We start from the raw sequence: 72,089 nt of genomic DNA, 5'->3' as shown, positions 1-72,089 counted from the left end.
CGGAGTCACTCTTTCCAAGAAGATGTCCCCCAAGACTTCTGAGGAGATTGATGGCATGAAAGACATTTCCTATGCCTCTGCCGTAGGGAGCATCATGTATGCCATGCTGTGCACTCATCCTGACATTGATCAGGCAATGAGTGTAGTAAGTAGATTTCAGGCCAACCCAGGGTAGGAGCACTGGACTGCTGTGAAAAACATACTTAAGTACCTTCTAAGGACAAAAGAGTTTTGTCTAGTATTCGATGGTAGCTCACTACAGATCCAAGGGTATACAAATGCCGATTTCCAGTCGGATCCAGATGATAGAAAGTCTACATCTGGATATGTTTTGACGATAGGATCGTGTGCTGTTTGCTGGAAAAGCAGCAAACAGGGGTCCACTACAGACTCCACGACTGAGGCCGAGTACATTGTCGCAAGTGAGGCTGCCAAAGAAGCCGTGTGGATGAAGAAGTTCGTTCATGAGTTGGGAGTAGTTCCGTCCAGCACATCACCCATCCCATTGTTGTGTGACAACAATGGAGCTATTGCTCAAGCTAAGGAGCCACGAGCCCACTCGAAGTCGAAGCACATTGAGAGAAAGTACCATGTATTGAGGGAGATTGTTGGTAGAGGGGACGTCCTGATTCAGAAGGTAGCGTCAGCAAAAAATGTAGCAGACCCATTAACAACGCCACTATCACAGAAAGTGTTTGAGAAACACGTGGAAAGCATGAGACTCTGGCTAATACCTAGAAGGACCTAAGTGCAAGTGGGAGCTGCTAGACAGTTTTGTATGCCCTTAGCTTCAATCAAAATGATGTACTTTATGAGTTTATTGTAAATGAACAAAAGTGCACATTTGATTCATGTTCCCTTGGTATGTTTCTGTGTAATACCCTTAAACTGGACACTTAATGAGACTCGTGTTAGTTTAGAATGTTCACAGCCAGTGGGTCGGTCTGGGGAGACCTATCTTGACAAGGCTGACACTGTGGTGCCACCAAGTCGATTGAAGTGGCTTATCTCAGCTACCGGGGTGAAACCCTAGGCACATACAGTATTGCCCTGGACCTTGTAGACTGATGGGCAAAACTGGAAAGTTACACCCAACCCCTAGACTTGATTATGATACTGCACTAGGTGTCGGATTGGGCTGTCTTTAATGTACCAATCAGTGATATCCTTAGTGGGGGTCAAAACCTGGGTATGTTGGGACAGTCTGAGAATACATCTGTGTGGGACAGTCTGAGAATACTATCACTGATGGAAACCAAGACTGCCAGTAGCCGATTTCAATCGTTGAAATTTGTTTTGCAAAATATATTTTATATGAGATATAAAAGTATATAAATTATGATTTCAAAATGATTTTTAAAAAGGTTTTAATTCCCGGGATCCATATAAGCAGAGAGTGCAACACTGTTCCTTGCAGCCGAGGGAGAGGTCCTCTCTTGTCGGGCAGTGTATGATCATTATGGGCTGAGAGGTTAATTGTAAGACCATTAGGGATAATACCTGATGGGCTAATCTTGCATCTGCCCATCGTCCCTGGGTGTTACAAGGTGGTTTGGCCCAAGGACCACTTAGGGTAAGTGATGGGCCCATAGAGCCCATCTGATGGGTTTTAGGGGGTGCACTGTCCATAACAGTGTATTCGGCCTGGCCTTGTAACAGACGTTGGGCTAAACCCATGTAGCTGATGTGTAGATCAATGTTTGGGTCCCACGCCATACAAGGAAGCCCAACTAGGCGGCAGTTTGGAAGGCTGAATGAATACATAACCTTAAATGGGCCTTAAGCCCATTTTGAACTGGGTTAATTTGATTAGTCACTTAAGGGGCGAATTCTGAGATGGATCAGCTGATAGTATTGGGCCCACACCCTATCCACTTAGAGAGTCCAAGATCTAAATAAGATTTAGATCTGGAAATTTCTTAATTAGATTAGGAGATGGCTGGTCTAATTTGCAGATAAGATAAAGGTTATCCCTTATCTTAAAGGGACTTCTAATCCAGATATGATTTGGGTTAGCAACTCCTAATGGGATTAGGAGCTGATCCCTTTAAGTCTATAAAAGGAAGAGGGGGCGGCAGCCTTTATACATCACCAGCAAGCAATACACATTCTTGTCTTCAGAGCTGAAATCACAGAAGAGAGAATCTGCACCCTACAAATACTCTCTTGCCGCCTCCTTCCTACAGCAGTTCGATCTCCAGTTCTTGGGAGATATCAAGATTGGATCTTGATTCCAATCTTTTGGAGAAAAGATTGGTTGGAGTTGTATTCACAAGCCATCCAGGTGATTCTTGAGAAGGGTCAAGTTCTTTTGGAAGAACACTGCTGATTCTGCTCCACCTTGCACTGCGCCATCTTCAGTGGGAGCAGATTTTGGATCCTTCCTTGGGCGTGAACACCTCCATTGGGAGATACTATTTCTCTGTATCAGGTATTATCTCTTTCTACTCTTTTGGTTCAGATCTGGTTCAATTTATGGTTCAAGAATGATCCTTGAAAATATTATTTTCTAAATAGGGAATTCGATTCCCAGTTGAAGGGAGAGAAAAATTTTTGAAATTTGCCCCCTTATTCCGCAATCTTTGGGCATCCATGTGATGGATTTCCTATCCCTTCATGTATGAGTTAGGCTATGTCCTCCTGGTATGCCTCCACCTCGGCACACATTGTCTTTTCTTTCTTATTTTGCACTTACTTCAGTTCATGACTAACTTCCTTTTTCTCTTGTAGAAGTTATGACAAGCGTTGGTGCAGCAAACCTTTTGAGGAGTGTTCAGAGGGGGAAGAAGAGGAAGGTTTCGAAGAAGTTATGACAAGCGTTGGTGCAGCAAACCCGAGGTCGCTGCGCCAGAGCCCATCTTGGCTGAGCTCCCGGAGAAGGAGGTTTGTCCCCAACCTCCAATCGTTAACCTGGACAAGGACCCGGACGAGAGAGCCCTGCCTCGCGAGCCCGAGGGTACTTCGGTGCCCGAGCCTCAGCTTCCAAAGGAGAGCATAATGACCCCACGGATCGGGCTCCTCAAGAGCAAGGATGCCGTATTTCTTGCGGAGGTCGCAGAATGGGCTGACAAGCCAACGAGTTAGCTCAGGGGAAGAGCGGCTAGTTACTGCATGGTGGTGAGTAGATTGTCCTTTTGCTTTTTTTTCTTACTCTTCTGTTAATAGTACTAACGTTTGCTTTCTATTTGCCAGGTGAACTCCACCATTCATTCACTCATCTACTAGTCGGAGATCTGCTTGAAGCGAGCCCGGGAGGCCGAAGAGAATGCTCAGAAGTTTTACTACGAGCTGGATTTAGCTCGAAGTGAGGTTTTTCGAGCTAAGAAGGAAGCTCGGAGCCAAGAGGAGCTGATCATCGTACTGATGGAGGAAAAGGAGAAACTCAAGGGGGAGAAGGAGGCTTTCTTGCACGAGAATGAGAACCTCGAGGCGATGATCAAGGAGCGCATCGAGATCTTTGACACTGCCATCCATGAGGCACGAATTCAGGAGAGAGAGCGCACCATCGAGGATTTCAAGGAGTCTCTGGAGTTTCACGAACTTCAGGTCGAATATGAATCTAGCTCGTATCAGTCAGGCTTCAAGCTTTGCAAATGGCTGATGTGGCGAAAGTTTCCCGAGCTTGACTTCGGATCTGTTTCCATGTCAGGCGTCACTCCTGAGATGGCGAAGGATGCCGACGAGGAACCCGACTCTTCCGAAGGGGAAAGCGACGGTGAAGTTCTTGAGGCGGGGCCATCAGGGGAGGTAGGCCGAGAGGACATGGAGGAAGACCACATGGAAATCGACCTTCCTATTGGAGGGGATTCTGGCATATCGGATGTATAGTCGTGCCTCTTTTCTTGGACCTCCTTACATGCAATGTACATCCCGGGCCTCCGAGCTCGGTTATAGTAGTTATTTTTTTTTTTTTTTGTACTCAAAGTTCTACATCAATGAAATATAAGTGTTTTGGCAATCCTTGTGTGCAAAAATTTTTTTTAAGTGTAGATTAATCTCTAAATAGCGAACTAAACCAAATAGGAGTGAACTTTTCCTAAGTATAGGTTGCTACCAAGCTGGTGAGCTCGACGCTAGTAGGAATAATATAATTTCCATTGCATGCTAGGATGATTAAACACTGTAGGGTACATACTCGAACTGTCTATTCTTGGGTCACTTATTTGCCTAAGTGTTGGTTATCCCTAAGTGGCGAGCTAACGAGTCGGCTCCATGTGGGACTAACCTTACGTTGCTATACACCTTAGACACCATAGGGTTTGCACCCGAGCTATCTATAACTCATAGGCGACTAAGACTTGTCTGCCTATGCCGAAGAGGTGACTAGGACTTGTCTGCCTATGCTGAAGAGGTGACTAGGACTTGCCTACCTATGTTGAAGAGGCGACTAGGACTTGTCTGCCTATACCAAAGAGGCGACTAGGACTTGTCGTAGTACCGATGTCTTCTATCTTCTCGGTGCCATAGCCCTTAGGCTTCTGGTAGTGACTCGCAGTCCTCTCTCCAGTCTGTCATCTTTTTCGACTAGTGAGGTGGTCACATAGACGAGGAAATTTTGCCTTTTGTTTGCAAGTTCATGAATAGTACCTTCTCAGGTTATCAATATTCCATGCTCATGGTACCTGCTTCCCTTCTAAAGTTTTGAGCTCATACGTGCCATCCCCAAATACCCGTTTTACTCAGTATGGACCTTCCCAATTTGGTCCAAGCTTGCCAACACCGGGCTCAGGTACCATAACCTTCTGAATAACCAGGTCGCCAACGCAGAAGTGTCATTTTCTGACCCAGGTGTTATAGTACTAAGCTACTCTTTGTTGGTAAGCTACGGTCCAAATGTAAGCCAGGTCTCGTACCTCCTCTATCAGGTCTAGGTTGGTACGGAGCTCATCATCGTTCGTCTCCTTATTGTAAGCCTCCAATCATAACGTGGGTACCTCAATTTCCATCGGGATCACCGCTTATGTTTCATACGTGAGGTTGAAAGGGGTTTCACCTATGGCAGTCTTAATAGTAGTTCGGTAGGCTGAAAGGACATTGGGCAGTTCGTCCTCCCACAACCCCTTGGCTCAAGCTAAGCGAGCTTTCAATCCATGAAGTATCGCTCTGTTAGTTACTTCTGCTTGCCCGTTCGCCTAGGGGTGTGCCACCGAGGTAAAATTCTGTTGAATCCCCATTTCGACACACTAGTTTTGAAACTTAATATCTTTGAACTGTTTCCCATTGTCGGATATCAGCACCCGAGGTAGTCCGAAGTGACATACTATGCTTTTTCAGAAGAAGTTCTGTATGTTGCGGGCTGTGATTGTTACCAAGGGTTTGGCTTCCACCCACTTCATAAAGTAATCTACTGCCACAACCAATAACCTTCTCTGCCCTGTTGTTGGGGGGAAAGGGCCAAGGATGTCGATTCCCCACTACGCGAAGGGCCACGGGCTAGTGAAGTATTTCAAATCAGCAGCAGGTTGATGGTGAATGCCTCTGGCACCTGTCACATATTTTTTATGAGCTCGAGTGCATCTGCCTTCACCGTGGACCAATAATAGCCTTGCCTTAACACTTTCTGTGCGAGAGCTCTGCCCCCCAAGTGTCCGCCGCACAAGCCTTTATGGGTGTTGTGAAGTACATACTCAGCTTCTGAGGGTTGCAAGCAATGCAATTAAGGGAGCCTGAAATACCTTTTATATAACTGTCCATCTATAAGGACGTATTTATCTGGCTGGCGCTCTACCCTTCGGGTTGCATTACGTTCTGCATGTAGGGTCTCGTGGAGCAGATAACTCATGAGTGGGTCAATCCAGCTTGGTTCCGCTTGTGATACGCGAGCGACCTCTTCGTCCCCCCCCCCCACCCGAGAATGCTGGATTGAGGTAGGTCCTCTATGTACACAGTTCGCATGGTGTTGCTGCTTGTGCTAGCTAGTCGTGACAAGGCATTGACCTCAGCATTCTCGGACCTCGGAATCTGTCTGATGAAGTAGGAGATGAAGTTGCGTCGGATCTCTCTGACTTTGGCCAAGTAAGCTACCATATTGGGGTCACGGGCTTTGTACTCACCAGTGACTTGGTGAAGCACTAGTTGTGAGTCACTGCATACAATGAGGTGCTTTGCCTTCATTTCCCTTGCTAAGGTTAACCTGACGACTAATGCTTCATATTTTGCCTCGTTGTTTGATGCCTTAAATCCGAACCGGAGAGAATATTCCAGTTTCACCTTGCTTGGGCCGTATATTATTAGTCTTGTATCGCTTCCTTGTTGGTTGGATGAGCCGTCAACGTGGAGGATCTAGGGCTCCTTGTCCCAGGCTGGTTCCGCTCTGACCGGGATTGGTGTCGCACTAGTTGAAGCTCCCATCATGTGAGCGACCTTGGTTAGCTCGGGGGTCACTATGCTGAATGTGCATTCTGCTACAAAATCGGCCAAGACTTGAGCTTTGATTGCTGGCCGAGGCTCATACCGGATATCTTATTCGCTCAGTTTGATGGACCACTGTCAATCTCCTAGACACCTCGGGTTTGAGCAGAATCTGCCTCAGGGGTTGGTTGGTGAGAACGACGATAGTGTGGAACTAGAAGTACGGGTGAAGCATTTGGGCTGCTATGATTAGTGCGTATGCTAATTTCTCGATTTTCAGATACCTGGTTTTTGCGTCCTACAAAATTTTGCTAACATAGTAGATGGGTCGTTGGACCCAATCTACTTCTTTGATCAGTATTGAACTAACCATCTCGTCAAAGGCGAACTGATCTACTAACTTGGACATTCAATGTCCTTACTCTTTTTTATCGCTTTAAAAAAGGGTAGGCACCGATCTACTAACTTGGACATGAAGTGGGTAAGGGCGGCTATCCGACTAGTCAGCCTCTGAACCTCTTTTATTTTTCGGGATGGTCTCATATCTAGATTGGATTTTATTTTATCCGGGTTGGCCTCGATGCCATGTCGGTTGACTATATAGCCTAGAAATTTGCCTGAAGTGACCCCGAAGACACTTATTTGGATTTAACTTCATGTGTTATCTTCGTAAAATTTTAAAAACACTCTTTATATCATTCAACAAAAAATCCAAAAACTGGGTCTTCATGACCATGTCATCAACATGACACTGTATTTTATTGCCGATTAACGGCTCAAAAATCTTATTTACAAGGCGTTGAAAGGTTGCCCCGGCATTTTTTAATCCGAAGGGCATGACCATGTAACAGTATAACCCAAGCTCGGTTATGAAGGCAGTCTTCTCTTCATCAGCAGTATCCATCCTAATCTAGTTGTAACCAGAATAGGTGTCCAGGAAGCTCAGAAACTCATACCCTGAGGTCGCGTCCACTAGGCGGTCGATCTTGGGTAGCGGGAAGCAATCTTTCGGGTAGGCTCTGTTCAGGTCGATGTAATCGACACACCTGCACCACTTGCCATTGGCTTTTTTCACCAAAACTGGGTTAGCCACCTAGCTCGGGTAATGGACTTTCCTAATAAAGTCTGTGGCGAGGAGCTTCCCAACCTCTTCACGACTACCTTCCAACGTTCTGGGGTGAGGTTGCGCTTCTTCTACCTTACTAGCCTGACTAAAGGGTCAGTATTCAGTTTGTGAGTTATAATTTTTGAATCAATTCTAGGCATTTCTGCCATGGACCAAGCAAAAACATCTAAGTTTTCAAGTAAGAAACTTACTAGTTGGGAGTAGAGTGGTTCGTTGATCGAGGCACCGATCTAGAGAGTCTTGGTCGGTTCGTCAATAGAGACCGGTATGTGGACCGTCTCCTCTGTTGGGGTAGCTCGCTTGTCGGTATACTCTGCTGGTCGCTCAAGCTCGACATCCTCTGCTAGCTTCACTTTTTCTTTAAGAGCAGCTACGTAGCACTTGTGTGATTTGAGCTGGTCACCTTGCACGACTCCCACTCCGTAATCAATTGGGTACTTCATCGCCAAATAGTAGGTGGATACTATCGCACGTAGAACATGTTTGATGGGCCAACCTACTATGGCATTATAAAGGGAGGGAGTCGCGACTACTAGGAACGTGTGTTCAAATCGCATGATATTTGGCCACGTATCGACTTCCACGAGTATTGTGACTCGACCAAGAGGTCTGACCTTCTCGCCGCTGAGCCCTACCAAAGAAGTAGCTGCCGGTCTCAAGTCGCTACTATAACTTCAATTTTTCAAAAGTCTCCTTGAATAGTATATCTGCCGAGTTGCCTGAGTCTACCAAAATGCACTTTACCTCGAAGTCGTTAATTCACAGCTTCACCACTAGGGCATCATCGTAAGGGTACTGGATCCCGATGTTAGACAGTGTATGCCCTTAGCTCCAATCAGAATGATGTACATTATGACATTTAATGTGAATGAATAAAGTACATATTTGATTCATGTTATTATCCTGTCGAGGCTGACACTGATGTGCTACCAAGTTGGTTTGGGTGGCTTGTCTCAACTGCCAGGGTGAGACCTGAGGTACATGCAGTGTGGGTTTTCTTCAAACCCTGAATCGGACCAGAATTCCAGTATTGCCCTGGACCTAGGAGATAGATGGGCAAAACTACAATGTTACACCTAACCCCTAGACTCGATTATGATACTGCACTAGGTGTTAGATTGGGTTGTCTTTGATATGCCAATCAGTGAGATCCTTAGAGGGGGTCAAAACCTGGGTTTGTTGGGACAGTCTGAGAATTCATCTGAGTGGATGATCATAGTGACAGGATCAGCCCCATTGTCGGACAAAGTGAATGATCGGAGATGCGCTCTCTCTGATGGAAACCAAAGCTGGCGGCAGCTGATTTCAACAATTGAAATTTGTTTTGCAAAATATATTTATATAGAGATATACATATATATATATATATATTAAGGTTTCAAAATGTTTGCAAAATGTTTTAATTCCCAGGATCCATGTGAGTAGAGAGTGCAACACTGTATCTTGCAGCCGAGGGAGAGGTCCTCTCTTGTCGGGTAGTGTTTGATCATTATGGATTGAGAGGTTAAGTGTAAGACCATTGAGGGTAATACCTGATGGGCTAATCTTGCATCTGCCCACAGTCCTTGGGTTATTATAAGGTGGCTTGACCCAATGACCATTTAGTGTAAATGTTGGGCCCATTAAGAGCCCATGGTGAAGAAATTAGGGGTTCACTGTCTCCTACAGTGGATTCGGCCAGGCCTTGTAACAGAGGCTGGGCTGAACCTATTAGATAGTTTTGTATGCCCTTAGCTTCAATCAAGATGATGTACTTTATGAGTTTATTGTAGATGAATAAAAGTGCATATTTGATTCATGTTCCCTTGGTATGTTTTCTGTGTAATACCCTTAAACTGGACACTTAATGAGACTCGTGTTAGTTTAGAATGTTCACAGCCAGTGGGTCGGTCTGGGGAGACCTATCCTGACAAGGCTGACACTATGGTGCCGCCAAGTCGGTTGGGGTGGCCTGTCTCAGCTGCCAGGGTGAGACCCTAGGCACATACAGTATAGGATTAATTGAATATTTGACCTAGACCAGATTCCAGTATTGCCCTGGACCTTGGAGATTGATGGGCAAAACTGGAAAGTTACACCCGACCCCTAAACTCGATTATGATACTGCACTAGGTGCTGGATTGGGCTGTCTTTGAAATACCAATCAATGAGATCCTTAGCGGGGGTCAAAACCTGGGTATGTTGGGACAGTTTGAGAATTCATCTGAGTGGGTGATCATAGTGACATGATCAACCCCTTTCTCGGACAAAGGTAATGATCGGGGATGCACTCTTACTGATGGAAACCAAGATTGCCGGCAGCCGATTTCAATGGTTGAGATTTGTTTTGCAACATATAATTTATATGAGATATAAAAAAATGTATATATTATGGTTTCAAAATGATTTGCAAAATGTTTTAATTCCCGGGATTCATACAAGAAGAGAGAGTGCAACACTGTTCCTTGTAGCCGAGGGAGAGATCCTCTCTTGTCGGGCAGTGTATGATCATTATGGGCTGAGAGGTTAAGTGTAAGACCATTGAGGATAATACTTGATGGGCTAATCTTGCATCTGTCCACAGTTCGTAGGTGTTACAAGGTGGCTTGGCCCAGGGACCACTTAGGGTAAGTGTTGGGCCCATAGAGACCATAAGATGGTTTTCAGGGTGTGCACTGTCCATAACAGTGTATTCGGCAAGGCCTTGTAACAAAGGCTGGACTGAACCCATGTGTCTGATGTGTAGATCAATGTTAGGGTCCCACGCCATACAAGGAAGCCCAACTGGGCAGCAATTTAGAAGACTAAATGAATACATAACCTTAAATGGGCCTTAAGCCCATTTCGAGCTGGGCTAATTTGATTAGTCACTTAAAGGGGCGAATTCTGAGATGGATCAACTGATAGGATTGGGCCTAGACCCTATCTACTTAGAGAGTCCAAGATCTGGAAGCCTCCTAATTAGATTAGGAGATGGCTGATCTAATCTGTAGATAAGATAAGGGTTATCCCTTATCACTTAAAGGGACTTCTAATCCAAATATGATTTGGGTTAGCAACTCCTATTGGGATTAAGAGTTGATCCCTTGGGCATGAACACTGTTGATTTTGCTCCACCCTACACTGCGCCATCTTCAGTGGGAGCAGATTTTGGATCCTTCCTTGGGCGTGAACACCTCCATTGGGAGATACTACTTCTCCGTATCAGGTATTGTCCCTCCCTACTCTTTTTGATTCAGATTTGGTTCAGTTTATGGTTCAAGAATGATCATTGAAAATATGATTTTCTAAATAGGGAATTCGATTCCCAGTTGAAAGGAGAGAAAAATTTTTGAAATTGGCCCCTTAATCCACAATCTTCGGGCGTCCATTTGATGGATATCCTATCCCTTCAGTGGTATCAGAGCCATGGTTCAAATCTTGTACCATTTTGTTTCAGATCTGAACCTGTACAATTGGGCAGAAGGTGTTCTACCCAATTTGCGTAGATATGGGTTTTGGGAAATTTGTTCCCAAAATTGATGGGCAAATAATTTGAAATTAATTTTATATAAATTTGATTATTGTTTAGAATAGTTCTTTATGATTTTCTTAATTTATGGGCTATTCGTACAAGAGGAGATCGAATTCTTGGTTTGCGTAGAGAGAACTACAAGATTTGCAGTTTCTTGATTTATTTATTACATTTGGTCTGTAAATAATTTTTTTTTTAGACTTAATGTATATGCATTCGATCTGATGTAATTATTAACAGAAATAGGATTTCTAATTATTTTTATTTTGGATCGAAGATGGCGGCGTAGAGAAAGAGATTTCACATATGGGACATTCGCTATCTGCGATTTACAGTTTATGAAACTGCAAGTTGTGATCTAACTTCTGTTTTGCAGGATGGAGTGTGTGAACAGCCCTGTTTAATTGATTCTTGATTTTCTTTTATCAGTTATTTAATTTCAGATTATTTTCTTGAATTAAAGATTTAATTAAAGATCAAACCCTAGACTCATTTGAACCAAGATTGGTTCAAACTGTTTGGATTGATATTTTCCCACTAATGGGCCTAAGGATTGATATTTAATTAAATGGTTAATTCGGCCCAACCTGTAAATGCCTAGTTTTAATTCGGCCCACTTCAAAGTATAAAGCTATATGGGCCGATCTGGGCAACCCTACTTCAGCCCATATACCTAGATAATATTAATGGTTAATATTATGGATTTATAACGGGCTTCAATTGGGCCTTAACAGATAATTAATTGATTGGATCAATTTATCCTTGTATGAGATGTATGGATGTGTGATGTGTTGCGTACATGGGCCATAAATGCTTGGCCCATGCTCAATCGACAGTGGCTCTTGCGCACACCATGGCTGAATGCACATCATTGCCATGGTGTCCCTTTTGGTCATTGGATGATCTCCCTCAGTGGTGGGCCCCACACCTCATCAAGAAGTTACTTGCAGAACCCTAGCCGATTTAAGGCCCATCAAAATCTGACTTTATGAAAGTCAGTGGGAGCCAATTTGGTTTGACCTAAATCAAACTAGGGCGTAATTAACTGTTCCCTCAAGCTAATATGAGTGCAAGTGATAGGGAGACTCATACGATGAACTCTCTAAAGGCCTTCCATCATTAGCATGAGGATGGGTCCTTTAGTAATGAGGAAACGCATTAGAAAATGGGCTATCCATTTTCTGTTGGGCTTGTCTAAGTGTTTTATAAGATGATAGGGGTGTCATAGACCGATGTGGGAGGGGTTTCACCTGAAAATGGGAACTCTCTCACAGTACCTTGGCGTTCATGAATATGATCGGTATGCACTCACTGGACAGAAATGTTTACCTGAAAATGGCTCTGAACCTTGTCTGACAGAGGCCAAAGGAAAAACTCATATGATGAGTGGATATGATCATTCACAGAAAGGTGATGGGGTTATGCAGTTGAAACAGTTGGCTCCATGCACCCTATGTGATTTCCCACATTTCCAGAGACAACCCGTAGTCTCCGTCACTGAGAAAGGAGGAAAATCTCAAAGATGAATAAATGGAAATGAAACGTAGATTAAAATCCATATCTATGTAATGAATATGAATCAAATTAGGTTGTGGACTGATGTTTGCTCTTTTATCAGAAAATGGCAAAAAGATCTTTTGCAAAGCTTCTTGACGACAACAAGCTTAAGGGCCCAAACTATGCTGACTAGTATAGGAACCTTATGCTGGTCCTAGCTTCTGAAAAGCTGGACAAAGTGGCAAAGAATCCTACCCCAAAGCTTCCGGGCGATAGGGCTTCTGAGGCCCGAAGGAGAGACTATCAGGAATGGGAGGAGAAAAACTCCCTTGCCCGGTGTTACATCATTACCTCCTTGGACAATCCAATACAGAGGCAATTCGATCAGATCAAACTTGCCAATGACATATTGTGCAGTCTTAGGATGATGTATGAAGAGCAGAATCGTTCTACTCGACAAAACATCTTGAAACAGTTCATGACCACACAAATGACCAAGGGCCAACAAGTTCACGACCATTATCTTCGGATGATGGGATACATCAATGAACTAGAGGCTCTTGGATCCGGGCTGGACCTTGCGACCCAGATAGATGCTATCCTTAATTCTTTGCCTCCTTCCTTTAATCCTTTCATCATGAACTATAACATGAACAAACTGAATGTTAGTTTGCAAGAGCTCAGCAATATGTTGCAAAGAGATGAAGAACTGATTAGAAAGGATGAGCCTGTAGCTATGCTTGTTGAAGATAGCAAGATAGGCAAGAGAAAAAGGAAGTTAAAGAAGCCTCAGAAGAAACCCAATAAGGGTAAGAAGCAGAAGAAAGACAAAGCATCGGATGCCTGTCACTTCTGCAAGAAAACCGGCCACTGAAAAAGGAACTTTCCTGCCTACCTGGAATCCAAGAAAGGTAATTTCGAAACTTGTGTTATAGAAACTAATTTATTGGTAGCTTCTGCATCCTGGTGTATTGACTCCGGGGCTTCAACTCATGCGTGTAACTCACTGCAGGGGTTCAAGGTAAATAGAAAGCTGAGTGAAGGAAAAGTCACACTCTACTTGGGGACTACTGCAATTGTTGTAGCCGCGACCATAGGAACCATGGAATTAATTTTTAGAGAATGAATAATTGTACTGAAAGATTGTCTTTATGTACAAAACTGAAGGAGAAATTTGATTTCTGTTTCAAAACTGTGTAGATGGTTATTCTGTCTTCTTTAATAATACGATTACTATTAAAAGAAATAACATATTCATCGCATATGGAGAACTAGAGAACAATCTCTATGTTATACATCCTTATCTAGAAACTAACATAACCAAAACTACGTTGGCTGAAATCCCCAAGAAGAGAGCCTGTGATACAGTTAATCCCACGTGTCTGTGGCATTACCGACTTGGCCACATCGGTGTTGACCGAATCACAAGGTTGGTAAAGGATGGTCCTTTGGATTTTCTAACTGTAGAAGATCTTCCCACCTGTGAGCTTTGCCTATAAGGCAAGATGACAAAACGGCCATTTAACAGTAAGCTTCAAAGATGTACATGCACACTTGACCTAATGCATACTGATGTACGTGGTCCCCTGAGTGTTAGGACACAAAATCAACATGTGTATTTCATCACCTTCACAGATGATTTCTCACGATATGGTTACGTGTACCTAATGAGACACAAGTCTGAATCCTTTGAAAAGTTCAAAGAGTTTAGACAAGAGGTCAAGAAACAGTTAGGGAGAGAAATTAAGGCCCTTCGATCAGATCGATGTGGTGAGTATCTCTCTGACGAATGCAGATAAGATACTTAAAGGGACTTCTAATCCAAATATGATTTGGGTTAGCAATTCCTAATGGGATTTGGAGCTGATCCCTTTGAGATTATAAAAGGAGGAGGGGGCGGCAGCCTTTAGACATGCAAGCAATATACACTCTTGTCTTCAGAGCTGAGATTACAAGAAGAGAGAATTCTGCACCTTGCAAATACTCTCTTGCCACCTCCTTCCTACAGCCGCCGCCTCCAGCAATTCAATCTCCAATTCTTGGGAGAAATCAAGATTTGATCTTGATACCAAGAGTTGTATTCACAAGCCATCCAGTTGATTCTTGCGAAGGGTTAGGTTCTTTTGGAAGAACACTATTGATTTTGCTCCACCCTGCACTGTGCCATCTTCAGTGGGAGCAGATTTTGGATCCTTCCTTGGGCGTGAACACCTCCATTGGGAGATACTGCTTCTCCGTATCAGGTATTGTCCCTCCCTACTCTTTTTGATTCAGATCTGGTTCAGTTTATGGTTCAAGAATGATCATTGAAAATATGATTTTCTAAATAGGAAATTCGATTCCCAGTTGAAGGGAGAGAAAATTTTTTGAAATTCGCCCCCATAATCTGCAATTTTTGGGCGTCCATTTGATGGATATTCTATCCCTTCAGAATCCATGTGGCTGATGTGTAGATCAATGTTTGGGTCACACTCCATACAAGGATATCCAACTGGGCAGCAGTTTGGAGGATAAGTGTGCACATGGACTTAATGGGCCTAAAATCCAATTCGAACTAGCTTAATTAGATAATTAAAGAGGGGCGGTTTTGGGATTTAGATCAGTAGATAGGATAAGGGATTGTCCCTATCCACTTAGAGAGTCCAGATCCAAATAAAGATTTGGATCAGGAAACTCCTAGTTGGATTAGGAGGGTTGATCTTTATCTACAGATAAGATAAGGGATTATCCTTATCTCTTAAAGAGAGTCCAGATCCAAATACAAGATTTGGATTAGGAAACTCCTAATGAGATTAGGAGAAGGGCGAACCCCAGATCATCCTTCAGTCTTACTGTTAAAGAGAGAAGATAGCATACAGTTGGACTGATGCCATCTTCTGCTCTTTCCTTCTCCTGCTATTGCTGCCTTTTCCAGTTCGATCTCCACCTGTAGGAGCGATCAAGAAAGGGTTCTTGATATCACCTTTTGGCAGAAAAGGTGATCTGAAATCATGCTCACTCGCCCTCTATCAGATTCTTGGTGAAGAATCAGGTTCTTGCTGAAGAACCATCCTGTTGATGGTAATCTCCTTGGGCGTGAACACCTTCGTTGGGGGTTACTACTACTCCGTATCAAGTATATCCCTCTCCTACCTTTTGGTTTCAGATTTGGTCTGGTTTAGGTTCAAGATTGATCATTGAAAATGCGGTTTTCTAAAATAGGGAATGTGATTCCCACATGGGAGAGAGAGAGAAATTTTTGAAATTTTAACCAACCTACCTGCAGGGTTCGGCCATCCATATGATGGATCTCTCATCCCTTCACCCCTGTGTGTCATCCTCAATGAAGTATATTGGTTCTTCAAGCCGAGGTCGCTTTGGTGAGTTTTCCTCTTCATTCTCTAGCTTGTGGACCAAGGTCCTCCCGGCTGCTGATGTACACCCTGCGATGATGGACCCATTGGTAATCATGCTAATTACTCCATGGGTCGGTCTTTCCTCAAGCAACTGTCGCGGTGGTTGCTCATTCTGCCTATTAGCCTCGGGGGCATTCCTCCTCTGGTCCCCATGTCAATCTACCTGCCGATCTATTTGTCCCCTCTCTTATCATAAGATGAAATTTTTTAGGTATCCGCGTTGGATAAGTTCCTCGATTTTGTCGTGGAGATTCCTACAATTCTCTGTGTTGTGCCCGTGGCAGTAAACGTTTGGGTTTTTTGTTGTTGGATCTCCCCTTAGCTTGGGAGGCCATTTGACGAAGGAGGAGTCCTTAATGGTCATTAGGATCTCTCCTCTCTTAGTGTTCGAAGGCATGTAGCTCGTTCTCTCCACAGGTGGGGTCCTAGAGCAACGACCTGGTTTGCGAGTTCGCGAGGGGGACCAACTTCTGGAGTTGTTTCTTCCCTTACTCGGGGACTTTCTTTTCTTCCTCTTCTGTCCACCATTGCTCATTCCTTCATTCTCTCTCTTCCTCTTTTCCGGCGGTGGGTTGTCGATCTTCTTATTGATTTCATCCTCAATATCGATGAACTTTTCTACTAACTTAAGGAATTTGGTGATGTCCTTTGGGTTGTTAGCTACCACATGCCACTTAAACTCCTTGTGGGTGATTCATTTCTTGGCTATAGTGAGTTGTACTGTCGAGTCGAGGTCCAATATCTGTAGGCAAGTGTCGTTGAAGTGCTTGGTATAGCTTCTAATCGATTCTCCTTCCCTCTGAACCACGTTAAGAAGGCTTTCTTGCGACTTCGAACACTTCTTGCTAGTAATGAAGTGTACAGTGAACAAGTTAGTGAACTGAGACCAGCTTTTGATGGAGTCCAGCGTGAGACCATGTGGACTCTTTCTACGAAACTGGTTGTCTGCTCACGAGCCGTCATTTTCTTGCTGCAAGTATCGAGGTGGATTGGGTTGACTATCCCTAGGCCCATTTCTGAGATTTCCTTGCGAGGCTGGAGGAGTGTGCTGACGGTCTCTCCTCCCATGGGGCGAGACCTCATTCCTGAGAGGAAGCGGTAATTGTGAGGTCTCTACGCCCCGATGGGGAGATCGACTGATGTTCTGGTTAGTTCCGAGCCGATTTGGGTTCTGATTCTGATGGGGCCCTGAGCACCGAGGTGGAACCAACTGCTGGTTTGCCTGTAGTGGAGGGAACTAGTGTTGATACTGCTGGTAAAAGTAGTACTGCTTGTACTACTGGAACTGTTGGACCTACTGCATCTGGATCTGAATAGCCCGGATGCATTGAAGGAGGTCTTGAAACTGAGAATGCCCAATTCCGAGGGGAACCACGGATGGCTCAAAGAAAGTTGTGCCTACCACTGGTGGAAGTGGGACGCTCACTTGTGTAGTGCTCGGTGGTGCGAGCAGTGATGGGACTCCAGACGCTGTGAGTGGAAAGGTGAATTGGTCGGTGCACACCGTAGGAGTTTGGGGGAAGGTTGATTGTTGGGCTTGCCCCCCGGTGACGTTCATCTCGGCACTTTTTCCAGTGTGGATGGAGGATGCCATTGAGGTTGAGATTGAGCTTAAAACTACAAAGAGATAGGGATGACCTTTCGATTGTTTCCCATAGACGGTGCCAATTGATGGTGTGCGATCTAGCTACTCCTAGCTAGAGGGTGATCCGAACTCCAAATGGGTGGTGAGTTGGATCGATCTACAAAACATTGTATCAGAGAACCCGGGGTAGCTAACACGGTGAGGTCGTTCCGATGCTTAAGTCAGTACTTATGTTGTGAGTGCAACCTGAATGCTTGAGAGCTTGAGTGCTAGTGAGTAGAATAATCACGCGTACCTTTGCCTTGAGATTTTGATTCTTTATATACTGGAGTAGTCGCGGGCCTTACGAAAGAGCTCTGGGTTCTCCGAGCTGTGGAGATAAGGTTTGTTTTGTTTTTGAAGGAGAGCAGTACATTGATAAGGTTTATTGTCTACCTCCGATTCAGGCGGAACTGAGATGAGTTCTTATCGTGATCTTGGGAAATTCGGGATCCATTGGCTCATCGTGACTTTAAGAGATTCGGGATCTGTTAAGGTTATGCGGCACTTCAGCAAATTAGCTCCGAGCTGGAACTTTAGTTCTTTAGTCCCGAGCTAGATTGGGTGTCGAGGTGCCTTTACACCGAGGCAGATTTTGGGCCGAGGTGGCTGAATACCCAAACTGTAAATGTTCCGAACTGGGCTTGCCTTGCTGAGTTGTCATCCTTCAATCAGATTGCGCTTATGTGTACCCTTCTTGCTAGGTTGTGCCAAATCTCCCTTCACTACTAATAGCCTACCTCACCTAACATAATTAGAGACATGTTTCACTTGGGACTTCGAACTTCCAAAGCTCAGTTTGGAGCAAGTACAAATGCAGATCCGTAGAGTGCAAAACTTCCAACTTGTGTGATTTGAGAAAAAAGTTTTGATCTAGCACCAATACATACGGTGACAACAATGTTTCAACCAGCCATTGCAGCCGTATATTGGTCCGATGGGAGGCGCAATAGTATGTTGGGACAGTATCGGTGGCGTTAATTGGTAGCAAATCTCCTGCCCACAAGAATTTTGTTCGTGTCTACCCACAACACACTACCTCCATGAATTGGGAACATCTCCCCCTATATAATACTATGTAGGAGGATGAAATGTTTTCTCTGTGTGGTTGTAATGACATGTGAGTAGACGTGAACAGAATTTGTGTGGATAGAAAATTTGGACTCAATTTAAGGTTGTAAAAGGCTGTTCGAACGATGTGAACATGGGCTTGTACCAGTTGAAACTGAACTCCCTTGAAAGGACTTTCACTAGAGTTAGGCTGTTAATGGGTCGGGTCCGGGCCAGGTCCAAGTAGAGTCAAACCTTCCAAAACCAAACCAAACCAATCGGCTTTTGTAATAATCGATTTTGACCTGATTACAATAAATATACTGAAAATATTATATATAATATTAATTTATTTAATATATTATATATTTAACATATATGTATTAAATATGCATTTAACTATACATTTATATATATATATATATCAGTTCAGATCTGAATCGATTTGGGACTGGGTGAAACAGTTCCGAACCAATAAGAATCGGAACAATATATAAACAACTAAAGCCGAGCCATTGGTTCCGGTTCCTGGAACCAGAACCTACCATCGGTCCGACCCTACCCATTGACCGCGCTAAGTAGAGTATCTCTATATCTGGTGTGGTTGCGTTTTTCCATAATCACCACAAAATGTCATTTCTTGGAAAGTATTGTTTGTTAAAGATGTAAAAGAAAAAGTATATTTTTACTGTAGAAAAATGAATAATATATCAGATATTCGCAAACATTATAAGAGACTAGATCGAGAATTAGGCCTTTTGAAAAATCGCTAGCAGACTTCTTTCTTAGAAAGTATTGTTTGTTAAAGATGTAAAAAAAATTATATTTCTGCTCTAGAAAAATGATTAATATATCAGAACAAGATTTGAAATTTTGCAACTTATTGGCCTGTATCAGCCGATATGTTGCGTTTTGTCAAGCATCCGATATACGAAATTGTGTATGTTTCTTTTATTTTTGCTCGTATCGATCGGATATGGGCCTCTATTGGACCGTTTTGGGTCTATATCGGCCAATACAAGTCTGATATGGTCCGAGAATTTAATAATATTCTCTCTCTTATTTTTGGAATCTTTTAAATGTCAAATTTAATTTCCTAATTTCTCCAAATTTAAATTATATGACTCTTAATAGCTATCACATTTAACTAAATAATACATTTAAGGCAATTTCAAATTTGAATTTGAATTGACATATCACTAAATTTGCATATAAAAATCACAAATAAGCAACAAAGAAATTCAAACCCTAGTCTTTTGTTTTCAACAACTACAAGCCCACCACCCCGCCATACCCTCAATGCGTGGCATATTAATATGTATTATTATTCTTAATTAAACACTCTTTTTAGATTATAATATATTCAAAATATATAGTTATCTTCTTTTATAACATATATATATATATATATATATTTTTTTTTTTTTATTTTAGCTTCAATTTTTTATAAGACACTCATCTTAAAAAATTCAAAACGCCGAGTGGTTTTCTAAAACCAGGACTGGTTCATCAACTTTCTAGTTTGATTAGCTGGGTTGGCAGTTTCATTTTTTTACCCAATCTGATTTTGGGGGGTATGACTGAACAGGCCAAAAGCTCTGAGTCATGGTTCAATCGGTCCAACCGGTCAATCCATTCCTATTTTCTAAACAATGATAAATATTAATACAAATTATATTGATTCTTTAAAAAACTATGGTATGTGTGTATGTATGCATATATTTTAATTCTTCCATCATTTCTCAACAGTTTCCAATTATGTTCCAATATTTCACACTTCATATAAATCATTGAAATATGTTTTTTATATTTAAATAACTTGTTTATAGACTTCTTTGGATTAGCTTTTGCTTTTCTGTCACACTAATTTAGTTTGAAATCCATTACGTGATAAATTTGGGTTTGATTTTTACAAGGATAACTTAAAAGAGAAAAAAAAAAAACATAACTAATGATCCATTTTATCTAAACTAACGAGACTCATGTCAATTAATTGGCTTAAAATATTTTTAAAAGGATTGGTACATTTTTAACTTAGCCTTAGAGTGGAGGTAAGTCATCTTACCGAATTACAGTGTATTTGATCTTTCTGATTTCAAAAATAAATAAAACCATTTGATTTGAAAATTATTTGTTTCTTAAAATAATAACATAGCATAAAAAACATATTCTTGATTTATATTGTCTTTTTTGTTTCCAAACCTGAAATCAAAACCATGATCTTGAATTTTCGGTTCAAAGAACATGTTTTCCACCTTTTTATTCTTTGTTAAGAACATGATTTTAGTTGGTTATATTAATAGGAAAAGTCTATTTTGCAAAAATCAGAGTAAAAAGATGAAGTAATGATAAATTGGAATGTCATAGGTATACGTGTCCATAAAAAATCTAAAAATCAAATAATCAAGTCGAATTGAGAAAACTGAATTAGATAATGCAGTTAATTGAACCGATCAGTTCAGTTTCAGTATTTTTGAAAAATCGAAGGACTAGTTTGGTTAACCTAAAAAACCGGCAATTAAGTATATTATATATACTTTTAATATATATCACATATTTTCTATATATTGTATATAAATATATGCATTATATATATATATATATATATATATATAAATATACATATATTTTATATTATTTATTATTTATAAAATAATATTGTACATATATTTATAGAATACATTATAAATATAAAAAGAAAAGAACCAAACCAGTCAAAAACCGTAATTAATCAACCGGTTAACCAGTGGTACCGGTTTGGAGAAATCGAAAAACCAATAGGACTAGTTTGATTTGAAAAAAGAAATGCTTGTGGTTTGGTTAACCGAACCGTGGACACCCGTAGTCACATGCATTATAATTGGTAAATACATCCTGTAAGAGGTAAAACCAATATGATTAGTTACTTTTTTATTTATTATATAGCTTCTGCATTATAATTGAATTCTTATTAATAATATGCCTTATAAACCATATAATATTTGTATTGTAGGATACTTTTTTGTGATCAAATATATTAATTATTTTCTGAAACAAAACCAATTTGTTTCCATTTGTCAAAATAAAATACACACACAATTCTAGAAAGTGTTTTGTTTTCTTTGTTGATGTGACAAATTCAAAGACAAATGAAAACTAAAACATTCATGTTATAAAATACACTCTTAGGCTGAGTTTGGAAGAAGTAGAAATGTAAATATGTAGAGTGCAAAATCTTATATTTTGTATTATTGTGTATGTATTTACGTTGTACATATTTGTGTTTGTACTGCTTCCAAACTGAGCATTAATAATCTAATAATTTGTTTGTTTAATTATACAAAAGGCTTTGTTTTGAAAAGTTTTACCTGGCCTTGCTTTTCTCTTGCGCTTGGTAATAAACTATCACTTTTGAGTTTTGACTAGCTTTTATTAGAATAAACCATAATGCATATTTTCTATTTTAATTTTAGGGTAAAAACCTAAACATATACCCTAACGCTCAGTTTGGAAGGAGTATGAATGCAAATATGTACAACGCAAAACTTTATATTTTGTATTATTTTTTATGTATTTGTACTGTACATATTTGTATTTGTACTTTTTCCAATTGAGCTTAAGTTTTCATAAATTAACTTAAATATACCCTAAGTTTTTCAAATAGACTTAGATATACCTTATGCACTGACCCCATTAGACTTAAACATACCCTTCATCAATGAAACAACTCATTTAAAATTTTTAAAATCCTATTTTGCCCTTCTGGATAAGAAAGAAAAGTGAAGTAGAAGAATGAGGTTATGCCATTTCAAGAGCAAAATGGAGGGAAGGTGGAAAAGAAACAGAAAATTTTGCAAAAATGGTAAAAGGTGCTTAATAGAGTTGAAAAATGGACCGGAACCAAAAAACTATCAGGACAACATTTGTTTTACCTCAACCAAGCACATGAAAAAAAAAAAAAAAACTATGTATAACAAAAAATAGAGATTCATTGCATAGTTGGAGAGATTATGAAATTATGCAATGCTTTGGAAGTTCTTATAATGGAGAAAGCTTGACAGAAAATTGAACTTTAACTAGTTGGACACGTAAAGAAAGGGTAATGCCATTGACCTCAAGATGCAGGATAGATTTTGAAAATGTAAAAGAAAATGAAGGATGAAAGAGACATAAGTTATTTTAATTCTTTTTGAAAAACTCAAGATGCATTTGAAGTGTAATGTAGGTTGTTTGGTTGGTCTTTTTTATTTCTAGACGCCTTTAATTTGTTGGTATTTTGGAATTTAAGATGCCTTTTTTCCAGTAGTGTAGGTTATTTGGTTGGTCTTTTTTATTTTATTTTTTTTCTCTGTCTATTATAATGCAAGAGAGGCTAGAAGCCTAGAAAGGCTGGGGTTGAATGGCCCAGCAAGTCTTATGTGATGAATGGTGATCCTTGATAGCTGCAACCCATTCTTTATGAGTTCAGATCTCTTCCCAACGAAGAACGTACCATTCCAACATATTTCAACTAGACTTGTTCATGGGCCAGGTAGCCCGATGGGCCGGCCCGGCCCTTGGATGGGTTTGAACATGTGTTTTAGCCTATGGGCTTGACCTCGAGCTTAAAATCCTGAGCCCGACTCTTTTATAGGTCGGGCTTGGGATTTGTTAAAAAAGTCTGCCCCGAGCCCGGCTCGGCCGACTTTTCCTAAACTGCTTAACCCTAACCCTAAATACTTAAAAATTTTCTCCCTCTCAACTCTCAGAACCAGTGAACCTAGTTGCACCTGCGAACTCAATCACCGGTGGCCGACGCCACCAGAAGTAGTCATCTCTCTCTTCGGCGATGATCTCTCTCTCTCTCTCCAGCCAACACCGTTTTCATCTTCTTTCTTCTCATTCTCAGTTCTCTCTCTTCTTAGAACTAGGTCTTCTAACTTCTTAGTTCTCTCTCCAGTTGGTGCCATTAGAACCCAGGTGCATTGTTTTCATTCTGTGAATTCAGGCTCGAGCCCGGGCCTGAAAAATTTATGTTAATAAAGAGCAAAAGCCTGGCTCGAGCCCGATCGGCCCGGCCCATGAACAGGTCTAATTTTAACATGATCCGTATTTGCCATATTTGGCCTCTTGAAACATGTTAGAATGGTCCTTTTAGTTCGGAGGAGATGTTCCCATGATTGGCCTGTTTACGGGTCGGGTTTTAGACTTGTTCATGAACTTTTTTTGCGAGCTTTAGCTCAAGTGCTCAACAATCAACATTGAATAACGAGATGCTTCATTTCCCTAAATTGGCATGTCAGATGTCACTACAATCCTACGATTCTCTCTCTCTAGGGCTGACTTGATAAAGGGATTGACATGTCAGATCCCTGTTGCGTGGGTTATTTGCTCATGCTCATTGAGTAGAGTTGGAGGGCTAAGAAAGTGACTTGGAAACAAAACTGTTTTCTCAACTGGTTCTTGAGTGGTTCAACCATCCACGTCAAGTGCGTCCAAATGGTTGAATCTAATTTATGATTGTATATTGCATCCCCACCCATTAGGATATTAGGTTAAAGTTGTAAATGTGAGACATATTCCCACCCTGAGAGAGAGAGGAGGGCTAAGAAAGAATAAGAAGGAAAAGAAGAGAGAGAAGAAAAAAGTGGCATGGCGCCATCACCATCGGACCTTTCTCCCTCTCAGTCACCGCATTGTCACCATTGGGTCTTCTCTTTCTCACTGTCACGGTCACTCTCCGGTTCCTCTATCCCTCACACTTTTCTAGGTTCTTCCCTTTCTCCCCACCAACCAATCTACTCTTTTTTTTTTTTTTGTTAATTTGGTTTTTAAAAAATAATTTAAATTTGTTATTATTAAAGATTGAACCATTGCTCGGGTGAAATGGTTTAGTAATTAGATCTTCTGGATCAATAGATTGTTGACTGATATCAATTTTTTTTTTTATAAATAACGAGTCAAGCAATAAAACAGAACTGGAATGGTGATTGGTTTTTTATTCCAATGGTTCAACCGCTTGGGTCGACAAGTTTTGAAAACAAAACTTTGACCTATGACTCTTAGATAGACATGCAACAACCTCTTTTTTTTATTTTTTTCTCCAAAGGCTACACAACGAGGGGGTAGGGGTAGCCCATCCCCAACCCAGGTGAAGGACGGATTGGACTTTGCCAACCAGCCGGTTGGCACATTGCGACATGCAACAACTTTAAGAGATGCATTATAAGCACATGCCTTTAGATGAATTATACAACTTAATTCCGTTTGGATGTAAGCACATGTCTTTAGATAATATTGGGTTGGATTTGGGTGGATCCATTGAATTTACTTGTTTGTAATTGGGTCAAACATGAAGCCATCTTACATCCAATACATGCCAAGGGGGCATAATGTAAGTGGGGATTTTGGGGCAGGGGGGACCATGAAACCCTTGTAGAGCTGTAAATCTAGCTATGCCGCCTGTGGCCCGGCATAATTTTGCACCAGCCCAGCTAGGTGTAAATCGGGCTATGCCGCTTGTGGTCCGGCATGACCTGAATTGACTTTGGACTGGCCCGGCATGATATGGCACAATAGCCCATGGGCCATGCCAGGCCGGTACGACCAAGCAGGCCGTGCCGTCCGTGGCTCAGTTCGTGGCCCAGCCTAACACGACCCATATATACTATTTATATATATATTTTACATATCTTTATATATCTTTATATATATATATATATGTGTACATAATATTTATATATTTTATATATTTATATATAGTATATAATATATTATATAAATTATAATAATATAATAATATATAATATATAATATATTAGTAAAATAAATAATTTTTTTCAATTTTATTATACTAATTTATTTAATTATTGTATAAATTATAATAATATAATAATATATAATATATAATATATTAGTAAAATAAATAATTTTTTTCAATTTTATTATACTAATTTATTTAATTATTGTATATATAAGCAATTATATACATCAAAATTCATATAAAATTAAAATTTTAAGTTTTTTTTTCAATTTTTTTAAATAAATAGGTAGAAGTATCTTTGGCCCAGTTCAATGGGGAGGGCGGCAAGACTCGTGACGGCCCACGGGCCATGCCTTGCCAGCCCGGCATGACCCACTTTACACCTCTAGGCCCAACATGATGGCATGTGGGTCGTTCCAGGCACAACACAATCGTGTGGACTATGTTAGGCTAGGGATTTCAGGTCCATGGACCGGCACGACTATGCATGTCGTACTGCCCATGGCCCATGTACCGGCATTGTTCGCAGGTCCACAATGGGCCGAATGTGGCCTTCCCAAGGAACTAGTCATTGGGGACCCCCCAATAGCTAGTCTCAGCTTTTTGGGGGTTTTTTCATAGAAATACCCCTCCAAAAGCTATAAACAACCAGGGGGTATTTATGTATTTTGGCTCTAGTAGGAGAAAAATGACAAAAATGCACCCCGATAACTATATAATATCTAGTTTGGGGGCATTTTGGGTAAGTGATAAGTGACTATACGATGACCAAAATACCCTCCCAACAACTAAAGTACAACTAGTTTTTAGGGTAATTGAATTATTTTTAATTCCTATATATAGTCCAATTCTCCACCATTCTACCACACCAATTTAGTAATTCTCTTCACATACTCTCTTAGTCTCTCATACATTCTTTCATACTCTCAATACTCTCTCTCTCTACTCTCCAATTCTCAAGTCTCGACTATTTGCAAGTTTCAACAAGAAGAAGGCTTCCTCAAGTATCTCAAGTTAGCAATTTGGGAGGATTGGAGGCTTTTATTGTTGAAATCAAGTTGAGATTCTAAACCGACAATCTGAGTGAATGCAATTAAATTAATTTTTATTTTTCTTTAACTAAAAAAATAGTTGAGTCCTCCCGAAACCGATTCCCCAGCATGGTCAACGTCAACGATATTCAGTCGCAACATAATAACGTTAGCATTGATATGGATGCTACTAAAATTGTCGAAGTTCCGACCCCTAGTACCGATACTACGGCTGAGGGTAGGAAAAAGAAGGGAACTAAATTGACTAGCCCAGTTTGGAAATTATTTAAAATAGAAGAGGTTGAGGGGAAAGGAAAAAGGCCATTTGCCAAAAGTGTAGGAGTGACTTTAGCTATTATAGACTTGTAGTAAGGGTGGTACTGGCCACTTGGGCAGACATCTGCTCACCCATGAGAAGCAAGAAGAAGAAGAAGAAGAAGAAGAAAAAGAAGAAGGAAAAAAAAATCCCAAACACAAATTGGGAGGGGGACTTTGGCACTTTTAAATATTCACAAGAAAAAATGAGGCAAGAATTGGTAAAATATATTATACATGCTGAACAACCACTTTTATTAGTCGATGATGGTAAACTTGAAAATTTTTTACACAATTCTGTAAATCCCCAATTTAAAAGAGTTTCTAGAAATACTATTAGAGCAGATGCTTTGAAAATTTTTGTTCATATAAACAAAATTTAATTTCTATTTTATCAAATCTTAATTCTATAATTGCAATTGCTTCTCATATTTGGACCTCTAAATTTAATATAAGTTATATTTGTGCTACCGGCTATTATTGCTTCTCATATTTGGACCTCTAAATTTAATATAAGTTATATTTGTGCTACCGGCTATTTTATTGATGAAAATTAGCTTTTACAAAAGAGAATTTTACTAGGCTTGAATGGCCACATATTGGCCCAACTATTTACTACAAGCATTTTAAATACTTTGCATGCTTATAGAATTGACAATAAACTTTTTTTTATTAGTTTTGATAAGGACCAAATTTCTTAAACTACCCTTATGGTTTAGCTAATTGATTAAGTATACCCTTACTGTTTGACCATTGTCTAACAACACCCTTACTTTTTCTGACATTAGACCAACTTTACCCTTACTGTTAGCACCCGTTCACTACTTCTAATCGGCCAAATCCGCTCAAATCTGCGTCTGCTACTTCCCCTCTGTCAGATCTGCGTCTGCTACTTCTACTTGGCCATATCCTCTCAGATCCGCATCTTCTACTTCCCCTCTATCCAGATCTGCATTTGCTACTTGGGGTAACCATATCCTATTTCTTTCCATTTTGGCCTCCAAGCTTTTGCAGCAATGTTAACATCTACTTTAGTTTTCATTTCTGGCCAAATTTTCGTTATGAGTGGTCATACTTCTTTTTGGAAAAGACAATTTTTCCCATCTATTTTCCATACTACAACTCTCAGTGGCATGTCTATGGTTATTCCATTGTATAGGCTCAGAACTGACAACATAAGAATATAGCAAAAAGCATAGTAACAGATAAAGAAAATCTAAGGGAGTAGTGATAAAGCTAATTATTTCTAACAGGGGTTAACCTAACATAAAAACAAAGCTAGACTACTGAAGGGAGAAACCAATAGAGTTGTTGGAGGAAACAACGGGGAGTTGTAGATCAACGGTTAAACCAATAATGTAATAGCCTCCATGAGTTCTCTGTCTTTGAACATGGAGTCCAATTTAGATGAATAATGTTGAAAGTTTTTAATCAAGTTATCACTCAACATGGAGTCTAGAGGAAAGAGACCAAGAGAGATGGAGTCGAGACATCAAATATTTGACTTTTTTTTGTCAATGTGGAGTTGCAACGATTAATGGAGTTTTATGCCTCTCTCTCTCTCTCTCTCCGCTATGTATGTGGAATATCTCTAACGAGAAACCTTTCATATTCTTCTTAGTTCCAATTGGAGAATTGCTAGTTACAAACCGAGGTTGATGAAAAAGAGGAGTTTCTAATTTGACTTAAGGGAAAAATGGCATTTCAGCCCTTCCTTCAATATTTTAACAACAATGATAATTTTTCAAAATAGTAGGGGTAGCATTAGATAATAGTCAAACAGTAGGGGTATACATAGTCAATTAGCTAAACCATAAGAATAGTTAAAAAAATTTCCCTTTTGATAATGCCAACAATAATGATTCATCAATAAATACTTTAAAATCTCAATTATAACCTCATTTTAATGGTAAATTATTTCATTTTAGATGTGCATGTCACATCTTAAATTTGTGTATTCATGATTCTTTAATTTTTTTTCTCATCATATTTCTAAAATTAGATATTATATTATATATATATATATTTATATTTAAATATTTATGTCATAATTATGGTTTGAAATCTAAACATTTTATGTTAGATGTTCAACATAGATAGAATTCTACCTATTTTATGTTAGAAAGTTGTATTCCCTATAAACATATTCTTTCTAATTTTTATAATTCAAAAATGCCACATGATATTATACTTAATGAAGATTGGGAAATGGCCATTTGTATAAGAGATTTTTTACACAATTTTTATGATGCAACTAATGAATTTTCGGTTATCTATTATCCAACTAGTTGTCTTTTAGTTAATCAATTATTCATGACTAGTGAGTGTTTTGCAAAATAAAGAAAAAATCCATAATTTAAAAGTGTTATTGAAATAAATGGAAAATAAATTAAAAAATATATATTGGGAGAACATTTCTCCTCTTTATTGTTTAGCTGTAATATTAGATCCTAGGATTAGAAAAGATGATGTAGATATTTTACTTGAATCATTTTGTGAAAATATGAATTTTGAAATTGGAAATAAAAAAGAAAAAGTTAATAGTTTATTATTTCAAATGTATAGTTTACATGAATCTAATATTGGTAGGGAATAAAATATCTACAACTTGTACAAGTGCAACTTTCACTTCTAAAACAACTAGTTCCAATAGTGTGAAAGATAGAGTTTGGTCTTTAATAAGTAGGAGGCAGAAATTTGCTACCACCTCATCAACAAGTTCATTTATTGAATGTAATTTTTATTTACAAGCAATTTTTTCTAGTTTAAGTGATTCCTTTAACCTAGAAGGAATGGATAATTTTGATATTTTAGCCTAGTGGAGTGAACATGAAAAAAATTATTTAGTCATTGCTGCCATGGCATGTGATCTACTAAGCCCTCTTATGTCTACAACTCCATCTGAGTCTTGTTTTAGTACCGATGACAAAAGAAGATGCATGAATGATGAAAGTTTGGAGATGTGCATCTGCTTCAAAGATTGGTTAGATGTTGAGGATAGACTACAAGACAAAGGAGGGCATAACACAACACTTGATGATTCACTTGAAGCAGAGGATCAAAATCAAGATGGAGATGAAGGTGAAACTTGAAGAAAAATGATGAAGATAATATTTTTTTGTATACTCAATAATTTTGTACTTTTTTTAAATTATTGTAAATTTTGTTATTCAAATTTATTTAAATTATTTGTTATTTTTCAAAAATATAATTTTTAATTTTCAATTTGTAATTATATTATATTTTTTATATTGTATTCCATTTTGTTAAGTATTTTTTGACCATTGTATTGTTTAAGTTTCAAATTTCAATGAAATAAAATTCCTATTATTTTCCAATTTGTTGTCCATTTGGCATTTTGTATTTTGTTATTTTTTTCTTTTCTTTGTTAGAAATTTTATCTTTTTCAGTTTGTTGAATTATTCCCAATGGAAAGTTAAGTATTTTAGTTTTACTTGACAAAAAAAAATTTAAAAAATCTAAATGTCGAAAAAAACAAAAAGTGTAGTATGGTCTATTGTCTAGCCCGACACGGCCTAGGTCCACATCACGGCCTACAGTCTGCAGCCCAACACAACATGGCACTAGAGGTGTAAAACGAGTTGTGTCGGGTCGGCTCGACACGGCCCGCGGGCAGCTCACGCAAAGTGCAAGTCGTGCCGCCCTCCCTAGGGATAACTTGGGGGGTCGGCCCGACATAGCCCACGGCCCAAGCCCGTGCTGGCCCGTGCTATTATGCGGGCTTGGGTTGGGTTGGGCTGCAAGTCATGCCACTATCCTAGGCCATGCCGGGTTGGGCCATAGGCCGGGCCTTAGGCGTGGACCGAACCTAGCCAAACTGGTTTTTTACCGTTGTTTTTTTTTTATTTTTAATTTTTTTTGTTTCTTTGCTAAGTAAAAGTGTAAAACTAAAATATTTAACTTTCATTTGGGCTTTGGGAACTATTTGAAAAAATAAGAAATAAGAAATCTAACAAATAAACGAAAAAAAATACTTAACCAAATAAGAATGAAATCACAAATTGGAAGAAAAATAAGAAATTTATTTCATTTAAATTTGAATGATACAAATTACAAAGCATACAATGGTTGGATACTTGGATGAATGAAATATGAAAATTGAAAAATGGAATAAATTAATAAAATATAAAAAAATACAATATAGTTACAAATTGAAAATACAAAATTACATTGTTAAAAATAACAAATAAATTAAATAAAATTAAAACAAAATTTACAATAATTTGAAAAAAATATTATACAACTATTGTTCATGACTTTCATCATCTGCTTCAGGTGAAATATTGGGTGTAGTGTCATGCCCTCCTTTATCTTGTAATAAGTCTTCAACATCCAATCAATCTTTAAAGCAAATGCACATCTCTATACTTTCATCATTCATACAGCTTCTCTTCTCGTCCAACACCCCAATATACCTGCACTAAAACAAGACTTGATGGAACTATAGACATCGGAGGGGTTAGTAGATTATGTGCCATGGCAGTGAGAATTGGTTAATTTTTTGAATGTTCACTCCACCAGGCTAAAATATCAAAATTATTTGTTCCCTCACCTAAAATAGAAAGTTTTGCTTGTAAATAAAAATTAAGATTAGTAAACGTGTTGTGGTAGCAGATTTTTGCCTTCTACTTATTAAATAAAAAAGTTTTTCTCTTCTACTACTGGGATCAAATTCAGAAGTAGAAGATGCAGTTGTACAACTTGTAGAATTATTTCCTATTGCTTCAGTTTCATATAAACTAAGCAATAAAGAGGAGAAATTAAATTGTGAATTATTTCTATATTTTTCAAAACAATCACTAATCATAATTAATTAATAAGGTAAAGTACAACTAGTCGGATAATAAATACCTGGTAATTCATTAGTTGCAACATAAAAATGTTTTAATATATAAATTTCCATTTCCCAGTCTTCCTCAAATATAATATCATTAGGCATTTTTGCATTTTAAAAATCAGTAAGAATTTGTTTATGAGAAATACAACTTTCTAACATAGCATAGGTAGAATTCCATCTATATTTAACATCTAATACAAAATGTTTATATTTTAAACCATAATTTTGACATAAATATTTAAATTTTTGTTTTCTTGCTCTAGAAATTTTAATATATATAATAGAATTTTTAATTTTAGAAATATGAGTAGAAATAATATTTAAAGCATCTTGAATACATAAGTTTAAGATGTGATATGCACATCAGATATGAAATAATTTACCACTTAAACATGGTTTTAATTAAAATTTTAAAGTATTTATTACTGAATCATTATTACTAGCATTATCAAAACTAATAGAAAATAATTTATTCTCAATTCCATAAGCATGTAAAGTATTTAAAATGCTTGCAGCAATAGTTGTGCCAGTATATGGCTATTCAAGCCTAGTAAAACTTAAATTTTTTTTATTTAAAAATCAATTTCATTAATAAAATGACAGGTAACACAAATATAACTTATGTTAAATTTAGAAGTCCAAATATCAAAAGTAATTGCATGTTTAGAATTAAGATTTGATAACATATAAATTAAATTTTGTTTATATGAATAAAAAACTTTTAAACCACCTGATTTAATAGTATTTCTAGAAACTTTTTTTATATTGTGGATTTACAGAATTACATAATCATTTTTCAAGTTAAGTATCTTCAACAAAAATAGTTATTCAACATGTACAATGTATTTTGCTAATTCTTGCCTCATTTTTTCTTCAGAATATTTAAATGTACCAACCCCCTTGCCCAATTTGTGCTTGTGTTGTTTCTCTCCCTTCTTCTATTAGACAGTTATGGGCCAAGGGTTTAATGGCACATCGACCCTTCCTTGAAAACCCAGTTTATGTTAAGTTAAAGCAGCATCAACCCATTTCAGAAAACAAGGGTCTACAGCAGATTCTATGACTAAGGCCGAGTATATTGCCACAAGTGAAGTTTCCAAGGAAGGTGTGTGGATAAAAAAGTTCATTCACGAATTAGGAGTAATTCTATCCAACACATATCCCATTCCATTGTTGTGTGACAACACTGGAGCCATTGCTCAGGCTAAGGAGCCAAGAGCCCACTCGAAGTCAATGCACATCAAAATGAAGTATCATGCACTTCGGGAGATTGTTGGTAGAGGGGACGTCCAGATTCAGAAGGTAGCATCAGTGAGAATGTGGTAGACCCATTGACAAAGACACTTACACAAAAAGTGTTTGAGAAACACATAGATAGTATGGGACTCAGGCTTGTACTAGATTGGAGCTAAGTGCAAGTGGGAGATGTTAGACAGTATATGCCCTTAGTTCCAATCAGATTGATGTACTGGTCCATTTATTGTAAATGAATAAAAGTACATAATTGTTTCATGTTATGGTTGGTGTGTTTTTGTGTAATTACCCCTTAAACTGGACACTTATGAGACTCGTGTTAGTTTAGAATGTTTTCAACCGTTGGATAGACTTGGGGAGTTTATCCTAGCAAAGCGGACACTAATGTGCTACCAAAAAGGTTGGGGCAGCCTGTCTCAACTACCAAGGTTGGACCCAAAGCACATGTAGTGTGTGTTTGTTTGAAATATAGAACCTAGACCAATGTTTAGTTATGCCCTGAACCATGGAGATTGATGGGCAAGACTAAAAAGTTACACTTAGCCCCTAGACTCGATTATGGAACTACACTGGGTCGGATCGAGCTGTCTTTGATATGACATTCAGGGAGATCTTTCGGGGGTCAAAACTTGGGTATGTTGGGGCAGTTTGAGAATTCACTCAAGTGGATGATCATAATGACATGATCAGCCCCTTTGTCGGACTAAGTGAATGATCGGGACTACATAGTTTCAACCATGTTTGAGATTTGTTTTGCAAAATATATTTATATGATAATATATATATATATATATATATATATAGAGATATATAGAGAGAGAGAGAGAGAGAGAGAGAGAGAGAGATTATGTTTTAAGAAAAAAGTTTGCAAAAGATTTTAATTCCCGAGACCAATTCGAGTAGAGAGTGCAACACTCCACCTTACAGTCAGGGGAGAGGTCCTTCCCTATCGGGCAATGTTTGATCATTATGGGCAGAGAGGTTAAGTGTAAGAGACCATTAAGGGTTGTTTACCTGATGGGCAATATCTTACTTAAGTCCATTGTCCTTGGGTTTTCATAGATTGGCTGGACTCGAGGATCATTTATTATAAATGTTGAGCCCATTAAGAGCCCATACTGATGGACTAAGGGGTTCACTATACTTGACAGTGAATTTGATCAAGTCTTTTCATAGAGGTTGGGCCGAACCCATGTGGGTTTATGTAGGGTCATTGTTGGGGTTCCATGCCATACAAAGTGAACCAAATGGGTCAACAACTACCTAGGGACATGAGCCACTTGCTTAATGGGCCTAAATCCCATGATTAATTGGATTAATCAAGTGGTCACATGACAACTTAAGCAATCATGTGACTTGGGCGAATATGGGTTTGGATAAAGGTCTGGATGAGCCATTAGGATAAGAGGATAAGTCTTATCTACTTTGAAAGTCCAAATCCAAATAAATATTTGGATTAGGAACCTCCTAATTCGATTAGGAGTGGTGCTCCTTAAGGCTTATAAAAAGGGAGGAGGCGAACTACTTCAGATCATCTTTTGCTCTCAGTTCTCTCTACTCTTGCCACCCCAGAAACCCTAATTTGTTTTCCATCTTGTAACTAATCTTGATCAGTTCTAATTTCTGATTTTTGCAAGAAAATATTAGAATTATTTTGTGCTCATCTCCCTTGTATGATCCAAAGAGTTGGATTGCAGTTTTGATGAAAATTGCATTGTTGAACCGGCTTCATTCCAAGCTGCGCCATCTTCAGTGGAGGCTGGTTTTGGGATTCAGTTTGGAATTGAACTACCACTTTGGGAGTTACATTTGTGGAATCTGTATTAGGTATACTTCTCCCTTCCTTTTGGTTTCAGAATTGGTCCGATTTCAATACAAGAATAATCCTTGAAAAATGCAGTTTTTCTAAAACAGGGAATACGATTCTCAGAAGGTTGAAAATTTTTTTTTGAAATTTACCCAGCCATCTTGCATGGTTTGTCCATCCATATGATGGATTTAACATTCCTTTATCTTCTTATTCTTCTTCTTCTTTCTCATAGGTGAGCAAATGTATGCTCAAATGGTCAATACCACCCTTACTACAATAGCTAAAGTTTTTCCTACATTTTTGGTAAACAACTCATTTTCCCTTCCCATCAACATCATCTACTTTAAATATTTTCCAAACCAGGATAGTTAACTTAGAGGCCCTATTTTTCTTTCCCCTAGTATCAATACTAGGGGTGGAAGTTCCATCAATATTAATAGCATCCACATCAGTCATAACATTATCATGATGCGATTAAATATCCCTCTTCTAATCTCTACCATCCATTCTAGGGTACTTTCTTTGTAGTTTTTAAACCCTAGGGCACCACCTAACCGCTAATACTCACCATTCATCCCTTCACTCCATCTTCTATCTCAGCCATCCACTCTAGGGTTCCACCCACCTCTTTTAATCTCCACCTTTCAACCCTAGACGCCTCAATCTCCTCCATTCATTTCTGGGCACCCAAATCCCAGCCCTACATAATATTGGGTGCCCTCTTCTTTTCTTCTCAGCCCTAGGATCACCCCTAGAATCATCCTAACCCTCCATTAGAAACCCTAGGGCACCCATAACTTTGCTAAAACCAAGCGCCCCCCCCTCCTTCTCTCTATTGGTAGTTGTATTCACCCAGTTCACAAGGCTAAGGTTTCTTGAGGAGTTCAAGGGTTGTAGAAGGGGAGGATGCTCAGTTCTTGTCAAGAGGAGTTCCTGCAAGTTGTTCAACCAATTTGCAACTACCATCACTAGATCTGATCAACCATACTTTTCTTTTCTTCATTTTCTTTTTCGTTATTTTTATTCCAACACTCTTTTAGATTTAATTCCTTTTCATTTCTTTGTTTTGTAGATCTGAATTCGTTTGGTTCAAGGCTAAGGTGTCTCGAGGTGTTCGAGGGCTGAAGAAGGGAAGGACGTCTAGTTCTTGTCAGGAGGGGTTCCTGCAAGCTATCCAACCAATCTACAACAACTGCCACTGGATCTGAATTTTGGATCACTTTTATTTATTTCTTTTGTTAATTTCAGTACTCTGTTAGTTTTTGAATTTTAGTTATTGTCTTGTTTAATTCCGAACCATTAATTTCAGCATTAATAAATTTAATTTTCTTATTTTTTGCAATTCCCAATCGTATTCTCTTTCCTGGATCTAAGTACGTAACGGTTTTTTTCTTGCTTCTCTGTGGATACGGCCCATTCGCACCCATTTACTACGTTTGTATTTGTTTGAGAATTAGAAAAAAATTATAAATATTAAAACTAGTGTTCCAAAGTGGTTAACAACACTTCCGGACATACCAAATTTTTTGTGTCGTTGCTAGGGAAGCACGGAGAAAAAAATTTATTTTCTTTGTTTGGATCTATTTCATTATTTCTTTTATTTTCGTTTTATTACTTGATCTGTTATCTCAGTTTAATTCTTGTTTCTCTTTGATTCTGCAAGACAGAATAGCGAAAGGTGGGGTACCGGAGCATTGCGGGACTACGGGAGAGAAGAGAAGAGAAGATTAATTGGATTGCGTTTCAGGTGCTGTCATCCCATTTTATTTTTGATTTTTTTTATTTTTATTTTTGAACTCTTTTTTTTGTTGAATAATGAATTTTTAATTTTTAATTAACTTTTTTAGATCCAATTTATTTTTTTAGTATTATTTCTCTTCCATTTTGTTTCTAGATCTATTTTTCTTTCTTTGTTTTAATTCCTTGTTCGAATTTTTGTCTTATTAGGTTTGTGTTTTTCTTTTATTTAAAAAAAAAACTGTTTATTTGAATAGGAAATTGTTTAAATTTTTTTAATTTGAGTTTAAAATTTGAATTTGAATTTAAATTTTAATTTTAATTCGAATCTGAATTTGAATTTGAATTTTAATTTTAATTCGAATCTGAATTTGAATGTCAATTTTTAAAATTTAAATTTAAATTTTTGAATTAAAAAAATAAATAAAATTTAATTAATATTTTAAAAGTTTTGCATTTGCATCCCAACATTTTGGGTTTCATATTCTAGAGCATGCAACATATAGGTTTATTTAATTGCTGAAATTATCATTGTTAGTTGTGAATGTGTTAGGATTTCTTGTTATTATTTTAATTGTTCCTTTTGCTTAATTAGTTTGCTTTATTATTTTTTGTTATATTACTGAATTGCACTTTAGAAATAAGTGTTCATGCATTGTAATTAGTTGCAGTTGTTGTGTTTATTTTGTCTTTCCATTAATCCATTTAAGGGCATCCAACTTAAATAAGATAAGGTGGGGATTTCATCACCCTTATTTGGCCCAAAAGTCATCACCCTTCACGTGTAGTTGACCCTAACCCTAATTTAAGATTTCGATAGCAAGATCCTTTTGGGAGTCTCACATTTGGTTCAAAGGTGCACTGAATTTTAGGGAAACTTGTGATTACATTCCATAACATGCGATTGGTGTCTAAGGAAAGCGGTTAAACGGCTATGCCTAAGTGGGTTTTGTGGTTACTTAATTAGGTCCTTGCGAGAGCAAGGGGAGCCTCCCACATCCCCACCTCTTACCTAGCTAACCAAAGGAAGTTCTGTAATTCCAAGTGAACCTAAGAGGATTCACATGGTTGGACCACTAGTTTAGGAAACCTTAGGTCAACCCTAGGTTGTGTGGTTGATTTGCTTGCGATTTTTTTTTAATTTAAAAATTCAAATTTGAATTTAAATTTCAAAATCTAAATTTGAATTTAAATTTCAAATTTCAAAATAATAATAAAAATAAAAAGACTTTAAAAAATTTAAGTGTGCATAGCAAGTTCGCATAAAATGGTGGAAAGTAACAATAAAAATAAGTGTGCATAGCAAGTTCAGTGGTAGAAATCCACTGTCAAAAAATGATAAGAAGAACACATGTCTGATTTTAAAAATCAATCTCAACTTATCAAGACAGTCTGCAAATGGAAGGGTATACAAGATTTATAAGCCAAGTTTCTGTAATATTCAAAGTAAGATAGTTTTATCCCTAAAACCCAATACCGATCTATATAGAGTTTAAGAATGCTTGAATCATAATGCTTGACTAATTCTATCAAGGATGATCTTGAGATGGGAATGATCTCTATGCTCAGTGTAATTTTAAGGCTGCATTGCTAAGGGACTAGCAATAGTTAAGTTGGGGGGGTGTGATAACTCTGCATTTTGATGCCTTAAGGGCATCATTTCACGGGTATTTTCGGCCTTAGAATAGTCAAAGTATGCTCTTTTCCCAGTTAAATTCAATGTTGTAATCTCTAAGTGTTTCTATGCAAATTCTATGGAAAACTGTGGAAGTTACATGGCTGAAATGCAGTTTTTAGGAAGTTGGTGTGAAGTTCAGGTGAGAAACGAGGTGTTTTTGTGAAAAATTGAGAACAGGATGGAACCTCCTATCTGCTAAACCCAGTTTGGCGCCCCTCCTACTGTATTAGCATGCTCTCCTCTCCTTAGCAAACCCTAGGGCGCTTTTTAACCTATTCTTTTCATCCTTAGCAAACCTTAGCCACCCCTAGTTGTTTAATCTCCACCCTCCACCTCTTCTAATCTTCACCATCCATTCTAGGAGACTCTCTTTGTAGTTTTTAAACCCTAGGGCGCCACCTAACTGCTAATCCTCACCATTCAGCCCCTAACCACTAGATCTCAGCCCTCCATTCCATCTTCTATCTCAACCATCCACTCTAGGGCGCCACCCACCCCTTTTAATCTCCACCTTTCAACCCTAGGCACCTCAATCTCCTCCATTCATTTCTAGGCACCCAAATCTCAGCCCTACATAATATTGGGCACCCTCTTCCAAAGTGGTTAACGACACACTTCTAGGCACACCATTGGTGTTATTAGAATGGTTGAGGATAAGGTTATTTATAGGAATTGAAAATAATTCAATTGCCCAAAATACCCTAAAAACTAGTCATTTTTAGTTGTTGGGAGGGGTATTTTGGTCATTGTAAAGTTATTTATTACTTTACCCAAAATGCCCCCCTAACTAGCTATTATATAGCTATTAGGTGCATTTTTGTCATTTTTTCTCCCCCACCCATAACCAAAATACATAAATACCTCCTATATAGTTGTTTTTAGTTGTTAGGGGGGTCCCCAAAGGCTAGTTCTTGGGCAGGCTGAGCATGGCCCGCTATGGGCCCATGGGCTGTGCCATGCCACGGGGTAGGCCATATTGGCACATGGATCGCAGGCAGCATGGCATGCACAACCGTGTTGTACCGTGTTGGCCCATGGACTCCAAACCCCATGCCCATAGCATGACACAAACCATTGTGTTGTATCGGGTTGTGAGTGATACAACCCTATTTACACCTGTACACAGCACGACATGGGCTCGCACAATCTTGGGCCGACCCCCCAACTTATACCATGGGAGGGAAGCACGACCTAGCTTGTCCTACTTGCTGGCATAACACGGCCCACCCTTTGTGTAGGCTGCTAGCAGGCTGTGCCACGCCAACCCAAGATGGCCTGACACCTCTATCCCTTGGGTCCGCATGGATTCACCACTAAAAAATTTGATTTTAATGTTGTATTCTTACTAATGTGTGTTCTACAACATGAAAGTTTTTGCTTTCACTTGTTTTTGAATTTGCAACATCAACAAAAAAACACATTCTTGAACTATGTTTTTGTTTTGAAAGTCAAAAACAAATTGATTTGTTTCAAAAAACAATACATGCTTTCGAAACCATCAAAATAATGATTTTTAAAACAAAAACAAATTTAGTATTGTAGAAATTATATGATTTTTGGAACATGATATTAATTAACCACATAGAATCATGTTTTTTAGACCAGAAATTCAAGAACATGTTTTTAGTTCCAGTTTTGAAAAAGAAAAAACACATAAAAAACCAAGAACATGTTTTTTTTTTGTGTTTTTGTTTTGATTTTTTTTCAAAAAAAAAACTGTTTTCAAACTAGATGGTTTTGATTTGTTTTTTGGAAGTGGCAACAAAAAAAAAAGGCAACGGGATTGTCCTACAACATGAATGTTTTTCTTTTATCATTTGTTTTTGAAATTTCCATGACAGATAAAAACAAAACAGGTTCTCACAATTACGTTTTTGTTTTAAAAAGTAAAAAAAGTTGGTTTTATTTAAAAAAAAACTATACATGACAATCATGGTTTTAAAAACAAAAAGAAACTTTGTAGTGAAAAACTGGTGCCATGTTGGAGCCACATGGGATAAAGAAGAACCGGTGATTTCCAATCTGTTTTGGTTGGTCGATTTTCACAACTTTTGGGAAATTGGCAAAAAACGACCCTTGAAATCAGCCCTATCTTGAGGGATTACCATTTTCGGTGATTGCTCGATTTTTAGGCGATTCTGATTTTTGGAGGATGACATGACATCGGATATCTATCTCCAAGAAATAGATGATTCCAAGGAAAAATAATCACGTTGAGAATTCATAGCAAACAAACTACTTACATGGCATAAATGATACCAAAGAACAAATTTTGATGATTTTTCAAAAATCAGGTTCAACTTTGAGATATGAGTTGATTCCATTCCAACATCTTTTTTTAACCCTAAAATTTACTCCTAGTGGAGGGGTGGCCACCGCAGATTTATTAAGATGCAAGAAAAACCTCAGAGGAGGGACATAAAGCCTTACCTCTCAAAATCTATACAATGGAAACTTGGGTCATGTATAACATCAGATGTCCGAGAAATCTAAAGTCAACAAATTCTTAGAAAAGGAAGCCCAAGACCATCTGCATTAACCAAATTATGTGGGAAGGAAGATTTTCTATGAAATCATAAACAATATGTGAAGCTAAACAATTAAGCTTTGGAAGAGCTCTGCTGGTTGATTAGCTTCTCTATAGATATGTACACAAAAGAAGTCAACTACTCCTAAGCTCCTGTACCTGTAAAATCCAATACCAAAGCTTCTAGGGGGCTGTATAAACTCCATTGAGAATATCAACTAGCATTTTGGAATCCGACTCAACCATAATCCTATTTACTCCCAAAGCAACTGCATGGTGCAGACCATCTAGCAGTGCTAGTGCTTTTGCAACCAAATTGGTTTCAAGGCCATAGGTGATAGAGAAAGCACAAACAAATCCATTCCCTCCATTTCTAATAATACCTCCTCCCCCACAGGGGCTGGGATTACCTCTGGAAGCTCCATTGACATTAAGTTTCATGTAGCCCTCTGACGCATCCATCAAGTGAACCACTTTGGCATTCCTTTCTCTAATCGGTTGGATCCGTAACCCCAGTCCTTACAAGGAGATCTGTTGGTTGTAGTTCACCTTATTTTCCATCTTGTGCCTAGTCCTCTCCTTCCAAATCTCCCAAACAACAAAGCAAGCTATCAGCCCCACCACAGTAGCCTATTGGTTCCTAGCTGATGCTGCTAAAAACCAGCAAGAAAGGAGTTCCACAATACCCTCATTTCCCCTAAAAGGTAACCCTAAGAGTCTACTAAAGAAGAACACTTTCTAAGATAAATAGCCATGTACTAACACATGATTGGTGTCCTCTTCCAAAGGGTGATGACAACACACACATCTGAAAACTAAGGGAATTCCCAGCTCTTTGATATCTTCCTCCACATCCACCTTACCGACCATAATTTTCTAGATGAAGATACTTATCTTGGTTGGCACAAGACCATTCCAAACCACCTTGGACCAGCTCATTGAGAGATGAGCAGTCCTGTAAAAGGACCAAGCCAATTGTAAAGAAAATTCCCCCTTTGACTCAGCTAGCCATATAATTTTGTCTTGGAAAATTGAGAGCCTCACACCTGACCCCTAAATACTGTTTAGAACATCCTCCTTTAGAAAGTCACAAACTTGGTCAAGGTGCCAAACCCCTTCTTCATCTAGGACATCACATACCCTTAGTTGAGAATTCAGTCCTTCTTGCTGGATTGTTTTATCAATCAAAGGGCCATCGATGGTCCACCTGTCAAACAAAAACCTGATTGCCCCTCTACTCACCATCCACCCCAAAAGTTGAACCGAGTCACCTCTTAGCTCCATATTAACTCCCAAGTCCGAGAAGTGTAGCAAGGAAAATTGGCTGTATAAAAATGTTCATGTTTTAGAACCTTGGCTTTAAAGAATTCTGCCCACAAAGAGTTATGAAAAAGCACCCACCACAAAGCCTTCAACTGAGGTGCTTTATGGACATCATATAAACTTTTAATTTGGAGCCCCCCTTCATTGAATGGTCGAACTATTTTCTTCCAAGCCACCCAATGATGTTGATTGGTCGAGTCAGTCTTGGTCCATAAGAAGCTTTTCATCAGCTATTCAAGTTACCTAATAACACACTTTGGAGTTGCCACTATAGACATCAAATAGATAGAAATGATGTTTAAGACATGTTAGAGTAACACAATCTTACCTCCCACTGAAATCATTTTACCCTTCCGACCAGAAATTTTAGCCACTACTTTTTGTACCACATCATCAAAATCAGCCGCTTTTAGCCTATCCTTACCAATTGGAACACCAAGGTAAGTGAAAGGTAGTCTCTTATGCATGAAACCTGTAGCTGAACTAATAATTTGGATTCTACTATGAGTAGCTCTTGCCGAAGTGAAGAAACAACTCTTTGCCTTATTCACCAATTGGTCAGAGCACTTCTCATACCTCTGGATGACTTCCATGACTTTCTCTAACATTCTCTTGAATCCCTCAGTGAATATAATTGTGTCATCAGCATAAAGACTATGAGTGATTACTGGACAACCCCTATGAGTAGCAAAAACTCCCATTGGGTAACTCGCACCAAATTTTGCCAAACTTCTGCTTAGAACTTCTTCTGCTATGATAAACAAATATGGAGACAGAGGGTCCCCTTGACGAAGCTCTCTTGTGGACTGAAAGTATCACGTAACTTCTCCATTCTAGAGTACTGAAAACCAGCAGTTGTTAGCCATTTTTTCAAGTGTAACTCACCAGGAGTTGGCCACCATTAAAAAAGTATTGTACAACCTTTATCACATCCGCACCAATGATGTCTCAACATGATACAAAAAATTCCCCATAAACCCATCCAGCCTCGGTGCACTATCACTATGCATGGATCAATCCACCTCATTAATTTCAGCCTCTAAAGGAGTAACCATTAATTCATCATTTTCCTCTTGACTTATCACAACGGGATAACCTCCAACCGATCATCACCGCATTCTACCCCTTCCTTTGTAAGAACATTGCAAAAATAATTCACTGCATTTGTCTTTATTTCCTTCAGATTAGTGATCCATCCTCCTATTGAGTCCTTAATTCTACAAATTTGGCTTCTCATTCTATTCATTTTCATAGAAAGGTGAAAGAATTTAGAGTTTTTGTGCCCTTCCTTTAACCATTTGACTCTAGCTTTTTGATGCCAAAAAATTTCCTCAAGCTTGGAACCTCATGGAGTTTTTTCCATTCTTCCCTAAATTCAATGAGACTGGCAGCTGAGTTCACTTGTAAGTGATTCAATTCCACACATTGCACCCTATCCTCTCCCTCTTTAATAGCATGAACACTTCCACTCCAACATTCCCTATCTTCATTATGAAATGACTCATGGGATAACCACATTTGCTAAAATTGAAAAGGCATAATAATTACAGTATTTTAATTGATTAACATTATTTATTAAAAATAATGTATTTTCTTATTAACAATATTTTTATTAGCAATATTTTCAATAACTGTAGTATTATTAATTATAGTATTTATTAATTAAAAGTGTTTATTAGAATATTGTAGTTATTAAAAAATATTGCTATTTTTATTAATTCAATAATTAATAGTTTTTTAAATTGTTAATTAATGTAAGTTATAATATAAATTATATTTGAAACTATAAGTAAAATAATTAAATTTTAAACTATGATTAAAAGTAATTATATTTAAATTATATTTAATTTAAGTTATAAATAGCAAAAAATTACATTTAATGAATAGAAATTTCCAAAAATAAAGTATCAATCATTTTTTCATAATTACCAAAAAATATCCAAGAAATTACCAAAATAGGATTAACATTATTTCCAGTAAATATGATAAATTACCAAAAATTTAAAAATATAACTGATGAAAGGGAATTTGGCCCGACCTCGTAATCAAGAGACACATGGACATGACTCGGCATATATGACAACTCAACATGATCAGATCAACACGTGGATATGACTCAACATGGGTGATAGCTCAGCATAGATCAGCTTGCTACGAAGCGAGCTCGGATACCCTAATACCTCGAACTAAAGTCACTTCATGCTAAGATCGTCCCAGTACCAGATCACGACCAGGATAAACGGGACCATGTTTGCCACAGGTCTAGCCCAGGTATGTGACTTACCCCGGGCTCGAAGGCACGCCAACATTCATGACGAGGATAGACTTGAGCACAAGCTCGAGAAGCTCGTTACCAATTAGCTCGCTGTCAGGCAGCTCGCCTATCATTCGAGCCTCCTCTGCAACCTCGAGGAATACACCTTCGTACTTTGTATCCCATCAGGACTGCACTTGTAACGGTAACATTAGCTCACCAACTCCCCGTTCTGACGGAAAGCGACAGTGTTACCGTTTGGCGGTGTTTCATCCACCTAACACGCCGCATCAGGTCCCATCACTACAGGGATCCAGTGACAGTTCCACCTACCCACCTGGGCTACAATATATAAAGACACTGCCCCCCCAGGGGCGAGGGTACATTCTATGATATATTGATTATGTATAATCTTTGCTCTCTAGCTCTCTCACTGTTATCATCTTCAAGCTCTCTACTATCACTGTGTTCTAACAGCCATCGGAGTATCCTCGCCGGGTGAGCCACCCCGGGATCTTTGACCCTTCTCTTTCAAGAACCTAATTCTCATTGTTGTTGGCAGCCACATCAGCATCTGGCAGGGAGCAGCCAGAATAGAATTACTTTTGAGAGAAGCTATTTAACTATTTTCTCAAATTTTTTCAATTTTCCTATTTCTTTTGTTTTAAAAGTAAAAAAAGTAATTATTGCTTATCTTGATTAGCTTAATATTGTGAAATCTTTGGGTTTTCCAAGGCCTCTTATTTTAATGCATGTTATCATTACATTCGAAAAAGACATTTGCGAGAGAGAGAGAGAGAGAGAGAGAGAGAGAGAGAGAGAGAGAGAGGGAGGGAGGGAGGAAGGGAGGGAGTAGTAATAATAATTATTGTATTTTCAAATTTATAGTGTCAATAATAATTACAATATTTTTAATAATTAATAGTACTTTATTAATTAACAATATTAACCGTATTTATTAAATAACAGTATTTTTAATAATTCTAGTATTTTAAATAATTATCAATATTTATTCAAAAATAGTATTAACAATTACAGTATTTATTAATTAATAGTAATTAAATAGTTATAGTATTTTATTAATTAACAATATTAACTGTACTTTTAATTATTAATAATCACAACATTATTAATTAATTAAAACTATTTATTAAAATACCAAATTTATTAATTAATAGTATTTTTAATGAATAGAGTATTTTTAATAATTATAGTATTAATAATTAATCGTATTTTACAGTATTATTAGTTATAGTATTCATTAATTAACAATGTTTATTAAAATTCTATATTTATTAAAAAAATTAATATTTTTATTAATTCATTAATTAAAAAAAATTTAAATTGTTAATTAATGTAAGTTACAATTTAAATTGTGTTTTAAATATTATTTCAATTATATTTGAAACTGTTAGTAATATAATTAAATTTAAAATTGTAATTAAAAGTAATTTTATTTAAAGTATTTATTTCAATATAATTTAAGCTATAAATAGCATAAATTTACATTTAATGAACATAATTTAGCATGAAAATAACAAAAAATAAAGTACTAATAATTTTTTCATAATTACCAAAAATTATCCACGAAGTTACTGAAAATAGATTAATATAACTTCCAATAAATATGATAAATTACCAAAATTTAAAAAATATATGCAATAAAATTACTTTAGTGATAAACTATTTATCTATTTTCTCAACCTTTTGCATTTTTCCTATTTTCTTTTGTTTTAAAAATATAAAAAAGTAATCGGTGGTTATCTTGATTAGATTAATAAACATTCACACATTAGAGAGAGTGACCTTTGGGTTTTCCAAAACGTCTTATTTTAATGCATTTATTATTGCATTTAAAAAGACATTTAAGAGAGAGAGAGAGAGAGGGCAGGAGGAAGGAATGGAATGGTAATAATAATTACTGTATTGACCATATTTATTAAAAATAATATATTTATTAATTAATAGAATTTTTAATAGTTATAGTATTTTTAAATAATTATTAGTATTTATTCAAAGAAAAGTATTAAATAATATATTTATTAATTAATATAATGTAAATTATAATTTAGTAAAAACAATATTAACAATTATAGTATTTATTAATTAACAGTAATTAAATAATTATGTTAATTTATTAATTAAGAATATTACCTCTACTTTTAATTAATACAATATTTTTAATAATTACTTTATTAATTAATTAAAACTATTGATTAAAATACTGAATTTATTAATTAACAGTATTTTTAATTAATATAGTACTTTTAATCATTATAGTATTTTAATTAATTAAAATTATTTATTAAAAATAATGTATTTTCTATTCACAATATTTTTAATAATTACAGTATTAATAATTAACAATATTTTACAATATTTTCAATAATTTCAATATTTTTAATTACAATATTTATTAATTAACAATGTTTATTAAAATACTATATTTATTAAATAATAATAATATTTTATTAATTCATCAATTAATTGTTTTTAAATAGTTAATTAATGTAAGTTATAATTTAAATTGTATTTTAAATATTATTTAAATTATATTTGAAACTGTAAGTAATATAATTAAATTTTAAACTGTAATTAAAAGTACTTATATTTAAATTATTTATTTAAATATAATTTAAGTTATAGATAGCAGAAAATTACATTTAATGAACAAAAATTAGCGAAGAAAATAACCAAAAATAAAGTACCATTAATTTTGTCATAATTACCAAAAATTGTCCAAGAAATTACCAAAAATGGATTAACGTGATTTCCAATAAATATGATAAATTACCAAAAATTCAAAAAATATAACCATTAAAATTACTTTTTGAAAATATGCACTAATTATCAATAATCTTCAATAAGTAGACGTAATTAGTTTATTGTGTATTTAAATTACATTTGTCTTTTCATATAAATTATAAATTATATCATTTAAACATTATAGTCCTTGCCTATGATTATATTAGTTCATAGTGTTACAATGGGAAATAGAAAAATTTGTATTTACTATTATGTATTTCCATTATTTTACTTTCACTCAACAAAGCTCGTGCATCACACGGGTCCCGATTAGTATACATTTATAGCAAGACAGTCTACGTCCACGTCAACTTGCTTCTCCTTGATCCATTACCCCAACCTTGCATTCTCCTTGACCCTCTCTCTCCTCTCCCCCTTCCCACCACTCCCAATTTTCTATCTTAGCACCCTCTCTCTTTCTTTGGCTCCATTTGGCTTGCGGGAAAGGGTTGAGAAAGGAGGAATATTCCTAAATGATACCTTTTTCCCATGTTTGATGGTTGGGATATAATGGCTTGGGATGAGAAAAGAGTGAGACGTGGGATCCCAAAAATGAGTGAATGGGATCCCACCAAAATAGCGTGACCCTAGTGAGAAAGGAAAAATGTGATACGTGTTTGGGAAAAGTTATCAGCCTTTGTTAGACTTGAACTTGAGAGTTTCTTCTGTTAGATAGTGTATGCCCTTAGCTCCAATCAGATTGATGTACTGATGTATTTATTGTAAATGAATAAAAGTACATAAGTGATTTGTGTTATATTTGGTGTGTTTTTGTGTAATTACCCTTAAACTGAACACTTATGAGACTCATGTTATTTTAGAATGTTTTCAGCTGTTGGATAGACTTTGGGAAGTTTATCCTACCAAGGCTGACACTAATGTGCTGCCAAGTAGGTTGGGGTAGTTTGTCTCAACTACTAGGGTTAGACCCGAAGCACATGTAGTGTGTGTCTGTTTGAAACACTGAACCCGGACCAATTTCCAATTATGCCTTGGACCTTGGAAACTGGTAGGCAAAACTGGAAAGTTACACCGAACCCCGAGACTCAATTATGTTACTACACTAGGTGTCGGACTGGACTGTCTTTGATATACCAATCAGTGAGATACTTTGGAGGTTAAAACCTGGGTATGCTAGCACAATCTGAGAATTCATTCGAGTGGGTGATCATAGTGATAGAATCAACCCCTTTGTCAGACAAAGTGAATGATCAGACTGCACTCTCTCTAATAGAAACCAAAACTATCGGTAGTCGATTTCAAACTTGTTTGAGATTTGTTTTACAAAATATATTTATATGATAATATATATTTTAAAAAAAATGCTTTCAAAAGGTTTTAATTCCCGGGATCCATCTAAGCAGAGAGTGCAATACTACACCTTGCAGCTGAGGGAGAGGTCCTCCATTGTCGGGTAGTGTTTGATCATTAAGGACTGAGAGGTTAAGTGTAAGACCATCTAGGGTTGTTATACCTGATGGGCTAATTTCACTTAAGACCATTGTCCTTGGGCCTTCATAAGATGGCTAGACTCGAAGAACATTTTGTGTAGATGTTTGGCCCATTAAGAGCCCATATTAGTGAACTCAAGGGTTCACTATGCTTAGCAGTGAATTCGACCAGGCTTTGTCACAGAAGCTTGGCTGAACTCAAATGGGTTTTTATGAGGTCAATGTTGGGGTCTCACGCCATACAAAGAGAGCCAACTTACTTAGAAACTAAGAGGGAATGTGAGCCACTTACTTAATGGACCTAGGGCCCATGATTAATTGGATTAATCAGGATGTCACATGATAGTTTAAAACTGTCATGTGACATGGGCGAATTTGGGTATGGATATGGGCTTGGATTAGCAAATAGGATAAGACGATAACTATTATCCACTTAAAGAGTCCAAGTCCAAATAAAGATTTGGATTAGGAAGTTCCTAATTGAATTAGGAGAGTAGCTCTTTAAGGTATATAAATAGAGGAGAGCAAACTGCTCCAGGTTCACACATTGCTCTCAGTTTCTCTCTCTCCTTCTGCTCTTGCTACCCTAACCCTAATTCAACCTCCATTCTTTAACTGATAGAGATAAGTTCTGATATCTGATTTTGCAAGAAAAAATCAGATTTATTTCGTACTCATGTCCCTTGCTCGATCCAAGCTGTTGGATTGTAGTTTTTGCTGAAGGACTGCGTTGCTGAACCAGCTTCACCCTAAGTTGCGCCATCTTCAGTGGAGGCTGGTTTTGGTACCCTCTATGGGTGTGAACACCCACTTTGGGAACTACACGTGTGGAATCTGTATCAAGTATTCTTCTCCCTTTCTTTTGGTTTCAGATTTGGTCTGATTCGGTGCAAGAACGATCCTTAAAAAATGTAGTTTTTCTAAGACTGAGAATGCGATTCCTAGAAGGGTAAAAAGAAATTTTTGAAAATTTGCCCTACCATCCAGTATGGTTTGACCATTCATATGATGGATTTCCCCTTCATCTTCTTCCTTCAGCCAAGCATCCTGACAGTCATATCTCTGACGACTTCTTTCGTGATCTCGAGCAAAGGTAAGACCAGATCTACAATCCTCTTGCATTGGCAAGCCTTTTTCTCTATTTTCTTGTATATTTTGTTGTATAAGAATGTCTTTACCACTGTTGTGCCAGTTTATGCATTGACTGACCCCCTTTCATCTTCTTCACTACTTTCGGCAAGGAGAAGCTCCATTCTCCTTAGGGATCCAATTCTAAGGTTCGGATCATAATCTTCTCTTGTTCTTTTATTCTATAAATAAGTACTTTTTACTTCTCGGAATTTGGGGAAGCTGGCGTCGATCGACGCTCAACTGAGCCTTTTGGTCCCTGGAAAGGTCACCGAAGATGACAAACTTGTTTAGTACGATGCTCTTCTGTTGGATCGGTTCCTCGACATCCTTAGGATTTACATGGAGAGGAGCTCAAGGAAACGGTTATCTATTCTTTTTGTGTCTGCAAAAGCTTTTTTTTTTATTTGTTCCAAAGATTTTTTTTTTTTTGTTTAATTCGGGTCTATGTTAAAACCAATGATACCAAATCATTGAAACAGAGCAACGTACGGATACCCATTTTATCAGTTTGTAGTTTAATGTTTTTAATCTTAAATTTCCTGCATTTATTTTTATTTTTATTTTTTGTTTTTCATGCAGCAAATGATTACTTGCGGCATTGCATGTATGTTGATCTTAGCTTCATGGAAGAAAGAAACTAGGAAAGGGAAGCCCCTAGAAATTCATTTTAAAATGGAAATGAGTGATGCATAAATGCTTGATTTTATCTTGCAACTGTTATATGAACAGGATTGTCTGACTAATAATAAATCATGGATTCTTGATTTAAAACTTTCCTGCTTTATCATGTGCTTTTACACGCAGTAAACCATTTAGTTTGACGGTAGTTGTATTATATATTTTACAGGAGGTTTATGAGCTTGTTGTTAAGTATAAAGAGAAGCATGACTTTCAAAAGCTGGAATAGATTGGAAATGTCTTAAGACTCTTAACAAGTCTGGATCCAGGGGACTCTATTGTTTTTGCCAAATCAATCTCCTACATGCTTAACTTGGCCAATTTGGCTGATGAGGTTCAGATTGCTCACCATCGGCAGACCAACAAGAGCTTGATGAAGCTCTGCAGAGAGAAGTAAAAAATAATTGGTGCTATCATGGTTTTTTTCTTTTCATTTCTCTCATATTCTTGGCTCCAATATCTCTTACTTTTATAAGGTACCTATAGTGAATTATCAACTTGAAATGTCAATTCTAACTTCAGGATTTTATCATTTATGCCCTCCTTGTTTAAAACCATCAATTTTGTTCATTTATCATTTTCATATTTTCTTCATTTAAATATATTTTTGTAATTTTTTTATATGTTCTATTTTTTATATAATTTTTGATATTTCATTCAGTTTCGATTGGATCCAATCCAGTCCATTTACATTTTAATGAATTGGATTGGATTTAGTTTGTATTGGATTTTGATTGGATTGGGTCTGGTCCATTTGTAAGTGGACTCACATTGCACTGGATCGGGTTGGACCAAATCCAGTCCAATTGACACCTCTATCCATTACCCCGACCCTACATTCTCCTTAACTCTCCCCTTCCCACCACTCCCAATTTGTCATATTAACACCATCTCCCTCTCTTCATTCCTCTCCCTTCCCATTAAGTTCTCTCTTTCCCCCTACAACTCACGTCTCTCACTTTCTATAACAACCTAATTTCTCTCCTTAATTAGCTTAATATATGTTTTATCCTCTCCTTCCTTCACATTTATCTCTAGTTGCCCTTTATTCTCTCCACTTTCCCATAAAAATGGGGCCATAATTTATTAAAATATGATTTTCCAAATTAAACAATATTTATATCTATAGACATGATTTCAAGCATAGAGAGGGGAATAAGGGGAATTCATGTTTCCTCTATATTCATGGCATCTTCCATTATTGTTAAATAATCCATTACTTATGAAAATTATTAAAAATTTCTAAAAAAAATATTCCACCAAAAATTATGGAATAATTATTTTAGAAATAATATGTTATTTAACAAATATTAAAAAATTTAATAATCTACCAAAAATTAATAAATAATCCCTTATTTAATAATTTTTTGTTATTTATAAATGTTCAAAATTTCAATGTTTAGCATAATTTAAATTAATCATTGTAATTTAATAAACACTCATAAATTTTTACAATAAAATTTATTGATAAAAGATATTACTATTAGCGTAATTTACTTATTTCTATAAAATCAATAATTATATTTAACAATTATCAAATTACTTAGGAAACTCTTTAACTAATAAATCATAATTATTTTATAAATAGGTAATTAAGAATTAAGAAATGAATCTATGAAAAAATATTCTCCAAAACTTTTTAAATAATAATAATCCAAAATTATTATTTAAATAAATAATTATTAAAAATTTAGGAAAAATAAATTGGGAAATTCATCTATAAAAAATTGTTTCTTAATTATTTAAGTACAAATCCATTATTATTATTATTTTAATAAATAAATATTAAATAATTTAGAAAAATTATTAATTCTATCCACATTGATCTAGACCACTTGGTTAACTTTGACCATACCTGGTTTTACATAAATTAGCAACAAATGTTTTACTTTTAATTAAAAATAATTTAATTTACCATAATTACATTTACTTTGATTAATAGTAAATAATTTAGACTTAAAAAGTAAAGAATTTACATTAATTTATTGTTATTGTAAATAATTAATTTACTATACATTACTACTAATCAATAGCAATTTCAATAATACTTTTGGAAATTATCATAAAATAATGTAATTTATTGTTAGTTAATTAATTGTAGAAAATTATTAGAATTGTAAGGATGATAATTTTCCCTATAAAATTGGGGTCCTACCCTGCCCCGCCCTGAATGGGACAAGTTTTCTCAAATTTTAAATGGGGATGGGGCAGATATGGGGTGAAGATAGGGAAAATATTTTTGCCCCAAATTAAGGATGGGGTTTGCATATAATTCCCCAAACCCAATGGTAAATTAGTAAAATATTCATAGCTTTAAGATTGATTTTTAAAATATCTCTAAGTTTTCTTCATATTCTTATAATCCTAGGATCACATAATTACATTTATAAAATACCCCCAAATTGTCATAATCCAATTCCTAAGATACCCCCAAATTCCCATAATCCTATTTGTAAAATATCAATAAATTAGATTTTTTTAGGTGGTTGCCTCAGGGTGGGGAAAATTTGGAGATTCCCCATCCCTAACAGGGAATGGATGCCTCATCCCTAACCCGCCCTGCCATTAGGGTTAGGGCGGGGATGGGGTAGTGTCTTGACTTATGGGGCAAGGGACAAGGAGTGTCCCATCCCATGCATCGCATGAGCCTCACTATATATCTATATATATATATATATATATGTTATAATTTATTACATTTCCTAAATCATTATCAAAATTTTGATCTTAAAAAATATTTTTCTTATCTTTTAATTTAATGGTCATAAATGCTGCCAATATATCATCATCATCATCATAATTATCATCTTCTAAGCCTTGTCTAGACTATATAGGACTCACTATAAATGAATTTTATTTCCTCATTTCATTCATTCCGTTAAGTGTCATATTCACCCATGCAAGGATTAAAGTATCAATACGATACTTCTAATATGGGGCGTATCGTACCCTATCCATGATCATGGATACAGAATACGCTACGACTGGATATGTATCCCATGAGTCATGCATATTAGTATGATATGCCTTCGTATCAGGTCGTATCCCACCATATCGGTGGATACGATCTAATACACACCGATACAAAGGCGTATTTGTGTCTAGTTTGACAAAATTGTACATTGAATACTTTTGGATTGTTTTTCATCTTTAATACAAGTTAAAAAAAAAAGTATTATGAAAACTTAAATAAATAATTTAAGATTTAATTTTTCCAAAAAATTTAATAAAAACTAAAAATTATAAAAATAATATATTTCATCTACCTTAGATGATTTATATATTCTATTGTATGCATAATTATATGTTAAAAATGAAACATAGTTAGTATTTGAAAAAAAAAAAAGAGTTATTATATAAAAATACTAAATAAATAAATTTTCCCAACAAGATTAATGGAAAACATAAAATTATAATTATAAAAACTGAAACGAATAATTTAAGATTTAATTTTCCCAAAAGATTTAATAAAAACTGAAAATTAAATATAATTTAGTTTATCTACCTTAAATGATTTATTTGTTTTATTTTACAATTATGTATATATGTTAAAAATGAAAACATATTTACTATTTAAAAAATAGTTATTTAAATAAAATACTAAATTAATAAATATTCATAAAAATTGAAAATTATAATTATAAAATTGAAAGAATGATAATTATTATATAATGTTTGAATGTTCTAGAGTCCCGGTATTGTTTATTGTAATATTTCTCTTCATATAATCTATTGAAGTATTCATTTCTCATGTCTTTATATCTTATTCATAAATAATTCAACTTTTGGTTTAATATTATTAATATATTTATGTGATTTATATGCATTTTACTAGCATATCCAAACATTTCTATATCTTTCATTCGCATCCATAGTTTCTAAAAGATATCTGTATTCATATTCATATCAGATTTATCTAATACGGTACCCAATATCAACACTTCGATCCCTGCACTCATGTCAAATGCATAATCCATTCGATAATTCTGCCGAGCACATTATTTATGATAAATGGATTGAAACCTTCTAAATAGTTGGGTTGTAATCATCGTAACAATTATAAAAAATTAATGACTGTTGGGAGGAGACGTGATCGTCTCATATCTAGTAGTTACCTAACTTGACCATAAGACTTCAATTCTAGTCTTAGCTTTTAACCTGATCTACCGATATTTTTGCTTTTCTAGGAAACACTACCATCACACCAAACACTTACTAATAATGGAAAAAAAAAGGAGTCTTTACTGTTTCTTTAATAACAGCTTTATTTGAAAGTCACAAATATAGTGGCTGCGCCTGCGCATGGAATAAGAGTCCAAAGTCCAAACCTGTGACCTTGGATAACTCATGGAAATTGTGATCCTATATCGTCATCATCATCTGATGGCTCTGTATGCCCATTCTGCTAAGCCAGCCTGTAGACGCCATTCTGATGGCCACGTTGTGCTTGATGTTGGTATGGTGGCTATTTTTATTTTAAATGCTGCCCCATTTCAACAAAAAGTCCAATACCTGATTCTTAATCGGTATTCTATATAGTAATGCAGAGATATATTCCGGTGCATCATATATTAGTACAATTGGCATGGGCGCCCCACACACATATACACATTTATTCATCACATATGCATTCCAATTGTGCATTGGGAATATCTCTTTATGATAAGTAGATCCATAGGGGAAGGATGTTACTGTTTGTACTTAAGGGTAGATTTGAGCCAAGTTAAACCAAATATTTGGCTATTCGAATTCAGCTCATTGAAATAGTATTAGGTTCAAGCTCCATTCGAGCTAGAGACTTGAGTCTAGCTTGGCTCAGTCCAAAAGCTCACAAGCTCAAGCAGTCGAGCTCAATTACAAATCAAGCTTTTTCTAAAAAATAAAAATTATACATATAAAAACATTTTTTATTTTGTATAAAAAATAAGAATTATAAAAATTATATATATATATTATTTATTATATTAAATTCAATTAGGCTCATGAGCTAACGAGCTCAACTTCACAGGGCTCGAACTTGGCTCGACTCGAAACTCGATTTAAACTGAGTTGAACAGAGCCGAGTTCAAATAACTCATGAAAAGCTTCGCTCGTGACGACCCCTATTTATATTAAATTGGATTGGACTGAAAAATTTGACCTTATTTGGCATTCATCTGTAGAATCGTTTCTAGCGACTCTAGGGATTCTCCGGATGAGAATAGTGTAGGTTTGACTCGTCCTAAGAATCGATTCATTTCTTTGACAGAAATTTCTCTCCAAAATCAAGATTATCGAGATCCATAAAAAGTCACTTCTTAAAAATGAGAATTCTCATCCTATACAATTCTTGCTATGTCGTCCTTTAAATAAACGAACATGTGTGCCCTGTCACGTGTGAACATGGATCTGCATATACAACTGTTTTAATTGTAAAAACAATTGTTAAGGGAGTAATCAAAAGTAGCTGAACAAAACATGAAACTATAAAAAAGAAATTTGAAAATACCGATGTTTTCTTTGGGGCACCCTCAATGAAAGTTTTGTCTTTAACCCGCTCCTCTAAACAAATTTGAAAAGAAAAAAGAAAAATTCCACAATAGTGAGACCTGGACTTTAGAAAACTCTGAAAGAATCAGAAAATGAAGATATGAAATGATTTGAAACCTGCAGTGGATACCGACCTTCTTGAAAATTTAAATCTCTCTGTTTCAGGTTTGTTGTTCCTCCTCTAAGCTTAAAGGGTGATCGATGGACGTATTCCTCTGAAAACTTATAGCAATTTCAGTCCAAAAATATAAGAAAATTAAAAAGAGCAATTGTTAGATAATAGACAAGTTTGATTTTCACATTATTGGTTTTCATAACAAGCTACTTGTCTTCTGATTTTCACATGCAATGCAACATTCTATTTAATTGAAAGCATTTCTCCTTACTATATAGTTATGTATCAATCATCTAAAGAATTGATTCGATAAATAGGATGATGCCAAACATAACATTATTTTTTAGAAACAGGAATCAGATGATTATGCCAAATATATCTGGCCATTCTTTGAATGAAATTTTTTGGGATCCATTCCTATTTTAAGGGACTCTTAGAATGAGAATTTCCAGAATTGATGTCAAATAGGACTTTTTTGATGCAAAATCTTGTTTGATGGAAGAGGAGCATGCTGAATTGGTGGAGATGCAAGTTCTCTTGTCGGCGGTGGAAATTGCTGTGGCATTAAGTCCCGAACTGGTGGTTATTGAAGGGGATTGTTTTGTGATAGTTTCTCACATGCAGGGAAGCATGAGATGGTGCTTTCAGCAAGACCAGATCTATTAGGCGAGACCAAATCAGCCCCCCACAAGATTGTCCCCCACAATGTCCCATATTACATATCGGCCGTGTATTAAAAGCATCTCTTATTGATAATATTAGAAATGATGACATCACCATCGGGAGATGTTTCCAATACACGGCGGGAATGTGCTGTAAGACGTTGTGGGAAGCAATCTTGTGGGGGGCTGATTTAAACTCCTATTAGCTAGACACAATATAATAAGCACTTTCAAGCAGTACTTGATAAACATTCTGACAACTATCAAAAGTGGTTTTTAATCTTTTTCAAAGATAGGCTGAGGGTGTGACAAGTGTCAAAAAAAAATTTAAGTGCTGATTGAGTAGTAACAACGTTGTACTTACTTGATCTGAACTGGCTTAGGCATGGTATCACCTGTGTCTCGATGCCAAGGCATTGGTTTCATCTCATGGGAATATTTCTTTTTTCTTTATTAGTAGAAGTTTTGAATGTTTTAGCCCATAATTTAATTTAGCAGCTTGGTGTTTTAGCCAGAATGTGTATGGGGACTGGTATAGGGATCCTCCTCATTGTATTTCTTTCTTCGTTAATTAATTCTGTTTGGTAACGAAAAAGATAATAGCTTTTATTTTGTTTTGTGCTTCTAGAATTATTAGATTTGAATCTAGATAATAATCTATATATGTATAATAATGAGTCAAACATTAAAAATATTTATTTTTAAATTTGACCATTGCATGAGAATACATTCATTTCCATTGTGGTTTCTTGATACAAACGTTTCATTCCAGCATTTCAAGGTTAAATGAATACATATATAAATAATGTTGTATAAGCGTGATATGTATTCTCTCTCTAGGAAAAGTGGTCCACCATTAACATTCTTATATTTCAATATTCTGGTTTGCAAGTTCACTTGGTATTAGAATAGCATTGGTTCACATAGCAGAACTCCACATTCTACAATACAAAGTACAACTCAGGTTGGACTGAAATGATATAATTGTGTATTCTGGGATAGGCTGGCCTGAGACCAACAAACTTTATTTGTTGTTGAGTTCAGTTTTGCTGCAATACTGTGGTAGGGCAGGGCTAAAATAGAAAATTATGGTTTTAGATATATTGCAGTGGCCCCACTAAAAAATCATTTCATCTAATTTAAGGTGGGGCCATGGCAATAAATCCAAGACTTTGATTTAGTTGTTTCAGCACAAGGCTAGGATACTGTCGTAGCAAATGTGGGTTGTTTGTAATTGGGCCAATGTTCAAAATTTTGTCATGTATCAATAGGCTATATGATAAATAAAAGAGTTTTTGGGGTTTGACCTATTTCTGAGAATAGACAGGTTTAAGACCTATCCTTGACCTATTATTTGAAAAAAAAAATTAAGAAGTGGATGGACATGGGATGCATCCATGCCATGCTTTGAAGAGATCACATCAGTGCTCTACATGCACATCTCAACGTGTATTGGGAATATCTCCTATATGTGTCATTGGGAGATGTTTCCAATACATGGTTGGGATGTGTTGTGGGACTCCCGTGGGGCACGCCAGTGGGATGCTAATATGAATTCTGCTTGAAACCTTGGATCGAGCTACCATATGCCAGTCAGGGATGACAATGGGGCAGATTTGGGGATTGTAAATTCTAAACCCTATCTGCCTTCCTAAACCTCCCAACCTATACCCACCTTAAAACCCATAGCAGGCTGGATTTTGAGAATCCAAACCCTCTCTGACCCTACTCTCTATGCATTCAATGATAGCTAGGGGCAAGTTGGGTTTAGAACCCACATCTAATTTTCTATTATTTCTTGTCATATATAAGCAATAATAGTTTATCAAAAAAATATAAGCAATAAATAAGTAAAATAACACAAATATATTATAAAAATTTCAATTATTTGATTAAGACATGTAGAAAATACATAAGTTATCAATTATCCTTCACATAAAATTCAAAATATTATAACACTTTCTAGCAATATGTGGGATAGGGAGGGTCAGGTTTAGCCTAATACCATACCCTACTGATACCCGTACAGATTGTAGAATCACAAAACCCATCATTCAAATAGAAAAACCGCCCCATCAGGGAGGGTAAGGAAAGGCACCCACCGAATAAAGTAGAAATTATCATCCCTAAATCCAATCCATAATGCCCGTACAAAATATAACTGCATAATAAGATATGCAAAACAAAATAGTGACTTTAATGTATATTATACATGCTGATTAGATATATGTACATGTATCAAATAATGCAGGTTTTTTGATCTTGGTGGATTTCTATGACAAGAATTCAAAAGAAATAGGAATTGAAACAAAGGCTCAATTTGAAGAAGTATAAATACAAATTTGTAACGTACAAAACCTTACATTTTGAATTATTTTGTATGTATATTTGTACTCTTTTCAACCTCAGCCAAAGTTGTGAATTTAGAATTTGAACGTGACCGGGTAGCGATGTTGGGTTCGGGCCCATTAACTAGAAATCTAGGATGCATCATGCATCCTGAGCCCAAAGATTAATTTCCCATTTTCTTTTCTAAAAAACTAAAAAAGGCGTGTTGGCCCAGGAACCATGTCTTAGGAAATGGATTGTGCTCAAATGGACACATTATGAATGATATGTACATTTTCACTGTTTTTAGAATTAATTGGCCAAGTTTTATTCAATAGTTCCTTGCGACGTGTCCAAACTAAGTCATTCATTTACAAAACTTTTAAGACTAAAGCATTAGGCGGTTAACTTTGTGGAAGGTCCACAGCCAAAGAGCTGTGGATTGGTGGAAATGAAGGCCAATCCAATGTTTTTAAATTGGATAGCGTACATCATCACTCCGCGTAGCAAAACCAGGCCATCTGGGTTCCTTTTAAGTTCTTCGGTACAGAGTAATCAAGCACAGAAGGTAAAAGTAAGGAGGGGGAGGGGGGTGGCACGACCTCAAATTTCTGACATCCAAGATCCCTGTTAACAGGAGACCTGTCAAGGAGTGGTTGCACAGAGTGCCACAAATTTGGCCTCTATTTGCATGCGAATATTTGACTTGAAGTTCTTTATGACAATCTTGCCTCGGGTTATATTGTACGGGGGTTTATGGATTCCTTGCATGCAGTCCATCAACGTCTTACGAGTCTTTTCTCGGCCTGTAAATGATATTCGGAAATCTGAATTCGATATAACCAAATGGGATATTTGGTTGAATCCGAATATCATTTTTTTATCAATTAAATTATCGGATGGAATCTGTATTGATTCAGTCAGATAAATATATGTAATTATATAATATAATATAATATAATTAAAGTTTGAACTTTAAAGAAGATTAAAAAAGTAAATAAAAAAAAAAATCATTCTCTCGAGTCTCAATCTCCTTTCATTGATTCATCGAATCTCTCCATTTCTCATTTCTCTCGTTCATTTTCACTCAGAGTCATAGTCTCACTTTCAAACCCTAACCCTTCATTTGCTATCACTGGCCGAGCAACCACCACCACTAGTGACAACATTAGCGATTCGATGATCGAGTACTGGTCACCGACCATCGCCTCTCATCCTCTATCTCTCCTTAGTCCTCTCTCGCCTCTCATCCTCTCCTCTCTCGGGTCTTAACTTAGCACCATCGCCACTGCCCAAGCAACCACAATACCGACGGCAACGCTAGTGACTCAATGGTCAAGCACCGGTCACTGGTTACCGCCTCTCATCTCATCCTCTATCTCTCCTCTCTATCTTAGCACCTTCACCGCTGCTTAACCCAAGCTAATACCAATAAGACAGTGAGAGTGCCAACTATCCAACATCACCGGCCATCATTGCCATTGCATCTGGTGGAACGCATGATTATTGCTGTCACACTTGTCCCAATACCCAGAGTCTACTATTTCATCTCAGTCCCATGCCTCTTTTCTCAAAGTAAATTGATTTCTGAATGCTGAAATCTAAAGAATGTTAAATTATTGGCCGAATTTGAATCGAGTCAAATTGAATATTCGATTTTTATAATCGAAATCAAATTTGAATTGGAATTTTTTATATCCATTGGATATCGAATCAAATTCAAATATTAGTATTCATAATCGGTTTCGAATTCAAATCTGGCCCAATTCGGTTGGAATGTGATATATTTACAAGCCTAATCTCTTCATCCATACTTAGGTGGGCCCTCATTCTTCCATAAGAGTGTGTATTTTGCTTGTGGATATGGCTTTAGTTACGGTAATTATAGTTGTTCCTAGACTCTAGGTTCTAAAAAATGTTAACGGAGATCATGCAATGCACAGAAATTTCTATTATTCACTTTGATGGTGAAAAGGATGTATTAAGTGTTAGAGATATGATTGTCGACACTAATTTTGTGTATAAATCCAAATATAAGAAAATGGGGATAAATTCAAATAAAATTGATTTTTTATATTTATGAAATAAATGGAATACAAATTTTTTATATATAAATTCTCCTACAAAAGAGATAAAACCTTTAATTCTCTCTTGATGGTACTTATTGAAACTTGAGGATTTGGATTTGAATTGAAACCGATGATTGGATGATGTATTCCCGTATTTTATTACCATTTTTAGAGAGTAAAAGATTGTAATTATTTTCATCCTTAGAGAAAATGTAAAAGAAAATGAATGATACATTTGAAAATGTAAAAGAAATTGAAGGCTAAAACAGCTTTTATCCGTTAGCAGGTGAAACCCAGTTGAACCGAACACAAAAGGACAAAACTACTCCAAACCCACTTCTAAGAGATTTCATTCGAACTCCTTCTAAACCTCATCCTCTCCTCTGAGCACTAACCCAGAAACCCAAAGAAGCTTCCATCGGCGTCCGTGAACGTGAAGTCCACCCAGTGACGACAAGATCTCTGACAATAAGCATAGAAAGTTACTCTCCTCAATGAATCTCCTTCTTCTTCTTCTTCCCTACAAACTCAACTACTTTCTTTTGTTGTTTTTGAATGTTTCTGAAGTTAGCAGTACCCCTGAACCCCCTTCTTTGAATCGAACGACATCCTCATATCGACGGTACCTTGATGGAAGGACGAAACATTCGTACCAAAATTTTATACACGCCCCTGAATTCATCTTGTATTGAGATATCCTATCTGCAAAATTCTGGAAATAGGGTAAGGACGGGTAAAGCAAGTTGCATCGGTACCAATATGTTATACGCACATCCCTCTAATATTGCTTCCATTGAGAGCAAGGGCAATCCTCAACACAAGATGGAACTTCAACTCCTCCAATTTCCAGAATCCCAAGATTGAATGCTATTTTGTTTTGGGTGCAGTACTTTGGATCTCTGCCTTCCAAGGTGTAATAGGGAAGAACCTTTAGAGATCGTCATATTGTTTTCCATTCATTTACATTCTAGTAAGAGAATCATTGTTTTTAATATCTTTCCTAATATATACAAATGGCGCGTCTCAAGTGCCACCATCACTGGGCTAAGCTTCAAAACAATGAGTCTGGATCTTCTGCTTGTGCAAAATGCAAACTACAGGACCATGAACCCAACTTTTTCTGTTTTTAATTTTTTATATTATCATTTGAAATTATAGTTGAGATCCTTTAAACCAAAGTTAATCCAGCCAATAAGTAACGTATAAACAAAAGAAACCTTAATTGTACGGCAAAAAATGATTTAGGTGGCCTACTAAGTGGCATTTGATAGCACTTTTCAGATTTTTAAAGTCTAAAAATGTTGCTTTTCAACCTTTGGGTTAGATCTGATTAGTAGATCTAAAACCCAATTTCAAATCTAATCCCCAGGTGCTTAATACACTAAGAGGCATTTTAGACATAGGAAAAAGACAAAAGAACCCCATACAAATTTAAAATGATCCATAGTGCCCTTCATATAAGCCAAAAAATCAGGACATTGTTAGGAACCTCCTAAATGTTGTGTATAGACAACGAACAAAGAATACCTTTCATTCTCCTTAATAGCACTTCTTGAGTAGTGACTTTGTTTTCAAATATATGTGCTAATGGAATCATATCTCAAATTACTTTTCCTCGGCCCCTTTAAATATCATTCAAGAAAGGAAGCATCCATTGTTTGTAAGAAACAACATTTTACACCAAAAATCTTTAGGAACTTGATCTACAACTTGGGATGATTTGATGTGTACATTCATGTAACATAATCACTATTTTCTACACCATACTCTTAACCGAGTTTTCATCTATTACTATTAAACACTTCTTTAAAGTTGCAATCCATGCTAAAATAAAAGTAAATTTTAATAGGTACCTCCAGTGGCAATGATCGGGATTGTTTCAAAGATTCCATTTTTGTAGTCCAAATTCTAGGTTTCCAGTTCTCAATGTAGTGCAATAACTCTCATAGAACTGCATTAAACGGACAAATAATTCAGTTCTTCTACATTAGATAAAAGGCATTAGAGCAACAAATAACTGGATCCTATTATGCTTTTGGGGTTTTCATAGGTTGCCTTCAATCAGGGCACCACCTATTTGGGGATGCAAATGTTTGTTTCAGAGAGGAAAAATAAAAGGATAAATTATAAAGACCCCCCTGTATTATGGGTTTGTGAAAGACCCCCCTATACGACAAAAACTCCCTTTCGTTAGCTTTCATTCAAATTTTTCGTTGCAATATTTTATAATCCCCCATATTATCCTTGTAATATTAAAGAAAAATACTGTTCATCTTCTCCGATCTCACAATAACAACAGTGGCGGTGGACTTCTGTCTCTCTCTCCCGACCTCTCTTCTTTCCCTTCCCCTTTCTCTCTTCCCCTTTATTTTTCATAATTTCCTCTATTTTCCGTTCCTTGCAGGTGAATGATCTGAACCAGGTGGATAACGTTGTTGTGAGTGTCGACTGCATCATCTCTCATGATGACGCTTCTTCGGTGACTTTCACTTCTGAAGAGGAACCGTATGGAACGACAGCGAAGCTATTGGTGAAAAGACTGAGTTGACCGATGGCATCTGCATCATTCCTCCGGCGCAGGTTGCCAGAGTTGAGAATCCAGGCATTTCTCGGTTTCATTCATTGGCTCTTTCACTGAATCCATGAATGTAATCATTGCGGTTCAGAAGATTATTATAGCAATTAAACGGATTTCAAAGAATAAAACACCCTAGTTGAGTTGATCTGGTGGTCGTGATCACCGTGATCCCTCATCGCATGATAGGAGCCCGGACTTGTGAACCATTCCTCATAATGCCCACTCCACCTGCATGCTACTACCAATCTCAATGTGGGCAGGATAGACCGAGAACTGCGGGCAGCTCTCATCGCTTGTGACATCAGAGCAGGATGTGGCAAAGCCACCTGTAGTCCTAGTGTCCGACTGAAGAACTTCAGATTTCGATTGATTTCCACCCTGTTGTAAAGAAGTAGAGTCTGAGACATCATGGCCAGTAGGCTTGGACTCCTCCTAGAGCTGCTTTGTGTTGAGACATCATAACTACTTCTCCATTGAAGTAGCTCTTTTCCTGATCAAAAAGCAGAGCAGAATGCAACACAGCAAAAGTGAAACTGCGAGGAGGCCCCCGGTGGCTATGAGAATTATGTCTTTGGTGGTCAGTTTGCGGTGGCTTGGTTTCGTAGTCCCTAGTGATGGAGATGGCGAAGAGAGACAAGAATCCTTCTAGAAATGAAGTTGTGATCAAGGGTCAATAACTGAAGCTGATAGCTCTGTTCCACCCCAGGTATCAAGAATAGAACCAGAGAGGTTATTGTACTGAAGAGCAAAGAAGGTGAGAGAAGGGGAGCGGGTAAGACTTATAGGAATCGAACCTGACAAGGCGTTGAAGCTAAGGTTAAGCCAGTAAAGCCTCATAGAGTTCCCGAGACTAGTGGGGATTGTTCCAATGAGCGAGTTGTTGCTAACGTAAAGAGTCTGGAGCAATGCATAGGAACCGATCAAAGGAGGAATTGAATCTGAAAGTCGGTTGTTGAAGAGATAAACACCTCTCAGATTAGGGAGGAACCCAAGAGAGGTAGGAATTATGCCTGTGATAACGTTGTCGTGCAGGATAAGCTTTCTAAGAGCTTGAAGTTGGGCGATCTTCTTGGTGATATGGGCAGCTATCTGTTGTTGGGCTATCAAGCATTGCAATTTCCCATGATCGCGGCATCGTCGGCGATAGCTATAGAGACGAGATTGAAGACGGAGAAGAGAAGAAAGGGAAGATGAGAAATGGGTTTCCTTTGTCCTTTCATTTCAAATAGTTAGGAGAGAGAAAGAATGAGAGAGGACGGTGAGGGAGGGGAAAAGAAGAGAAGAAAGGGAAAACAATAGGTTAAATAGGTTTTAAGAGAAAAATGTCAAAAGAAAGAAAATAGAAAAAGTTTAGTGGGGTATTTTGGTAATTTAACGCATTATGTCATCTGACTTAATGGTCAAGGGGGGTCTTTGTCTCACGGTCATAGTACAGGGGGCTCTTTGTTGCAAAAGAAAGTACAGGGGGTCTTTGTCACAGATCCCATAATATAGGGGTTTTTGTAATTTACCCCAAATAAAATAGTAATAAGAAGTGATTTTACGGGGAAGAAGAAGAAGATGAAGAAAAAGAAGAGGAGAAGAAAAAGAAAAAGGAAGAAGACAAGCATGCTTAGTACCAGTTAATTTTTTGCTACCGGTGGATTCTCCATTTACGATATTAGTTGTGCAATGAAATCATTGGTGGGTTGCTTCTTGGTTAGGGTTCGGAGGAGAAAATAGGAGGGAGATTGAATGAATTCCCAAATCTTGAATAATTCAAACGAATGAATGATTTTTACTTGGGAAAATTCCACTTTAGTACCCTGAACTTTGGGGGTAGTGCCAAGTTAGTACCCAAACTTTCAAACGTGTCACTGCAGTACCCAAACTTTCAAAAAGTGACAAGTTGGTCCCTACTATTAACCGACCGTCAGTTACTTGATTACACGATAACATGTGCAACTTAAAATTTTTGAAACTGTCAAAACTACCCTTCAAAAGAAGACACTGTTCATTGTCTTCTACCTTGATATTGAACCGGTTGAGGTGTTTGAGATTCAAGACTAATGAAAACACTGTTTATTGTCTTCTACCTTTAGATGGTAGACCTACCTCTAACCAGAATTGGAAAGAGGGAGGGGAAAACAATGGCACCCTAGTACCCATTTGGGATCAACAACAGATGTGGTGCCCCCTAGTACTGGAAGAAGTTAAACTACAGTGAGCCAGTCCAATCCCAAATCATTCCTTTCTTTTGCTCCTCCTAGCAAGGTTCATGCATAAGCCGAGTTCTTCAGTCATACCCATCTGGATTAATCTCTTCTAAAAAGTACTCCAACATTGATTGAAATAAGAATAACCATGGCATGCCAAAACAAAATATATCCAAGGAAATATGACCCTAGCTTTCTATGGCTTGTGTGTGAAGTCCTTTATAGCTTTCAACTTTGTTGCATAATTTATTAATTCCTACTCAAAAGTTGGCAAGGAGCAAGGATCAAAATTTTGCAAAGTATGGCCCATATTGATGATACCTATCGTATACAGACTGAATTCAAATAACCTATGGTGATCAATTATACTGCCAAATTAATTCACGATAAACTATAGTAGTTCGACACGGTAACATGGAAATACAAGCTTGGGTCCTCATACTCAAACCTTCTCTCTCTCTCCCTCTCTATCTCTCTCTTAATAATCAGGTGACACTTGCAAATGCTATTCTCCAGGCATGTATCCGATCCTACTCGCTTCAGTGGTGTTGTGTTACTAGGGTCATGTGTTGAGTTGTAAAACCATTACTATTTTCTAGTTTTTTCATTCATGGGATTGAATAGCTAAATGCTATTTTTTGGAAGGGTTTAGAATCCATCATATGGATGGCCAAAACATGCTAAATGGTTATATGAAGTTTTAAAAATTTTTCTAACCCTTATAGGAACCGGTTTCCTAGTGAATTTGAAAACTGAATTTTTTGGATCGATCTTGCACTGAATCGAATCAGATTTGAAACCAAACAAAGAGGGAGATGTATACCTGATACGAATTCCATAGATGTAGATCCCAAGGTGGAAGTTCACGCCTAAATCAGTCCTAAAACCAGCATCCACTGGAGATGGCGTAATGTGTAGGGAAAGCTAGTTTAGCAACACAATTTTTACCAAAACTGTGATCCAACTTGCTTGAATCGAATGAGGTAAGTGAGTCTGATTTACTTCTAAGTTTTTCTAGAAAAACAAAGAAGAAAACTTATCTAAATCAATTCTTGAAATCCTAGGTCGTGATAGGGGGCTCTATATCCATTTCCAAACCCATATTTGATTTGGAGCACGTGACAAAGCTGTCATGCAACAACTTAATAAGTCTTATTAATTATGGGCCTTAGGCCCATTTACTTCAAAGGCCCACAACCTAAGATGTTGCATGGCCAACTTAGGCCTGATTTGTATGACGTGAGACCCCACAATGGCTTCACATAAGTCCAAATGGGTTCGGCCCTGCCTCTATGAAAAGGCTTGGCAAATTCACTATAAACGTAAAGAACCCCTGAGCACATCACTATGGGTTCAATATGGACCCAACATTTATACCTAAATGATCATTGAATTTAATCATCCAATTAAGACCCAAGGATAATGGACTTAAGTAACATAAAGCCCATTAGGTAATCAACCCTGTAATGGTCTCTTACACTTAAGCTCTCGGTCAATAATGATCATCACAACACTACCCAATAGGGAAGGATCTCTCCATTGACTACAAGGTGCAGTGTCACACTCTACTCAAATGGATCATAGGAATTAAAACCTTTTGCAAACATTTTTCATAAAACATTAATATATATTATAAATATATTTTGCAAAATCATATTTTAAACATAGTTGAAATTCATTACCGGTAGTTTAGGTTTCCATTAGAGAGTGTAAACCCTATCATTCACTTTGTCTAACAAAGGGGGCAGTCCTATCACTTTGATCACCCACTCAGGTGAATTCTCAGACTACCCCCAACATACTCAGGTTTTGACCCTTGATAGATCTCACTGATTGACATATCAAAGACAATCCAATCCAACAACTAGCGCAGTACCATAATCAAGTCCAGAATTATATATAACTTTTCAATTTTGCCTATCAATCTCTTAGGTCTAGGGCAAAACTAGAAAATGGTTCGGGTTCAGTGTTTCATCCAAACAAACACTACATGCGCAATTCGGGTCTAACCCTAGCAGTTGAGACAAGCTGCCCCAATGTCGTTGGCAGCACATCCGTGTTAGTCTTGGTAGAATAAACTCCCTAAGTCTATCTAACAGATTAGAACATTCTAAACTAAAATGAGTTTCGTAAGTGCCCAATTTAAGGGTAAATACACAAAAATGTACTAATATTAACATGAAACAACAATATACTTCAGTATATTTTTTATAGTAGTACACTTATAACACTGTAAATCGGCATCGATATACCCAACCATCTATAGTGAACTACCATCAAAGATAAGACAATAGTCTTTGGTCCTTTGTAGATATTTTAGTATATTTTCCATAGTAGTCCAATGCGTTTGTCCTATATTAGATTGGCCGAGTGCACAACATAGCATACATGATGCTCTCTATGGCTGAGGCACAAAAAACCTCTCTCATGTCCTTTATCTCCTCAGGAGTATTAGATGACATTCCTTTGGAGAGAGAGACTCCATGCCTAAAAGAAATGAATTTCTCATATCCTTTATCTCCTCAGGGGCATTAAATAATATTCCTTTGGAGAGAGTGACTCCATGCCTAAAATAAACGAATATCTTCTTGAAGTTTTACATGTTGTGTCTTTTGACGATTTTGTCAATGTAAGTAGATTGGGATAATCCAATTATCCTCTTTGATCTATTTCTATAGAGTCGAAGTCTCAAGATATAAGAGGCTTCTCCAAGATCTTTAATGGAGGATTGTTGTGAAAGTCATACCTTCACTGTAGTCAACATTTCCATGTCCTTTCCAATGAGTAGAATGTCGTCTTCATACAAAACCATAAACGTAACCTTATCTCCTACTGTCTTTCTATAAACACATGGTTCATCCAGAATTTGCTCAAAATTGTATTGTTTGACTATTGAGTCAAATAAGATGTTTTAGCTTTTGGAAACTTGCTTCAACCCATAAATGGATCTATTCAGCTTACACACCATGTGTTCCTGACCCTTAGCAACAAAGCCTAGCGGTTGTTGCATATAGATATCTTCAATAAGATCTCCATTTAGGAACACGGTTTTGACATCTATATGCCAAATATCGTACTAGTAGTATGTAGTTGTAGCTAATAGTATCCTTGTGGATTTGAGCATGGCCACCAACAAAAAGGCCTCCTTATAATCGACTCCTTTCTAAGTGTACCCTTTCGCTACAAGCAAAGCTTTATAGGTCTCAATTTTTCCATCAGGGCCCTTCTTCCTCTTGTACATCCATTTACAACTGATTGCTTTCATCTTAAGGGGCGAGTCTATGAGAGACCAAACCCCATTGGTTTCCATTGAGTCCATCTTGACTTTCACGACATTTACCCAGTTTATGGAGTCTATGCCCAACATAGCTTTCATATAAGTTACGGGATCTTTCTCACTATCCGTAGCTTCCATCAAGTAACATTCTTAATCATAGTTGTAACATATTAGAGGTCTAGAAACCTAGGTAGACCTTCTAAGCTAGATATTATTATTTGGAATATGTGGATTATCCCTCAATACTCTTGATTCCTCTTCATCAAGAACAACTTCCTAATAATAATTGTTTAGGATGTCATCCTCTTCCAAGAATTAGGCATTTCGACTAACAAACAGTTTTTGTTATTGTGGGTCATAGAATAGATATCCTACGATGGAGTCCTTGGGTAGCTTACAAATAGGCAACAAGTAGCTTTGGACTCTAATATGTCCACACTTGTCTCTTGATGTGTGTTAAACAACCCCATATTTTCAAGTGCCTTACAATTGGTTTCCTGTCGATCCATAGCTCAAAACGAGTCTTAGGAACTAATTTGGTTGGAACCTGGTTCAACACATAAATTATAGTCTCCAATAAATTCTCCTAAAAGAATATGGGTAACTTTGAATGGGTGAGGAGTGATCGGATTGTATCTAATAGAATTTAATTTCTTCACTCTAATGCATCGTTAATTGTGTTGTAGCAAGAGGAGACAACTATGATATAATCTTATTGTCCTTTAAGCAGTCCCTAAATTCGTCAAAGAGATATTCACCTCATCGATTTGATCAAAGGGTTTTGATCTATCTCCCCAACTATTTATCAATTTCTTATCTAAACTCCTTGAACTTTTTAAAGGATTTAGACTTATGTCCCATTAGATACACATAACAATACTGAGAATAATCATTGGTGAAAGTTATATAATAACAGTGGTGGTTCCGTGTCCTAACATTCATGGGACCGCATACATTAATATGTATGAGGTCAATTGTGCTCGTACTTCTTTTAGGCTTACATATAAATGGCATTTTTGCCATCTTGCCTTAAAGGCAAGGCTCACAAGTTAGTAGATCTTCCATAATGAAAAGATCTAGAGGACCATTTTCACCAATCTTGTGATGCGTTCTATATTAATATGGCTATGTCAGTAATGCCACAAGCATGTGGGATTAATTGTAACACATGTTCTTTATTGGGGATGTTACGATATAACTTCGGTCACATTTGTTTTTAGAAAATGATGGAGACCATAAAGACCACTCTCAAGTTCTCTATGAGTAAAAAATTTGTTATTTAATTTTATTGTAATCTTATTAATAAAACAGAATAACTATCCTTACATAACTTAGAATTTGAAATCAAATTTCTTTTAAGTAAAGGCACATAAAGACATTCTTTTAATGTCACAATTCATTTTCTAAAAATTAAATCTACGGTTCCAATAGTAGTTGTTGCAATAGTTGAAGTCGTCCCCAAGTAAAGCACAACCCCATCATCAATTAGCCTTCTGCTTTCCTTGAACCACTGGAATGTATTGCATTCATGAGTGGAAGCCCTAAAGTCCATATACCAAGATGTAGAAGTGGCCAACATATTGGTCACCATGAAAAGAGATTCGAAATTACCTTATTTGTTCTTGTTGGATTCCAGATACTGAGGACAATTCCTCTTCTAATGCCTAGTCTACTTGTAGAAGTGGCATTCATCAGATGACTTGTCTCTCTTCTGTTTTTTCTATTTGCCTCCCTTTTTTAGAGGTTTCTTCTTACCCTTTCTTTTCTTCTTGTTAGACTTTCCACATTCAACAGGCATGACTATCAGCTTATCCTTCTTAATCAGTTCTTCAACTCTTTGTAACATATTGTTGAGCTCTTACAAGTTAACTTTTAACTTGTTCATGTTGTATTTCATGACAAATTGATTGAATGACAAAGGTAGAGAGTTCAGGATGGCATTAGTCTTAGCGTCATCGTCAAGTTAGGAGCCGAGAACCTCCAATTCATTTATATAACCTATCATCCACATGACATGGTAATGAACTAGTTGGCTCTTGGACATCCTCGTGGTTATCAACAACTTGAGGACCTTCTGTTTTGTAGAATGATTATACTCTTCATACATGACTTTAAAACTACCCAGGATATCTTTGTAGATATCAATTTGTCAAATTATCTCTGGATAGAATTATTTAAGGAGGCTATGGCATTGCTATGACATAATATTGGGCAAGAGAACTTTTCTCTTTCCATTCCTGATATTCTCTCCTTCTTGCCTTAAAAGTCCTATCACCTGGACACTCTAGCGTTGGGTTTTTGGCAACCTTGTCTAATTTCTCGGGCGTGAGCACCATGTTTAGGTTATGAAACCAGTCTGCATAGTTGGGTCATTTCAATTTGTTGTCGTCTAACAATTTATCGAACTGTTAGTGTGCCATTTCTAATAAAATGCACGATTAATTAGTCCACAACCTTATTATTGTTTCGTGTTATCTTTCATACAATACACTTTTATCTATGTTTCATCTTCATTTGTCCATCTTTGAAATTTTCCTCCTATCTTAGTGACGAGGACATAATTCATGCCCCTAGAAATGTAGGAAATCACATAGGTACATGGGGCCAAATGTTTCAGCTGCATAACTCTATCACTTTCTGTGAAGGATCACATATCCAACCATCCTGTCATATCTAGAGCCCCAAGATACCATGGAAAAGTCTTCCATTTTAAGATAGGCCTCTCCCACTAGTCTATGATGCCCCTATCATCTCATGAAGCAATCCCACTGACTGTCTCAATGAAATGAATAGCCTAATTTTATTGTGCATCTCCACCCACCAATTCAGTCCGTTTTCATGCTAATGACAGAAGGCCTTTAAAGATATCATCTTATGATATTTCTTATCTCATTACACTTATATTAATCATGAGGGAATATGCATATCAATCCCTAAGTTAGATTTAGGTCATACCATATTGGCTCCCACTAACTTTTATAAAGTCATATACAAATGGACCCTTAATGGGCTAGGGCTCCTGTGAGGTTCCTCTTGGGGAGGAAACTATTGAGGGGGCCCATTAGAATAAGAGATCATACAATGATCCATGGCATCATGGCAATGATGTGCATTCAGCCATGATGATTGTAGAGAGTCACATAAGTCAATACCTGGGCCAAGCAATTATAGCCCATGAACGAATCACATTCGTTTAACACACCACATACACATATATAATTGATCCA

Source organism: Nelumbo lutea, chromosome 1 (genome assembly GCF_056320005.1).
Source record: "Nelumbo lutea isolate HS-2025 chromosome 1, American lotus-T2T, whole genome shotgun sequence".
Lineage (NCBI taxonomy): Eukaryota > Viridiplantae > Streptophyta > Magnoliopsida > Proteales > Nelumbonaceae > Nelumbo > Nelumbo lutea.
This window is presented reverse-complemented; position numbering follows the sequence as displayed.